Here is a 69,656-nt window from a genome sequence, read left to right on the forward strand (position 1 = left end):
GATAAGAACACTAATACATAAATAAATAGTTTAATTAAATGTATATGTCAAACACACATAGAGATGTGGTGCAAAATAAAATCTATTGCAACTATATTATGATTATATATTTTATAGTATGTGTTAGAATATCCAATATATGAGAGTGCGTGAGATAAATAATTATAGTTATTAGCTGTATGATTTATTTTTAAAATAATTCTAATTAGCCCGTGCGGGAGCACAGATTGATTGACTAGTATTCAGAATTTTGCGGCGGGACGATTTCTTCGGAAAACACGCTTGGGCCGTGAGAGGCTTGGGCCTTCTTGTGCACACGGGCTCAACAAACGTAGCACGCGCAACTGCTGCTGTGCGCGCTCTCTCTCGCTCGCTCTCTCTCGCTCGCTCTCTCGACAAAAGGAATGCAGCTATATAGCTAACTTCATTCTCTAACTGGAACTTTGATTAACAGTAACCATGCATGCCCGAATGAACGATGAATGCATGCAGTTAATCCTCCATTTTAATCCACTTCATTCTCTAACTCTCCGTTTTGCTACCAAATAATTCTTGTTGGCAGCGTCCGGCCGGACGCAGAACTTGGTGTGATCGATCAGTAGAAGGCGACCGGGAGAGTGACGTATACGGCGGCGCGTCGGCTAGCCCTGTCCTGTAGCCAGAGTCTTTGTTTAATTTGTCATGTCGCCGTTTCGCTTCTACGGTGAGAATTGGGATCAGCCCCTACTGTATTCGGTCTTCTAGGCAACGGAGCCTCCTTTGAGCCCCCACCATTTTTAAGGAAGAAAGCAGGACGAATAATGATGAGCTCCCGTCCATTAGCTTGTTGGCTGGCTCCACCACTGGTGAGGCGAGGTACCTGATGATGAACGATGACGACCGGACACGAAGACGACGACCCATGACCTCAGCGTGCTTTGTGCTGTTTGATGCAAGTAGTGGAGATGTACCGATCCAACTCATGTGCCTTTCGGCTAAAGGGTAGTGCTCCATTGTGCAAGTAGTGTCTTTTCTTTCTGGGATTCTCTTGCAACAACGTGTCGGCTCCACTCTTGGCAAGAATAACATTGAATCCTCAGTTCCAACAAAAATGTGTCAGCTGCTCTTATGTTTCCATACCAAAAACTGAGGAACGAGAGTACTCTATCCTGCCTGTGATGAGTGAATTATCAACCGTGCGGTGTGATCGTGTGCTTGGTCTTTGGATTGCAGGTACACGGGCGTCAAGTGTCGACGGGGAGCTGTCGTGGAGGTGCTGTGGCCGATGGACCGTGCGGTGGACGGCGGTGAAGGGCAGCCGGGACCGGAGCTCGGACCGGGCGGCAGTTGTGGCGTCCACTCCTAGATCAAGGGCGCAAGCGGCGACGGAAGGCGGGTTTCTTGGTTTGCGCCACAAAACCAAGGAGGCGGACGGCGGTTGAAGACGCCAAGTCGTGGAGGCACGGGCGTCGGTCTCGGGACTGACGGAGGCGACGGGCGTCGACGGCGTCCAGGGCCTCGCTGCGGGCGAGGAGGTGACGGGTGTCGGGCGGCGTCTAGGGCCGTCAGAAGGCCGAAGCGGGAACGGCGTCTAGGGCCACGGCGTGGAGGCGGGAATCTTCCCGCGCGTGAGGTTTTGGCGGTTTTCTCAAAACCGGCCATCTACCCGGGTTTCGCGGACCCTCCAAAACCGCGGACCAGATCTTCATCAAGATAGCGGCATCATGGAGAAGACTTCGTTTCGAAGAAAGAACATCAGCCGTCAAATGGGATCGTGTACAGGGGGATACTGCAGACCGACCGGTCTGACCTGTCCATGGAACCGGTCTGACCGGTCTCCGCGGGTATAAATACCCCTTCTCTTGTATTAGGTCGTGTGGCTTTTGTAATCTGTTCGTGGACTCTTCTGTTCTCCAGGCCGCCGCCCCTGCGTCTCCCTCCCCGTGTTCTTCTCTTTAGAGTAGGATTTGATTATGGATTTGTGAGACTTTGTATTGGAATTGATTGGGAAAGGAGGCCCCATCCTCCTTGTGCACTCTGGGCTTTTGAATCAATCAAATTCCGTCCCTCTTGTGCTTTTTGTGATGGATTTTCATTTCGATTTTGGTGCACTTGATTGCAACGGTTCGTAGAGCTCTTTGGAGTGATTCTCGTGCTTCTAGTTTCGTGCCGAACCCTCTGGAATCGCGAGCTTTTCAGAATTGAAGTTCTTGAGCTTTTTAGAAAACTCCAATCCTTCTTGATCTCCCCTCAAATTCTCAAGATTTGTTGATCTTTAGGACGAGATCTCTTGGGGATATGTTCACGGGGTAGGGGCGAAGCTATCCCCCAAGTTTCATCGATTTTAGTAGTCGTTTAGTCAAGATTCACCGTTTGAATCAAAGTTTTCGGGGGTTTTCTGGGTGCCACCGGTCAGACCAGTAGGCAAGACCGGTCAGACCGGTCTGCTCACTTTTGAACAGCCGCGACCGGTCAGACCGGTCCAGTGTACTGGCCAGACCGGTCTGTGTCTGGTGCGCTGCGGTTTGAGAAGTTTCTCTCGCCTTTGCTTCCGCGCTGCGACCTGGGTCTTCTGCTTCGAGATAGCTTGTCCATAGCTATTCTCGCTGACCTAGGTTCGAGGGCTTGTGAGGATTTTGGGACATAGGCCGACGATTCGATTTCGAGAGAAATTTTGATCGGCTCCCATTCACCCCCCCTCTGGTCGCCAGTTCCGGTCCCTCAATTGTTATCAGAGCTCGGTTGAGGTTTTCAGTACCTTAACCGGTTCGAAAACCACTCGGCGACCATGGCGAGTCTTGGTAAGATCCCGTTGTTTTCCGGCGAGGATTATGCCTACTGGAAGGTTCGCATGAGAGCCTTCCTGCAGAGCATGGGAGCCGATGTCTGGGAAATTACCACGAACCAGCTTTACGAGATGCTTGCTGTTCGGACCACACCTCTCCAGGTGACCCAGCACGAGGCTAACGCCAAGGCCGTCAATGCCTTATTTTTTGGCGTTTCTCGTGCGGAGTTCTCACGCGTCCAGGGTTTTCAGAAAGCCCACAAGATTTGGACGTGCCTTGAGAACTACCACGAGGGTACACCTCAGGTGAAGGCCAGACTGTTCGAGACTCACTGGCGTGAATACGAGAACTTCACACAGGAGCCGGGTGAGAGCATTGACTTGATGTTCAGTCGTTTTCAGTCGATTGTGAACAAAGTCAATGCGAACAGATCTGCTGGTGCCCTTGAGTACACAGAGCACGAGAAGGCTCTCAAGTTGCTCTACGCACTTGACCGCTCTGTGTGGGATCTCAAGGTGAACACGATCATTGAGTCTGCAGGCTATGAGACTCTGACCGTGAACGAGCTTTTCAGCAAGCTCAAGGCCACGGAGGTGGATAACCAGACACGAGCCAAGCTCAATGGTGCCCCTCCTTCCAAGAGCATCGCTCTTGTGACTGGCACAGGTGGTGGATCGAGCTCTAACGCTAACTCTGCTCTTGGCTTTTCTCTTGCCTCTTTGCCTTCTGTTTCAGATGAACAGCTGGAGACGCTGGGCGACGACGACTTGTGCCTCCTCATCAGCAAGTTCCAGCGCGTCTACCACAACAGGCAGAGGAAGAAGAACCCCGGGTGCTACAACTGCGGCGATCTGAACCACTTCATCGCCGATTGCCCCAAGAAGTCCGGCGGTGGCCAGAATAACCACTTCGACTACTACCGCCACCGCCACCGCGACGAGGGAGGCTCCAACAAGGAGCGCCGGCGCCACAAGCACTGCAGTCGTGACCGGGGAGGACGCTTCGACAAGGAGTAGCTCAAGAAGCGCTTCCATTACATGGCCAAGAAGCAGGAGAAGGCCTTCCTGGCGCAGCTCAGCGACCTCGACAAGAGCTCCGACACCGACCGCTCTTCTTCACCGACCTCCAACGACGACGACAAGAAGAAGAAGAAGCGGGACAAGGAAGCCACCGAGTTTATCGGCCTTTGCTTAGCGGCCGGTCGGCGTAAGAGCTTCTGCACCATGGCGGGCGAAGCCGATGGTTCTCGTGCGTCTTCAGGTGGACATGCTACACCGATGCACTCTGGCTCTTCTCCTGGATCCGAGAGTGATTCAGAGGTAAACTCCACGATCGACCTGCTTGATATAGAGGTTAGGGAGTTGTACGCTGCTCTCGACAACCAGAAGAGACTGCTTAAGGAAGCAGCTAGAGAGCGTAGAAAGCTTAGGGCTGAGCTGGCTTGTGCTAGGGAGAAATCTAGTGAGGATGAGTGCACTAGCTGCATATCTCACATGAACGATCTTGTTGCTCTCCGTGCCAAGCATGATGAGAACATCGCGAACTTAGATGTTGCTAAGACTTCGCTTGCTGACGTGTCTCATGAGCTCGCTAAGGCCAAGCATGAACTAGAACTGGTTAAGGACGCTCCTATTGTTAGCGATGTGCTTGAATGTGATGAGTGTCCTATCTTGAAGTCCGATCTAGCTTCGTTGCAGTCCAAGTTTGCTACTGTTGTGTGCGAGCTAGAGGAGATGAAGTCTAGGCCAGTTTTGCTTGGTGCTTGTAAGTTTTGTCCCACGCTTAGGTCAGAGCTAGATGAGAAGAACGCTTTGATCGAGTCTTTTGGAAAGACTAAGGTCGTAGAGTCTAGCCCACCTATTGACTGCTCTGTTTGCCCTGGTTTGATTGCTGATTTAGATAGTCTTGCGGTAGAGAAAGCCAACTTAGAGAATGAGAATACCTATCTTAGGGCTATTCTGAGTTGGGTTTCTAGCAGTGAGCCGCAGTTGGACATGATGATTAAGCAGTTCAAGCGTGGTGATGGGTTTGGGGTCGGTTACACATACACGAAGTCAGACTTTGACAGGTTGTATGGTAAGATTGGCAAGGCTGCTGGAAACATTGCTAGCACGAGCACGCAGCCTTCGCTTGTTGACCCCGCGGATGGTGTGCTTAAAGAACCACCGAAAGCACCTCCGCAGAAGCAGGTTTGGGTTCCAAAACCCAATGAGCTGAGGAATCCCCTCGACACGCTCCTTGCTGCCGCAGCCCAGGTTGCCCAGAAGAAGGGGGCTGCTCCTCCCCCTCCGCAGGCTAGGCCTCCACCTCCCAAGCGTGAGGTGAGGTACCACTGCGAGTGCTGTGACAGGGAAGGTTACCTGGAGGAGTTTTGCTTCAGGAAGAAGCGGGCAGTGAGGCGAGAGCAGGAGAGACAGAACACGGACATGTACTCTGCTCGGGTGCATGGTCCTTCTCGGCGTGGTGGTAGGCAAGATGTTACGGCGCGCCGTGTAGGTGGAGGTCAGGGAGACGGAGGTGGTTACCGTGCTCCAGCGGGTGGTCGCTTTGCCGGTCGTGCTCCTGGTCGTTTTCAGTACGGTTATGGACCATGGGACCGAGGCTTTGGAGGAGGTTTTGAAGCTCCATGCTTTCCTCGCGGTGGTGTTCGTCAGTCACGTGGTAGACGGGACGGGGGATATGCTTTGCCTGGTTTTGCTAACCCTTCTGTAGAGCAAATGGCTCGACACTGGTTTGCTTCTCACTTTGCTAACCCCAGTGTTGAGACATTTGCTCACCCTTTGTCTCACTACTGATGTGCAGGTCGGAGGCTTGGAGAACAGGTGGATCATGGACTCCGGTTGTTCGCGCCACATGACCGGAAATGACAAATGGTTCTCCAGCCTCACCCCGATGCGCTCAAAGGAGTACATTGTGTTCGGGGATAATGGAAGAGGAAAGGTACGTGGACTTGGCGCTGTTCGAGTTTCTGATCGCTTTACCCTGAGAGAAGTTGCTTTGGTTTCGAACCTTGGGTTCAATTTGCTTTCTGTTTCGCAACTTCTTGATGAGGGGTTTGAGGTTCGCTTCAAGGAGGGCTGTTCGCGTGTTTTGGATTCCAGAGGAGATTTGGTTTGCCGGATTACACCTCGCGATCGGGTTTTCTTGGTTGACTTCTCTGGAACTCCTCTTGGCCCTTCTCGTTGCTTGTTGGCTGGTCCTTCTTCTGATTTGTGGAAGTGGCATAGGAGACTTGGACATTTGAGCTTCGATTTGTTGTCGAGACTTAGCTCACTTGGCCTGATCCGAGGATTGCCCAAATTGAAGTTTGAAAAGGACCTTGTGTGCCATCCGTGTCGCCACAGGAAAATGATTGCCGCTTCTCATCTGCCTGTTAATCAGGTGATGACCGCTCACCCTGGAGAGTTGCTACACATGGACAGTCCTATCTGAGTACAGTTGGAATCCTACTACAACATGGTCGGGTAGTTTTCTTGTACTGCAGCTAGTTTTACGCCTATTCGGGTAGTTACAAGAGAGGTAAGGTACATCTATGTGCTATCCCTTACTCTAGAACATTCTATGCCTATAAGCAGTTCCGCTGCCCCGGGTCTGACATGGACCGTGCTGAGTGTCATAGAAGGACATACAGACCTATATCTGTACCTAGGCTTGGAGGCCCCACCTATTTGGGGGCCCTGTGCGAGTTACCACCTCGCACACACCCTCTTCAACGGGCCTGATTCCTGCGAAATCATGCTATGACTACAGTATTCCTTGCCGTGTGAAGGATCGGAATGGCGACTAAGGGGCTAAGGGGGTGAATAGGGGTCTCAAAAAATTTTATCGACAATCATAGCCTATATTCTAAATTCAACCCTCAAAACTTCGCACTACTAGCAAGGTCAAGAACATATAGCTATGGGAGAGCTGCTGGACATAGGAATCAAGCTAGAAAGCAAAGTGAGAAGTGCGGAAGCAAGCACCGAAGATTTGAAGGGAAAATCCGAGAGCACAAGTCGGTTCAGCCTGGTTGGATCGGCTTAGCCTATGTAACCGAGAGCTCAACTCGTCTCAGCTGGTCTAGGACGGCTCAGCCGGTGTACAAAGTTGGCTCAGCTTGTGTGAAAACCGAAAGCACAACTCGACTCAACCCGTTTTGTATGCATAGAAAAGCAGCCCGTGAAACAAAGTTGACACCCCCAAAGTGGATCAAACGAATTATCTGGTTGTGAAACAAAGTTGACAACCATAATATCAAATTCATGTAACGTTATCAATCACTTATCATTCAAAGGTGATCACCTTGAAGCAAAACCCTTGCAACTAGAAAATAGTAGCTCCCGACGACTATCTAGTCATTCACGTAATGTACCAGTCACATAACTATCCGGATCATTCTGAGTCTCCGGATGACTTGACGTGCTACTCCTGTTAATGGGGCGGGGCTTGACGGGTTTTTTTGGTGGGTTTTAATACAGGTACTATTGGATGGGTGGAAATGGGTGGCACTATGAATCGGGTTGGGCGCGGGTTGGGTTGACGACACAGACGGATTGGGGCGCTTTGATAGTAGATCGGCCCGTAAGTCGCATATCATCTTCCGTCGTGACTTCGGGTTGGGGCGGGTTGGGGCATTGGGCCGACAGAGTGGGTCGGAGCGGGTGGTAGTTAGGTCTCTTGAAATATGAGTAGGGGCAGGTTTAACCCTATTAGCAGACGTACGACGTGCACTGCCGGCCTCGAAGTCAAGTCTCCTCCCTGTGCCTCTGCGCCTTTATAAATGGCCGGGTAGAAGGCCGACTGGCCTAGGCAAACAACGGCTAGACTAGAACCAGAAAAATCAAGACTCAGTCTTTCCAAAAAAAAAAACAAGATGAGGAAGAAGAACCAGAGACTCTGAGTATATAGCTAGCTAGGCCTAGGAGCTCTCTCTATCTTCTCAAACACGTACAGGTGTGGATACCGTCAGCCAAAATACGCAGGTGCAGGCAAAGCAACGCATACAGCATGGCGTCACCGTTGTGTGCTGGTAAGAGTTTCTTGCTACTCCACCTCCATCCAGTCAAGAACAAGTGCACGAGTTGAATAAGTATCTACTTTTTGTTTGTTAATTGATCTAATTATTACCACAAGTGTGAAGTTCTCTAACTGTGTCTCTGGGATAAGTCCATTGTTCCCAAGGACTTGAATTTGGGCTTTTGCCCAAGTGTGTAAACAAGGGGTTAATAATTTTACCATCTAAAAAACAAAAATCAGGAGCTTATGCAGTTTGGTTGGTGCCAGGCGGTGATGCCTTAGCGGTAGTCGCAACGGATGTAACTAAGGGGTTGTTCGGTTCCAGGGACTTTTTTTAAGTCTCTGGAACTTTTTAGTATTTAGAAGTATTAAATAAATATTAATTATAAAACTAACTGCAGAATTCTGGGGCTAAACTGCGAGACGAATCTAATGAGGTATCTTAATCTATGATTAGCGAATGGTTACTGTAGCATCACTGTAGCAAATTATGAATTAATTAGGCTCATTAGATTCGTCTCGCGAAAAAGCACTCAGCTGTCAAAAAACATTTATAAACAGATTTTATTTAATACTATAAAATAGTAAGATTTCTTTTGATGTGATAGGGACTTCTGAAAAAAGTTCTGGAGCCAAACAAAGCCTAAGCATGGTGCAATACAAAGAATGCATGGTACAAATTTAATGCTAAGATTTACTGCAAGTATTGCTAACAAATTAGATATTGAAATCTCCTTAGCACCTATTAACATCCCCGTTTAGTGATGAAATTGAAAGTTGAGAGGTAATGCTAAATAACCACAATTATCCTCCAATGAAAAGTAATATTCTCGTATGTGAAAAAAAAATCTGATAGAAGAGTATAATCTAAAAGTTGGACCACGTGGGACCCACGTTATCATCATTCATTCCCTCTCTCATTCCCGCAACTATACCGTATGATTAAGTGGTCAAGTTTGCATGCCAAGGGAGTTATTTCGCGTCGCAACTAATCTATCCGAGAAAATTAAAATTGCAACGGAGATTGAAAAACGACCTAACAGTTGTACATGCTCCAAGGGATTCGTTGTCATTTTTTCTTCTTCCAGTTCACCTAGAAGATACCCCTTAATTATTTATGAAAAGTAGATATATAAGAAATTTTATCTAGACATTATATTGCCAGTTCAAGTCATATATTAGAAAACCTAGATGGATTCACATCTGGAGAAAATATAGGTTGAAGTTTGTTAAACAGCAGGCCACCCTGATGGTACAAAACAATAATAAAAAAATGTTATAACTACGTTGGTGACATTTTTGTATCTTGTAATTAAGAAGAAGAAGAAGAATGTAATGATGAAGTATGCATACACGAAATATTAAATCGTCATCGTACCGGCAATTAAATTAGACCGAGTACTAATAAAATAAAACAGAAATAACCACTACTACCAAAACTGATTAACAACGACCTTTTAAATTGGGCCTTGAGACGGGCAGGTCGACAGCCCGCCTCTGTTAATGGTGGCCGAGCTGCCGGCCGTACAACCGTCTCGGTTAATAGTTTAACTGAGGCGGTTACCATAACCAAACCACCTCAGTTATTAATTGAGGTGGTTTGGTTATGGTGACCGCCTCATTTAAACTATTAACCGAGGCGGCTCACATCAACGCAATCGCCTCAGTTAATGACAATTAACTGAGGTTTTGTTTAGTGTGTCCATCTCGGTTAAGATCCCTATAAATACTTTTGATTTGTGAGTTTCAAATTCAAATTCAAAATGAAATAAGATTTTTTATTTTGGAGCGGTCAGTTTATAAGGTGAACGCCTCGGTTAATGTAGCGTCACAGAGGCGATCGTCTTAATGGAACAGCCTCTATTATTACGGAATAACAGAGGCGGTTGCCATAAAACAAACTTCTCTGTTAAATGTTTAATTGAGGCAGTTGTCTGTCCGCTTCGGTTAATACCTCAATTAACAGTGACCTTTGAGGCGTTTGCTTTGCCCGCCTCAGTAAATCTATTTTGCCCGCCTTAGTTAAGTTTAATGTAGTAGTGAACTGTGGCTATATATATGTCTATCTGATACCTTCGACCGTACTTTATTATTTACAGGTAAGACGAAATTGCTTCTACTCATGGCAGCCACAGTGATACTGCAGCACAGTACCGCTGCAGCTGATTGGGCAGTTGGAGCTGGGAACAGCAGCCTTGCCAAGCCTGGTTGCCGAGACAAATGTGGAAACGTCAGCATCCCCTACCCATTCGGCATCGGGAAAGACTGCTTCCGAGAAGGCTTTGAAGTCTCCTGTCCCCCAGATGATGTTCCAATATTAAACACTTCCGGCACACCTCTATTGGAAATTAACCTGAACTTTGGCGAGGCTCGCATTCAGAATAACATATCACAGGCCTGCAATATCACCAAGTTCGACATGCTTACCGGTGCATCAGTTCTAGTTCAACGTTTCTTCATGGTTTCCAGAACCAGGAACATATTCACAGCAATTGGTTGTTCCACTGTCGCACTCATCGCGGGGGATATGGAGACACCCATCGGGGAGGATGGAGGGTTTGATTTCTACATAAACAGTGCATGTGGGTCATTCTGCGCAGAGGATGACATCGATAATACTAGTACGGATTGTTCTGGCAGAGGCTGTTGTCAGACTGCAATTCCAAGAAACCTAAAATCGTTCTTCCCCGTCTTTTTAAATAACAGCCTCATTAGAGCTCAGAACTTCAATCCATGCAGTTATGCATTCATAGCTGAGACAGGCTGGTTTTCTTTTGATCCTTCCTATGTCACATCGCAAAATCTTCAGAATCAATTTGGGTTCGGGCCTCCCTTGGTTCTTGATTGGGTTGCTGGGAACGGATCCTGTGAAGCCTCCAGGAAGATGGGATCATCGTATCCTTGCATTGATGCAAACAGTGAGTGCGTCGATGTGCCCAATGGACCAGGGTTTCTCTGCAACTGCTCCACAGGTTTCGAGGGAAATCCATACCTGGCCGGAGGATGCAGAGGTCAGTCAGCATGCACCCATCTTCGTAATTGATTACCTAATTCCCTTTCTTATTTGTGCTTTATTTGCCGAAGATTGATTCCACTCACCTATATTTCTGACAGATATAAATGAATGTGATTACCCATCCATGTATTCTTGCATAAATGGTACCTGCACCAACACTATTGGGAGCTACAATTGTACATGCCCAGCTGGAACTCAGAGCAAGGATCCAAAGAACTCACCATGCACTCCAATTCCCGGCACGAACAAGCAGCCTCAAGTGAAGGTGGTCATAGGTATCCCCTCCCCCCTATAGTTTTTCTGTTAGGCACCAGGTCTGTGGGCTGACCCACGGCCCGGTATTTTGATCTAGTCCGAGCACGACATAGCAATAGGTCAATCGGACCCATGCTGGGCCTAGTTCAAGCTTATGAAATCAAATTTCTAAAACCGGCCCATACATATAGGCACGAGATCTGTGGGCTAACCCACGGCCCGATATTTTGGTCTGGCCTGAGCTAGACACGACACGAGGTTAATTGGGTCCGTGCCTCGTGCCATGCTTGTCGAGACCTCAGGACGTGCCCGGCATGATACGGTTAGCAGTTGGTCTAATATCACCTGTAATTCTCACCAATCAAACCAAATTTCTACCACCGGCCCACATATATATACATATTTTCATCACCAAACTCTAACTTTCCATCTCCCAAATTCCATCCCCTCTCCCCCTCCATCTCCTAACTCCTCCTGCGGCGGCGGCCGCCCCTCCTCCCTTCTCCTCACAGTGGCATTGCGTGCCAGCCTACCTCCTTCCCTCCCTAGCGGCGGCGTGGCGTGGCCAGCCTACTCTCTCAGGGTGGCAATTTTCCCCGCAGGGGCGGATCCCCGCAGAGACCCGACCCGAACAGGGCAGGGATGGGGACCAATTTGGCCCCGTGGGGGTAACGGGGCGGGGACCCGAGTTCTTAACGGGGCGGGGGCGGGGATTGATTTTCCCCCGCGGGGCTCCATGGGGATCCCCAGTAGCAGCAACACAGCCCAATAGAGCCCACTAGCCCCTCGTAGGCATATATAAACTCCGACAACAGCAGCTGTAACCCTAATTCTATTTTCCCCTCACTCTCGCATGCGAGCAGCCGCTGCCACACCCACTCTTTCTCTCTGCTCTCGATTTGCTCTCGATGGTTGATGGCTCCCTCTCACCATGCATCCTCGTGTTCCTGGCGTGCGTTGGTGGGAGTGCTGGAGGCAAGTAGCCAAGTACAAGGGTGAGGTCTGTTTGGGCGAAGGGCAAGAAGCTGCTTCGTTTCCATCCACAGGAAGGAGTCTGCATCAAGCACCCTCCGCCATTCATTTTTGCGGCCGGCCAACCAGAATTCTGGTGTCAGCATGTCGTTTTAGGCTGCTGGTTGGTGACTCATATACAGGTAGTTAAGTGATTGGAAATTAACACATGTGTACTGAGATTGTAGGTGAATTTCTGATCTATATATCCTTGTACTGAAATGTAACACATGTGTACTGAAATTGTGGTTCGAAATGATTGTCAAAAGCTATCTTTTTACTGGCATGTGAAATCCCCACTGGGCCCGATGGGATTCGGGGAATTGACGGGGCCGGGGACGGGGCACATATTTTCCCCGATTAAGCTTTCGGGGCCGGGGCGGAGATTACGGCTCGGGGATCGGGGCGGGGATACCCGCCCCACCCCGCCCCATTGCCATCCTAACTACTCTCTACCTCTCCTCCCGCCCATTTGCTCCTCTTGTGCCTGCGCACTGGCACCAGCGCTGGCAGCTATTTCCTTCCCCAGCTGCAGTTTGGCCGACGCTAGCCCCTCCTCGCTTTACTGCGCGTCAGCGCCAGTGCTGGTGCCCGCATCTCCTCCCTTCTCCCCGCGGCGGTCCGTGCAGGGCTGGTCCGTGTCTCGTGTCATGCTTGGGCTGAGACCTTGACACGGTTAACAGTTGGTCCAATATATCCGGTAATTCTAGCTCATAAAATCAAATTTATACCACCGGCCCACACATATATACACATTTTCGTCACCAAACTCTAACTCCCCATCTCCCAAATTTTCTCCCGTGTCCCTCTCCCGACTCCTGTGGCCGTGCTCACTCCTCCTCCCATCTCCTCCCGGCAGCATCGGCGCTAGGCCACATCCTTCCCTCCACCATGGTGGCGCGATGCGACCAGCCTGCTCTCCACCTCTCCTCCTCCACACGCACTCCTTGTGCCTGCACGCTAACGCCAACATCGGCAGTTACTCCCTTCCCTAGTTGCAGTTCGGCCGACGCTTGCCCTCCCCCCATTCCTGCACGCCAGCGCTAGCTCCCACCCCTCCTCCCTCCTCCTAGCAGCGATGCGGATGGTGTGGCATGGCGGTGTGGCCGGCATCCACCCCCAACGATGGTGGTGCGGCGAGATCTGCAAGGACGAGCAACACCCACGTGCGTGCGGTGTGGTTGTGCGGTCCAAATAGGCCGATTGGGCCGCCACGACATGACTAAGGCGGTTTGGTGCCGTGCCTAGGCTGCGGGGTCAACCCGTGGGCTGGCACGGCCCGGCCCGTTTAAGAACCGTGCCTAATCGGGCCCATGCTATGTGGGGTCGGGATGCCCGTTTGGCCATCTACCCCCTCCCCCGGTCGCCCTTCTTGGCGACACTGGGGTGTGACTCGGCTCCTCCTCCTCCTCATCGTAAGTCGCTCGCCCAGCCCCCTCCCTCCTTCACCCCATCTCTCTCTCTCTCTCTCTGCCCCGAAACCTCGGTCGACTTCCCCATCTCCATTTTGGTCGCCGACGTCCGCTGGTCAACTTCTCCACCTCCGTTTTGATCGCCGACGTCTGTTAGGGTCTGGATTCGGCCACTCCATTACCGGATTTGTACCTCCCTTGGCCGGATCTTGTGCGGAGCGGCGTTCCTCTACCCCCTACCGGTGCGGCACCCTCCTACCAACGCTTACGACTGCATCCGTGGTGTCTACGCTTGTCGGTGGGAATGAAGAGGGCACAGGCTCCGAGCTGCAGTGACGTTGTTTGGTCGCAAGGCTGGCTAGCATGGGCCCAAGGAAACGCTTGGCGCGTGTTGTGGGTTGCCGGCTCGGTTCCTTCGCTGATGCCCACTCAGGTGGTTCGCCTCCGGTCGGGAGTGCTATCTCCTAGGTCGTGGCTCTACTGCCCGCCCAGGTGGTTCGCCTCTCTGCAGGTGGTACTCCTAGGCATCCGTGGGCACTAGTGGCCGTTGTTGCGGCTGGTATTGGCAGGGGAGGGGGGCTTCATGACCTCCTCTACGCTATGATCTGCTATGTTGGGCAATTGCTAGAGTTTGGCGGATACTTTGCTGCGCTGATTTTGGCTGGATGCTTTGCCACCATCGTATTACTTCTCTTCTATGGCAGATGCTTTGCCTGTCGTGTATCTGTTGTTCCAACAGATGCTTTATCGCTGTGGTCGTGGTTGTTGCTAGATGCTCTGGGTGGATGCTTTGCCGTCGCAGCTTCTGCTGGACTCATGGTGTTGAGGTTTCTATCTCTTGGATTCAGTTGTACCTGATCGTCTAGTTAGGTTTTCAAGTCTGTATGGGATCCTTCTTTTTCTTACTTTTTGTTTCAGTTTAAATCGCTTATCACTAGCTTGGTGCATTGTTTTCTGTGCTACGAGGGTTCTGTCGTAGTTGTGTTGTTTAATTCTTCTCCTCTTAATGAAAAACGTGCTCAGTCAAAGTCTCGATGAAGGTGGTCATAGGTATATTCTACACGTACAATATATGTTTTCTATAGGGGAAGGCATGGAGATGGATGGAAAGGCATAGTAATAAACAGATAAAAAACGCATTTCTGCACCATTAATATTTTCACCCTCCAATTCTACCATGCATGCATAGTATGGCGCAGATGAAAGCCTCGCTGCAACCAGAGTTTGTTTTCCTTCAGGTGGCTCATATCCAAACTATGAAAAAAAATAGTTGTAGATATAATAATAGAAATGTGGTGTCGCTACAACTCCATTCATCCTAAAATGTAGTTATAAAATGTAGGATATTTTGATTTGTCCTAAGTTAAATTTCTCTTATAAAACTAAAACAAACAATTTATATTTTAAAATGGAGAGTAATAAATAAACTGAAACTTAGGCTATTGGACATTCTTCTTTTTTCCTTTTTAAAAAGTACATTTTCCTGAAATTTACCCAGTGGCAATACAATGAGTTGAACTGATGATGATATTGATGACATCCTACTTTTAGGCACTTCTATCGGCTTCGTCCTCCTAGTCATTTGTATATCTGCTCTACTGATCGTGTGTCAAAAAAGACAGTTGGCAAAAGAGAAGGAGAAGTTCTTCAAACAAAATGGTGGTCATATATTATACCAACAAATCCTATCTAAACAAATCGACACAGTGACTCTATTCACAACTGAAGTTTTGAAGAAGGCGACACACAATTACGATAGAAGCAGAGAACTAGGCAGAGGTGGCCATGGCACTGTCTACAAGGGCAATCTAGATAATAACAAGGTTATAGCTGTGAAGCGATCAAAGATCATAAATGTGGTCCATACCGAAGAATTTGTACAGGAGATTATTATACTTTCTCAGCTTAACCACTGTAATGTGGTCAGACTTGTAGGCTGCTGCTTGGAAGTGGAAGTGCCCATATTAGTGTATGAATTCATCCCAAATGGAACTCTCTCTCAACTGATCCATGGCAATAACAACAATAGACGACTACCTGTTTCGTTAGAAGACCGCCTCCGGATCGCTCAAGAATCTGCTAAAGCATTGGAGTATCTACATGTTTCCATCAACCGCCCCATTGTCCATGGAGATGTGAAGTCCCTTAACATTCTTTTAGACGAGAACTACATGGCAAAAGTGACAGATTTCGGGCATCAAGGATGCTACCTAAGGATGCAGTTCAACTCATGACATTGGTTCAAGGAACTCTAGGTTACCTAGACCCTGAGTACCTGCAAGAGCGAAACCTTACAGAGAAGAGCGATGTTTACAGCTTTGGAGTCGTGCTTCTGGAGTTGATCACAAGGAAGAAAGCGATATACTTTGATGGCCACGAGGAAAAAAGTCTCGTAATATCATTCCTGCAAGCGCTGAAGGACAATAGATTTGAGAGTATGCTGCTGGATACTAGTATAACGGGTGCTGGAATGAAGGAATTGTTACAAGAGGTTGGTGAGCTGGCAAGCCAGTGCTTGAGTGTCAAAGGAGACGAGAGGCCTTCTATGACCCAAGTGGCTGACAAGCTGAAAGCTATGCGGAGTACATGGAGAGAGGCCTTGCTGCTGCAGCACAATGAAACTGAACAGCATCTAGCTGTGGAGTTGGCTGCGTCGTCTTTGAGTTTTGGCCTGCCGCCAAGCATGTCCTGGACGGGATTGGATATTGAAGCACCACACTAGACGACGTCAGTACTACAGACATGGGGTATTGGATCATTGGTCTCGAGTTTAGCTTCTAGCATATGGATTGTACTACAGATATTTTTTTTTCATTTCATTTAATCACGCGGAGTATTGGCTTGTAATCACGTTATGGTAGCGCAATTATTGTTGTTTAGGGCTCGTTTGGAAACATGCAGGATTTTAGAATCCACATTGTAGAATCTTCACAACTTCCAAACAAACGGGGCTGATTTCAGCCTGGATACCGGAATCAAGATTCTAGGATTTTTACAATCCTAGAAGCCGGAGCAAGTGAGCTTCCAGCTGCAACTTCTTGTCAAAATTACCATTGACGGTGGGTGAATACCGCGAGCAGAAATTCTTGAGAACCCCCGTTTAGAGATTCGGCCAGGGGTATAAACCGCGTAAGAATCTCCCCTAAGGAAGCGAGTGGAGACGGTGGTTTTTAGACAGGTTCAGGCCGCCCGGAGGCGTAATACCCTACGTCCTGTGCGTGTTGTGATTGGTTCTTTGCTGATCCTGAGTTGGAAAGCCCAAGCCCGGAACATGTCCTGTGCGTGTTGTGATTGGTTTTTTGCTGATCCTGAGTAGGAAAGCCCAAGCCCGGAACATGTGTATGAGTTAGGTACCGAAAGAGCCGGTCCCCATACATATCCTCGGACCTTTCTATTTATCGACTATGTCTGCCTTCTCTGTTGCTTCTCTAACTAGTGTGAACGCCCCCTTCGCATGGTAGGCACCGCCTTCCGGCTGCCCTACCCCTGTTAGGCGGGCAGACGTCTTTGTCGGGCCTGCCGTAGCAGGCTCCTGTGTCCCGCCAGTGTCAGAGACACCCCGGGGTGACCTCGGGGAGTCCCGGGGTGGCTGTAAACACTGACTGGTGGGTCTTCTCATCCCGGGGTGTTCCGGGGCAGTCTGGCCGGCGCTTGTGCTCCCGGGGTGCCTCAGAGGCCGTCCGGGGTGGCGTGAGCGTGGCAACATGGTGACCTCTGGGGTCGTCCCGCGGACCCTCCTGGTCCGGGGTGACCCTGGGCAACCCCGGGGCGTCGCCCGAGGTGGCTCTTGCTTTTACCGTGATGGGGGCGCTGTTGACAGCCAAATCTGGCAGATCAGAGGTCGACCGGTCTGTCCAGTTGTAGCCCGAGTAGGCTTCGTTTTATTTTGTAAAATTCTTGTATAAACTGACTTGGAAAGGAGTACGACTTCCCCGGCCTATAAATATAAAGACTAAGGCCGATTGAGGTATTCCCAATCGAATCAAATCAATTTACATCTACTTTTTGTTCCTCTCAAACCCTAGTTTTTCCAAACCCTAATTTTGTTCTTCCTGCATCTTGACGGCGTTTGAAGGCGTTCTGAGTGGCCTGCCGACCTCAGAGCAACCCTAGCTGCGCAAGCTCCGACGGGGTCCCTCCCGAGCTCGCGTTTCTAGGCTCATCGCAGTTCTCTGCACCCGACCGGTCAGACCGGTCGGCGCAACCGGCCAGACTGGTTCGCCTAGGGTTCTTCTTGTGTTGATTGTTTTGACGATCGCTCGCACATTCTAGCGCATTCGAGTGTGTTGGCGTAATTCTGTGTCAACATATTTTTTGGCGACTCCGCTAGGAACAGATTAATCTGGTTTAAAAACCGATCTAAACTAGTCCTCGAAGAAGATGGACTCTTCAGAGATCGACAAGGAAAACATCGTCACGGCTACGATAGAAGAGCTCACCGAAGAGGAGCGCAAGGCCTACCTTCTTGTGGAGGAGCACGTCAAGGCTCCATTCCTGAAGGGCTTCAAGAAGGATCATGGTGGCCTTGTCAAGAGGGTGGAGGAGTTCATACTGCCGTCTCTCAAGCTTAGCAAAGATAAGATTGAAGAGATCCCCAATGTAAACCTCTCTCCCTCCGATATGTTTGATAAAATGTCATCCATGATGGATCAAAAGATTGTTGCTGCACAAGCCGCTGTGGGTGACGTTTTAATTAAGTTGAGTAGTGATATTGACGCATTTAAAGGCAAAAAACCTATGTCAGATCCTAACTCATCAGATCCGAGTTCGGCTACCCCTGAGTTCACATCTGAACCACTGTATGATATGCCGCCGAACTCGTTCCCAGGGCAAACCCCGCCACCGTCGACCATGTACACAGCACCGGCCGGACCGGTCTCACCAACAGGTCAGACCAGTCCGACCGGTCAGATTGGTTACTCAACTGGTTTGACAGGTTACTCAACCGGTCAGACCGGTTACTCAGTGCCGTCACCGACACCCCTCGAGACAATTCCAGGTTCGGTTGCCCCTGGCCGAGCTAATGAATTGTCGTTGCATACACCACCTCGCACTACTGATGTAGCAGGTGGGTCACGAGGATCTGGACCTAACCAAGGACCGATCCCAACTTCTTCACAGATGATGACACATGGAAATCCTAATCCACATCAATTTTCTGAATTTTATACCAGCCAGCACTATCAAGCCGATCTCCTTAAGTTCAAAGAAGATCTGGCTAATGCAATTAAGAGTAAGCTTGGGGTGGATATGGGTACTACACATTTGTATCAAAAACCTTATCCCGCTGAGTTTGATTTCGTTTCTTTTCCTGCTGGTTGACATACTCCCAAGTTCACTAAATTTAATGGTGATGATTCTCGTACAACTTGGGAACATGTTAGTCAATATGTCCTGCAGTTGGGGGAAGCCGGTTTCAATGATGCTTTGCGTGTACGCTTGTTTTCTTTATCTTTGACTGGAACGACTTTTTCTTGGTTTTCCTCGCTTGCTCCAAATTCTATTCGTAATTGGGCTCAATTGGAGCATAAGTTTCATGCTCACTTCTTTAGTGGGGAAATCGAAGCGAAATTGTTGGATTTAACATCGATTAAGCAAGGCCGTGATGAACCTGCTTCGGATTATTTTGTATTTAATGGGTTACGTTCTTATTTGAAAGAAAAACTCGAGGGCTTTAAATATCATACGGTAAATTTCTTGCAAGTCAAAGTCATGGGTTTAGAGTTTAAGCTTAAAAATGCCAAAGATACTTTCAAGCCTCATCGGTCCAACACACATATTCTTGATCATGATTCGGATAGTTCGGCCGATGAGAGCAAAGAAGTATTTGCCGCTGAGTTTATTTGGCGATCAAAGGCCGAACCCGGTTCGGTTTCGTCTCTCAAGCCGATTCAAAAGAATCGGCAAGAGGAGCTGAAATTTATGTTTGATGTCTCTTAGTGCGATCGGATTTTTGATGAATTACTTAAAAATGGTAACATTTGATTGTCACATGCTATACATCTCCTGAGGAGCTTAAACGACATGCATATTGTAAGAGGCATAACTCTACATCTCATGCTACTAATGATTGTAATGTTTTCCGTCGACACGTACAATCGGCCATTAATGAAGGACGATTGGTACTTTCTGAGATGCAAATTGACAAGGCTCATTTCCCTGTTCATACACTGGAATTGAACAATCCGAAGGTGCTCATTCGGCCGAAACAAGACGAAGGAGCAAAGGGAAAGAACGTTGTCATGGGTGATCCGAGGCCGATGAATGCAAGTGACAAGATTCTGGCCAGGGAATTTTTCAAGGAGAAAACTGATTATGGCAAAGACACTCTGAAGATCACCATCAGAAATCCAAGGCTCGGGGGGCAGGGAAGCTCTCCACTAGAAAATCGGTTTGCTGCTCAGGCACGACCGGTCAGACCGGTGCCTCCGACTGATCAGACCGGTCTGGTGACCGTCCCCAGACTTTCCAGCCGAAGCGTCCGGAAGTGGGTACTTGGAAGACCAACGAGGTGAAGGTGCAAGGAAGAGCTGCGAATCAGAAGCCCACATTCAACCAGCTGCTGAACAAGTACACAAAGGCCATTCAAAAAGATTGGCTGCTAAAAAAGAGACCGCGATCACCACCGCGCCAAGATCACCAAGTGTCCCCAAGGAGGGAATGGGCGCAGAGGTGATGTTGTCACATTGTATCCTCCCCAGAAGATGTATGCCACCATGCCATGGGTACCGCCAGCGTCAAATGCAACAAATCTAGCGTGAGATCATGAAGGGATCTGGATGCAGTGTTTCCCGATGCTTATCCTCCACATTATCAAGGGAAAGGTTCCAGAGTGCCCATGCATGACCGATTGGGGCCACGCCAATCTGGTCCAGTGCAGTAGGTTGCACCGGTCAGACCGGTCGCCACCGACCGGTCAGACCGGTCTAATCAGAGGCCAGGCCAAACTCCTATGCCAAGGTTCGAATACCGCGTCAAGGAGAAGAAGGAGGAGCAGAAGCCTGTTGCCGACCAGGAGAAGCTTAAAGCCGATGTTGTTGTGCAGATCGGTGAAATCAAGGTGCCCATAAAGGATGCAGGCAAAGAACCAATGGACATTGAGAAATTGGTTAATGTTCCTTCGCAGAAGCCGGTCATGGCCAATGATCATGAGGCCGGTAGCAGCAAGGGTGCAGCGGACAAGTATCATCAGTCTAGGTGGTGCCCTTCAGGCTTAACTCTCACACAAAAGAGGAAACAGTAGCGCCTTCGCAATAAGGAGAAGAAGGAACAGGAGGCAGAAAAGATGAGGGATGAGCACTTCAACAAGTACAGGCCCATGATCCCTCAAGGCAAGGCTTGGCAGATCAAGAAGGCTGATCAGCCAGCAAAACCGGTCGGACCGCCGCAGCCGTTTGGACCTCTCGAACTCACGATACCGATCACATCACCTCCATGAACGGTTTGAGGCTGAGGTGGCAGCGGTTTTCTCTTTTTCTTTTATATTTATTTTGGTTGCAGTAAACCATAAAAAATTTAAAAATGAAAAATTCAATTTTGTTTGACTCCACATGAGTAGATCTATGCAGTGAATATGTGATATGGTATACTTTAGTATAAAATATTTGTTGTAACTTTAGATATATACTTTCTGTAATTAATTCATAGCTGCACTTTTTGTGGTCCAATTATGATTAAATTTTTATGGTGGTCTAATAATTATATGCTTGAACTCTAGTAAAAAAATTCATTCTCATTGGATCATGTATTACTGAGTTATAGATTTATCTAGATACATCTAGGTTTATATAGATAAATATATAGCTCAGCCATATATGATCCAATAATCATGAAATTTTAACTACAACTTAAGCATATAATGATTGGCCCACCACAAATTTTTTTACCATAAGTGGACAACGGAAATAGTGGCTATAAATTAATTATAGAAAAGTATATGTGTAAAGCTACAGTAAAAACTTTGTACTAAAGTACATCATATCATATGTTCACTACATAAATCTACTTATATGGAGTCCAAAAAATTATATTTTCTATTTTATGATTTTTGTGATTTACTGTGATTTTTTAAAGATTCAACCAAATTAAACATAAAAGAAAACAAGAAGAACTGCAACCACCTCAGCCTCAAACCGTTAAGAGAGGGTCATGTGATCGGTATAGCAAGTTCGAGGAGTTCAAACAGACGGTTTTGTTATCTAGGAAGAAAACTCAAATTCGTCCCAAAGTTCCGGAAGCTAAAAAGAATTTTTTTTTAAAAAAAACTACCCCCGGCCAACCTGTTTGCAAATGACGAGGCACTAGAGTGCACGTGCGTGCCCTAAGTGTTTTCAAAAAACTTGCTAAATAATGATTTTACATATACAAAGGTCAGTGGCTAACTCAAAGCAAGTTATTAACAAGTGCATAATGCGAGATTGTTAAATTGGTAACTGAACCAAGTCTAAAATATGAACACGTGCCCACCTATCTTAATTTGGCGTTATGGAAATATTCAAACTCATGATTGCCTGCAACATAAAAGTTCCATGTCTGCATTAAACAGATTTCATCATCCAAACTCGAGTTCGGCAGCAGATAGGAACAGAGATGGACCGGCTACTTACACTAGCTATTAAAAAACAATTTGTACAGCACCCATTTTATAGGAACAGCCCAAAAGCTAATCCATTTCTACAAATGGAGTGGGGTTCTTATAGCCATTCACTTGCCACTGAAAATGCATTTTGTAAGCGGGTGATGGCGTCACTCATCTCTGAAAATAGCCACAATTTTTATGGACGGGTGACGCCATCACCCGCCAGCCGCTCCGAAAAATGATTTCTAGGGGCTGGTGATGGCATGACCGGGCCCTACAAATGGTCTTACGTAAAAAATTCATAACTTTTTTATATGTTCTTGGTGAAGTCAAACTTTATACCAAAATTGTGGAGGTTGACGAGATCTAATATTTTATAGTTGATAACTTTTTCATTTAAGATCATTTAATAGTTTAAAAATATTATAAATTATCTAAAACTAAGATATAGAAGTTTTGAATCTTTTTTTCAAACAACCTCGGAGGAGTTCTATTTCAATGTTCCAGATCTAAAATTTTTAGTTTATATGTTATTCATTATGCAGTTGGCCCACTAGTCCTATGGTCCGTTTTGTCTAATTTGTCATGTCGCCGTTTCGCTTCTACCGTGAGAATTAGGATCGGCCGGCCGTGAGGTACCCGATGACGGGCGGTGACGCCAGCAGCGGCGACGACGTTGATCGGAAATGAAGACGAGCCAATGCAAGACCTCAGCATGCTTTGTGCTGTTTGATGTAAGTAGTGGAGATGTACCGATCCAACTAATGCACCACCTTTCGGCTAAAGGGTAGTGCTCCATTGTGATTTCGTATGTCAAAAAGCTTCACGCGTAAGAGGCTTTTCCTGTCTTCTATCTCATGTGGAAATTCAGATGATTGGGGAAGGCCGACTTGCCTAGCAGCCACTCGACAGCCTGTTGGCAGCCAAAATTGGTATTACCGAAGGCCGACCGACCGGTCAGACCGGTCTAGTCCTGCGTAATTCGAATCAGGTTAGATCTGAGTTGTAGAGTCCGTTTGTAACTCGATTTGGAAGAGGTACGTCCTCCCCAGCCTATAAATATAAAGGCCACGGCCGATACCGGCCTATAAATATAAAGGCCTAGGCCGATAGAGGTCCATCTACCCAATCAAATCAATCAATCTATTATTTTTCTATTTTTTCCTCAAACCCTAGCTTTTCCAACCTCGTGCTGTTTTTTGCTCGTCTCGACGGCGTTCAAGGACGTCTTGAGTGGCCTGCCGACCTCAAGACAACCCTAGATCTGCGAGCTCCGACGGGATCCCTCCCGAGCTCGTGGTTTTAAGTCTTCGCGAAGCTGGGGTACTTCGTCCGGTTCTGATCTTTGCGATCATGTGCGTCCTAGCGCTTGTGTGTTGGCCAATTCTACGTCAACATACTTTTTGGCGACTCCGCCGGGGACAGATCTGAGTTCATCAGGCGCAATGGCCGGTGAGAAGATTGATCCCAAGGTAGATACAACTCCCATCGACATCAAGTATGAAGACATACCTGAGGAGACGCGCAAGCAATTCGAGGCTGCGTTCTAGAAGGAACAGAAGGATGCCAAGAAGAGATTGCTTGCATGCTTCGGGAAGACTCGGCAAGACGTGTTCAAGAAGGAGGAATTCAGCATACCTACATTTGCACCGCCACCGCCGAACCCATCTACTACGGCTATAGCTGCTGTTTCATCTGCTTCCACTCCAAGCGAGGTAAGTTTTACCTTCGACTCCATTAAGCAGTTTGCCGATGCCTTTTTGAGTAGATTCGAACAGTTCCAAAAGCTTACACAAGATATACTTTTGGACTTGAGTATGCAAAACAAGGGTAAGAAAACCGTTAATAATTATTCCAAATTTTCCCCTAACCCTAGTCTTTCGGCCGCGCCAGCAGAAAATTATCAGTATGGTATGCCGCCGAATTTCTTCACGGGACAGACACCCCCGCCGGGCTCAGTTCGGCCGACCAGGGCTGAACCGGTCAGATCGGGCGCCCAGAACGGTCAGACCGGTGCCCCGATGGGCGGACCAGTCAGACTGATCACTCAGACCAGTCAGACCGGTGCCATGGTGCTTGGTTCTGCGTCACAGCCACAAATCGCGCCTCTTCCCACTTCGGCTGATCAAAGCTTGGAGCAGGAATTGGCGGATTTTGTGCCGCCGTATACGACGAAGTCATACGATGAACCTCCTTTTTCTCCACCGTTGCCCAAAGATGTTTAGGATGATTGGCATAGGGCCAATCCGAAGTATGCCGCACAAACAATGTCCACTACTGATCCTACGACACATCGTTTCGGCCAAACATCTACCGGTAACTATGAGGCCGATCTTGCCAGAATGAAGGAAGATCTGGCCGACATGTTTAAAGAAAAAATTGGTTTTGTTGCGGGTAGGAGTCGGCTATATCGTAGGCCGTACGTTGATGCTTTTGATTTAATTCCTTACCCCACTGGTTGGCGTGTTCCCGATTTTGTCAAGTTTAGCGGTGATGATAACCGATCTACTTGGGAGCATATTAGCTAGTATATTGCTCAACTTGGGGAAGTCGGTACTAGCAGGTCTTTGCGCGTTCGCATATTTTCTTTATCTTTGACGGGAACGGTTTTCTCTTGGTTTTCGTCGTTAGCTCATAACTCGATTCGTTCTTGGGACGAATTAGAGCAAAAGTTTCATGATCACTTTTATAGCTGAGTTAACGAAACTAAATTGACGGATTTGACATCGGTTAGATAGGGTAGAGATGAGTCTATCCATGAGTACTTTAAGAAGTTTAAAGGTATTAAGAACCGATGTTTTAATTTGTCACTTTCTGAAAAGGATTTGGTTGATTTGGCTCTTGCAGTCTAGCTATAGAGAGAAGTTTGATGGTTCGAGTTTTTATTCTATAAATCAGCTTTAGGCTAAAGCTTTGAGTCAAGAAACTAAATTAAAAAAAGGGATACCTATAAGTCCCATCGTTCAAACACTCATGTTGTTGAATATGATTCTGATTCATCGGACGATGAGGATAAAGAAGTATATGCTGCTGAGTTTGTTTGGCCCGGCTCAGCCAAACCATCTACTTGTACATCTCTTAAGCCGACTCAAAAGAATTGGCAAAAGGAGACAAAGTTTACTTTCGATGTGTCCAACTGCGATCGCATTTTTGATCAATTATTATGACTTAGGCATTTGAAAATTACTCATGTTATATCGCCGCTTGAGGAGCTAAAGTGGCGCGCTTATTGCAAATTTCATAATTCTTCATCTCATGCAACTAACGATTGTAATGTGTTTTATCGACAGGTACAATCGGCCATAAATGAAAGACGATTGACCTTTTCGGAGATGAAGATAGATAAAGCTCCGTTCCCGGTTCATACCATTGATCTCAACAATGCAAATGTGCTGATTCGGCCGGATCAAGCCGAAGGAGCAACGGGTAAGAATGTAATCATTGGTGATAAAAGGTCGTTGACTGTTGATAACAAGATTCTGTCCAGGGAGGTGATTCAGGAGAAGACTCCTGATGGGAAGAAAAATCTGAGAATCATACTGAAGCCTCGCACGCTCGGGGGGTAAGGGGATTCTTCTTCGGGCGACCGGTCTGCTGCTCAGCCGAGACCGGTCAGACCGGTTTCTCCGACCGGTCAGACCGGTCCTGACGGCCGGTCAGACTGCCATGGTGGTCAGCCCCGGACATTCAAGCCGAAATGTCCGGAAGTGAGTACATTGAATACTAATCAGCCAAAGATGCAGGGCAAGATCGCAAATCAGAAGCCTACCTTTGGACAATTGTTGAACAAGTACTCAAAGGCCGTTCGAAACGATCAGCCCTTAAAAAAGAGACCGAGGTCACCTCCGTCTCAAGGCGAACCTTCATCTCCTAGGGGAGAATCGAGCAAGCGCAGGGTTGATGTGGTTACCGTATTCCCTCCTCAGCAAATGCTGCCGATGTATGCTACAATGCCATGGGCTCCACCGGCATCGGATTCTCAGTTTCCCGCATGGGAGAATGGAGGATTTTGGATGCAATGCTATCTGATGCCGTATCCACCACGCTTCCAGGGAGAGGGAAGCTCCAGAGGACCTGTGTTTGAAAGGTTGAAGCAGCCGTTTCACGACCGATTGGGTCAGCACCAGTCTGGTCAGGGGCAGAACCCCGGACCGATCAGACCGGCCTATCCCAACCGATCAGACCGGTCTCAGCAGAGGCCGGCCCAAGTTCGTCCAGTTCGCCAAGAATATCGTGTCAAAGAGAAAAAGGACGAACCAGTGCCAATGCAAGTTGATTCTGAGAAGGTTCCAGCTGCGAAGGTTGTGCAAGTTGAAGGCGGAAAAGGAAAAGCTCAAGATACACAAGAGGGACCGGTGATCGTTGAGAAGCCAGTCAATGTTTCTCATAAGCTTGTGTTGGCCAATGATTATGAGGCCAGCAGCAGCAACCCCAATGATCAAGACAAGGAGAAGTACTTCCAGCCTAGGTGGTGCCCACCGGGGTTGACACACACTCAGAAAAGGAGGTTACAGCGTCTTCACCGCCAAGAGCAGAAGGAAAAGGAGGCGGAGAAATTGAGGGATGAGCAGTTCGACAAATATAGACCAAGGATCTCTCAAGGCAAGGTATGGCAGGTCAAGGCAGCTGGCCAGCCCACAGGACCGGTCGGACCGCTCTAGCCGACCGGTCAGACCAGTGTCCCGGATTGGTCTGACCGCTCAGAGCAACCGGTCAGACCGGTCAACCCTGAGCCTGAGCAGAAGGCCGAAGAAGTGGTTTCTACTTCAGTTTCTGGCTCACCGGAGGTTCCAGCAGCTCCTTCAGCAGCAGAGGACGAGGAGTTGGTGGATTACGAGGCTTCTCCGGAACGCACAAACATGGAGATCAATGTTGTGCGCTTTTCTGATGACTACTGGGCGATTCCGGAGGAGGAGACCGCACATCTAGACTTTGGCCCCGCGAAGCTATATTTCCGAAGCCCAAGGATTCAGACAACCACTTGAAGGCTCTCTATATGAGGGGGCACATTAACGGAAAGCTAGCTTCTCGTATGCTTGTGGATAGTGGGGCAATTGTGAACTTGATGCCATATTCACTCTACAAAAAGCTCAGCGGGACGGACGAAGAGCTCATCAAGACGAACATGACGGTCAGCGGCGTTGGAGGAGGTGATCCCATTGGTGCCAAGAGGGTTGCTTCAATGGAGTTGACCGTTGGGAGCAAGACGGTTGCGATGGCGTTCTTCGTCTCTGAGGTGCAAGGTAACTTCAACCTTATACTTGGACGTGATTGGATTCATGACAATCAGTGTGTACCATCTTCCTTGCACTAATATCTTATTCAGTGGATCGGCGATGAAGTTGAGGTTGTGCATGGTGACACCTCTTCTTTCATTGGAACCACCGATTCTGAGCTCATTGGTGCACATGATCACATCAAGTGCTTGTCGGGCATGGACTTGACCGATTACGACTTGATCAGTTGCGCCAAGAAAGGTTTTGTCTCTGCAGTCCTAAAGCCGATGGAGAATCGGCTACATTTACTTTTATGATGCAGTAGGACAATGACACAGAGCCGACCGGTCAGACCGCTTCCTCTGACCGGTCTGACCGGCCGAGGCCGACCGGTCAGACCGGTGTGTCAGACCGGTCTAGTGCAGAGTGGCTGAAGCAGCGTATCGAGCACTATCGGGACAAGGCGAACGATATGTGCGAAGCTATTGAAGACTTGGATGACTTAGATAAGTTAGGCCAAGATTTTATGTCGGCTGATCCTTTAGAAAAGATAGATATTAGAGATGGTTCTATTTCTAGGCCGATTTTTATAAATGCAAACTTATCGGATGATTGTAAAGCCGATTTAATAAAGTTATTAAAAGAATATGTCTATTGTTTTACATGGGAATATTCTGAGATGTCTGTTTTGAGTCGTCATTTGGTTGAGCATCGGCTGCCGATTAAAGCCGGTTTTAGACCATATAAACAACCTTCTAGGCGTTTTAATCCTATTATGTATGACCGAATAAAAGAAGAAATTAATCATTTGTTAGATACTGGATTTATTCGGTCTTGTCATTATGCGGAGTGGATCTCTAATATTGAGCCCGTTGAGAAGAAATATTCGGGCAAGATTAGAGTATGCATTGATTTTAGAGATTTTAATAAAGCTACTCCTAAAGATGAATATCCTATGCCTATAGCCGATATGTTGATCAATGAGGTTTTTGGACATCGTGTTATCAGTTTTCTTGATGGTAATGCGGGTTATAATCAAATTTTTATGGCCGAAGAAGATACGTCTAAAACGGCCTTTAGATGTCCTGGTTTCGTTGGTTTGTTTGAGTGGGTTGTCATTACTTTTGGTTTGGAAAATACTGGTGCTACTTATCAAAGAGCTATGAATTTTATCTTCTATGATTTACTTGGTATTATATTGGAGGTTTATATTGATGATATTATGATTAAATCGGCTGGCTTGACTCATCATTTGGCTGATTTAAGACTTGCTCTTGAGAGGATGCGTCAGTATGGATTGAAGATGAACCCGCTCAAGTGTGCTTTTGGAGTATCGGCTGGAAAGTTCTTGGACTTCATTATTCATGAGAAGGCCATAGAGATTGATCCAAAAAGAATTAAAGCCATGAAGAAAGTAGAGGCTCCTGCTTGCAAGAAAGAATTGTAAAAATTTCTGGGCAAGGTGAATTACTTGAGAAGATTTATATCTAATTTGTTCGGAAAGATAGATGCTTTTACTCCTATTCTTCGGTTGAAGAACGAAGCTGAATTTACTTGGGGGGCAGAACAGCAAGAGGCTTTTGAGAAGATCAAGAAGTATTTGTCTTCACCACTGGTTCTCAAGGCACCTAAGAGAGGTATTCCTTTTAGGCTTTATGTGGCTGCAGAAAACAAGGTTATTGGTGCTGTTTTGACTCAAGAAACCGAAGGAAAGGAGTATGTTATCACATATGTTGGCCGACGACTTATTGACGCGGAAACAAGGTATACATTTATTGAGAAATTGTGCTTATCATTATATTATGCTTGTACCAAATTGAGGCATTATCTTTTATCAAGTACTTGCATAGTTACTTGTCAAGCCGATGTTATTAAGCATATGCTACAAAAGCCGATTTTGAGTGGTAGAATCGGAAAGTGGGATTACGCGCTTGTTGAATATGATTTGGCCTATGAGTCTTTGAGAGCTATTAAAGATTAAATTGTAGCGGATTTCATTATTGAACATCGGATTAATGATGAGCATAATTTGGAAGTTGGCTATATTACTTGCACACCATGGAAATTGTTCTTTGATGGATCGACTTGTGATGATGGACAAGGGATTGGTGCCGTTCTAATTTTCCCGAATGGTACTATTTTTGAGTTCTCAAACCGGTTGGAAGAAGAGCGCACGAATGACCAAGTTGAATATGAAGCACTTCTATTTAGTTTGGAGTTCTTGGAATCAATGGGCGTTAAACATGTAGAAGCTTATGGTGATTCACTTCTGGTGGTGCAGCAAGTATTCAAGGTATGCCAATGCTATAACGGATCTTTAAATGCATATCTTGATGGATATCTTGATATTAGCTCTTGCTTTGATGAATTTGTAATCCGACATATTCTAAGAGATAGTAATAAGAAGGCAAATGCTCTGGCTCAGCAAGCATCTGGCTATGATGTTATTAAAAAATATTTTAACATGAGAAAGCCAATGCGAGCAACAGCAGAGTTACTGGTTCTGGACGAACCGGTCAGAACAGATGCCCCGACCGGTCTGACTGCCCAGACCGGTCTGACCGGTCTAGAAACCGGTCTGACCGGTCGCCCTGCTGAAAACAGCGAGTCGGGTGCCACTTCCAATTCCAAAGGGAAGTCCGAGTTTGCTGATTAGAGGATGCCTATTGTGACATATTTAAAGGACCCTGGTCATGGTGCTGTTGGCGCTCCTTAAGTATCCATTTTATCCCCTATTTAACTTTGATAATGGCATGAATTTAATATCAGAATTACTAACCGTCCTAACCTCGGCCCAATTATTGGTCGTTTTTGCGTTTGCATATATATTTTGGAGGTACTTCGTTTTTGAAGGTTTTTGACCAATTTTGGAGCATGAAATTACGAGGCCCACGATCACGTGATGACACGAAGAAAGACGAAGGCCAAAGCCCGAACAAAGGATCGAAGGCCATGATGATTAGAGGCCCGTTCATGCACATCCGCCCTCCAATGAAGCCCAAAGGACAAAGCCCACAAGATAAGATCAAGATACTTCGGGGCTAAGCAAAGCAAAGGGATATTTAAGGAAGGATTTTTCATCCTATTCTTTTTCTCGAAGATAACGACGTCTAATGGGGTGCAATCGTGAAAGGCATAAACTCTAGAAGATTCTTGAAGACTTGGGGAGAAAGAAGGACACGAGACGGCGAAGGAATGAGCTAGGCCGGCCGGCCTAGACCCATTGGGCCAGCCGGCCCAGCCCTTTTTTAGGTCGGTTCGACCTCCCCTTTGACCTAGGGTTCCCTGAGGCTATTTAAAGACCCCTCCCCAAGGTTCATGCAAAGATCAATTCGGAAGACGACGTCAAGGAGCAGAGAAGATAGAGGGACACCTCTCGGAGAGCCGAGGGTCGTGCTAGTTGTCTAGGGTTTGCCCTAGCCGACGTGGGAACCTTGCAAGGAAGACCACGTCGGAGTTCTAGAGCTAGGATCATCAAGATCAAGGTAGGGCCCCGGTTGTGATCTTGTGATGTACAATCATTCATGGTGAAGTTATTTGTGATTCCGAATGTTTAGCGATCATGTTCTCTCTTTCGATTTTGTTCTTTTCTTTGGGTTTGCTTCATCCTAGATCTATTATCGAGATAGATCGCTTAGCATGATCTTGTAGTCATGGTGGCTAGAGGTTCATGGCGGAACTACCAAAGGGGGTTCGACTTGCTTCAAGGTACTTTTGTCGAAAGGGGTGGCGTTGTGACAGGACGTTGCCACTAAGTAGGTGGGGTATCGAGGGATCGGATTGGAGATTTTGAGTTTAAAGATGCTTTTCATTGAGATTCACATCTACCTTACTTCACTTCATCTAGCCGGAACAACATATGCATGATCTAGGTGATCTAGATTGGTTATCTCTAACTTTCTCTCGTTACCTTCGGTGTTTGTCGTTTTTAGTAGATTAGATTCGTTTTTCACCATCTCAACACAAAGGAATCTCTATGCTAGTAGATTGTTTCTTGTCTCTTTGGTTCCGTGGATTGATAAACCTTTGGGGAATACTCTAAGGGAAAAGCTACACGAAACCGTGCGCTTGCGGTATATAAATCGGGGACGCTAAGGAGCGTCAACAGGTGCAGAGAGGAGTATTCGGCGTTTGGCATTTAAATACATTTTGATCGATGATGAGCTTTATTGTCGGACCGCCGAAGATTTACTTCTCAAGTGCTTAGATTTTGAACAGGCCCGTGTTGCTATGGGAGAAGTTCATGAAGGCATCTGTGGTACACATTAACCGGCTCTTAAAATGAAGTGGTTACTTAGGAGAGCCGGTTTTTATTGGCCGACTATGATGGCGGATTATTTTAGATATTATAAAGCGTGTGAAGAATGTCAGCAATTTGGTAATGTTCAATTGGTGCCTGCTGCGTTATTGCATCCTATTATCAAGCCATGGCCATTCCGAGGTTGGGGGTTGGATTTCATTGGACAGATTAATCCCCCTTTTTCAAAGAGACATCGCTTCGTGTTGGTTGCTACGGATTACTTTACTAAGTGGACCGAAATAGTTCCTTTGAAGAATATGATGCATCGGGAGGTAATTGAGTTTATTACATAGCATATTATTCATAGATTTGGTATTCCTCAAACTTTGACAACGGATCGAGATTCATCTTTTATGTCAAAAGAGGTACGTGATTTTGCCGAATCATATAAAATTATGATACTCAATTCATCTCCATACTATGCTCAGGTCAATAGTCAGGCCGAGTCTAGTAATAAGATCTTGATAAAGCTCATCAAGAAGAAGATAGAAAAAATCCCAGGAGGTGGCATGAGGTGTTATCTGAGGCATTGTGGGCTCATCGTATATCTAGACATGGTGCTACTAAAATTACTCTTTTTGAGCTTGTTTATGGTCAAGAGGCCGTTTTGCCAGTTGAGGTGAATCTGGACGCTTATAGATTGGCTAAACAAAATGACATTTCTGCTGTTGATTACTATGACTTGATGATGGACAATATTGATGAAGTAAGCGACTAGCGGATGCAAGCGTTAAAAGAAATTGAGAAGGACAAACTTCGGGTGGCTAGAGCTTACAACAAGAAGGTAAAAGGTAAATCTTTTCAGGTTGGTGAGCTGGTTTGGAAGACTATATTGCCTCTTGGGACAAAGGGTAACAAGTTCGGCAAGTGGTCGCCAAGTTGAGAAGGACCGTTCAAGATTGTCAAAGTTATCTTCGGGAATTCATATATGGTGGCGACAATGCAAGGAGAGCGTCTTCCAAGAGCTCTTAATGGAAGATACTTGAAGAAATAATATCCCAGCGTGTGGCAAGACGCTTGAAGAAAGGAGACGGCCGATTTAGAGTATCGCCCTTAGCATTATTTTTAGCCTTGAATATTTTGTGTAAATAGACTACCTTTTGGTACTTGCTTTTTAGTTTGCAAAGCTCACTAAAAATCAGGGGGCCATATGTTAGCAGCTAAAATTGGCATTGCCGAAGGCCGACTGGTCTGACCGGTCGGGCCGACCGGTCAGACCAGTTTGGTCCTGTGTAATTCGAATCAGGTTAGATCTGAGTTGTAGAGTCCGTTTGTAACTCGATTTGGAAGGGGTACGTCCTACCCGGCCTATAAATATAAAGGTCACGGCCGATTGAGGTCCATCTACCCAATCGAATCAATCAATCTATTATTTTTCTATTTTTCCTCAAACCCTAGCTTTTCCAACCTCGTGCTGTTCTTTGCTCGTCTCGACGGCGTTCAAGGACGTCTTGAGTGGCCAGCCGACCTCAAGACAATCCTAGATCTGCGAGCTCCGACGGGTCCCTCCCGACCTCGTAGTTTTAAGTCTTCGCGAAGCTACTCTGCGTCCGACCGGTCGCTGGGGTACTTCGTCTGATTCTGATCGTTGCAATTCTGCGCGTCCTAGCGCTTGTGTGTTGGCCAATTCTACATCAACACAGCCATGCCAAATTGGATCGGATTTTCAGAGAGCGGCCGGAAGGAGCAGAGTAGCCGCCGAGCCGGGCGCCACTTGGGGCTCGAATGCCATTGCCATGGCCAGCGACCCCGATGTCATCCTGGTGCTAGCGGTACCCAATGGAATAGGAGAGGGAAGGGATCGGAATTGGATTGGATTTGCAGAGAGCGGAAGGGGCAGAGTAGTCGGGCTGCAGGAATCGCATCACAGAGGAAGAGGAAGGAAGATTGCAACGAAGAACGCTCCAGTCAAGGGGCTGCGTTGGTTAAGGTGGATCACTATCGCCGGCTGGGTTTCAAGAAAATAATAATTTTACTGGTCTTTGTTTGTGCTGAGAGTGCAAAGACTAATCCATCCAGAAAAGTTTGCTTTTCTTGGAAAAATTATCAACAAGAATGCTCCTGGAAATAAATCTTAAACAAATATTTGTGTATGTGTTGTCTCATGTAGGATGACTGACCATCGACCCCGATGAACAACCTAAAGTTGTTTATTTTATATTATGTATAGTTTAGTTTTCACATGCAAAGCACGGGCTCTTGTTAAGTATTGGATTTGAAGCGAAAGGACTCGTAGCATAATGGTTACAAGGTCCTCGGTAGCACCGCTAATGGTTACAAAGGCCTCGGTAGCACATCAGGTCCTGGACTCGACTCTCTGTGGAAGTGAGTATTCTAGGATTTAACGGCTTTGTATTTTCATTAGTACACGATGTTTTCGTCAACAGTGAGACACCTATGGTGACTTTGTTAATCTCGAAAATTTGTCGGCTCAGTCTTCGAAGATGGTTATAGGGAAGAGTTTGTGTACTTGCATCTATAAGGGTGAGTGTGCGTGTGTTGTGAGTGTTTGAGTTGTACTGTGCAATCTAAAAAAAATATAGGATCGGGAAATAAATAGAACACTAAAAAGAAATGAATGGAGGGCAATAAAAAGTTGCTAGTTTCTTTCTTTCACATGATATATACGTATCCAAAATAACCATATTTTTTAAAGTTTAACATAAGTCAAACCATCCTAAATTACAAACAAACACCGTTGTATATATTACGAAATAAATTTCAGATTTAACTCTTTGATGACTAATTTTGCTTGTACTATGATTCTATGATACATGCAACTCTATTAACTTTTTGTGCTCATCTATATCTTCACGTGGCAACGTATAGATATGTTGCTAGTCGTACCAATAATAAGTGGAATAAAACAACAACGTGTCGGCTCCACTCTGGATAAGAATAACATTGAATCCTCGGTTCCAACAATAATATATCAGCTAGCTCTTATGTTTTCATATCAAAAATTTTTAATGAGATGTTAGGGATCGCCACCTCCGAGAAGGCCTTAAATGTTAGAATAAAGTTCGAAGGTAGACCGGACGCTTGACAGTGACCTTCGGACACTAACATAACCCTCTCAAAAATACTTTCTATTGTATTTTGCCTCGCAGAAAGAAGCGCGAGGGATCGAAGATTCCGGACGAGCCTCGCAGGAGGAGCGAAGGTCCTCGGGAACCTTCGAGCCTAGAAGAAAGGCCTGCGTCGTGCAACCTCCGAAGGCGCGGAGGTGGCACCCAAAGGTGACGACACAAGAAGAACATGACCTAGGAGACGGAGGTTACCATTGAGACCGCATGAGAAACGTAAAAAATGTACACTCCAACATACGGAAATGCCCAGAAGACCAGAGAATCTTCCAAATATTTTGAGTAGTTAGGGCTATTTCCGAAAACATTGTGACGGAGGCTGGGGTATAAATATCCCCACTTATTTTCATTGTATGTGGTTGATTTTTTGGAAAATACAGTCGGTTTTTACACCTCTAACTTCAAGTACATGAATCACCTTCTTTTATGTCTGGGCTTCGCAACATGTGAAAGAGAGAAAGTGTACTACCTCATCTTCAAGAACAGATCATGAAAAAGAAAATTAGCTTCATATTTTATTGATGAATGCTTTATTGATAAAAGAACATACGGGAGATCCAAGATGCTTAATCAATATGTTATCAGTCAAATTATTTGAGATATAATCTTTTTGTTATCTCTTTTATGAAATAAATGAATGAGATTAAAGTTAGTGCACTAAACTAATAAATAATTGGAGCCGCGTGGGGTCCCGATGACCTGTCTATTGCACACGACTAAAGTCTCGTTTGAACTAGGATCAAACTCTAGATATAAACATTAGTCTATTAGGTGATCTAAACAGGTGGACAAAAATATAGACTAAAGTTAGTTGCACCGCAACTAAAATTTAATCCATTAGTCCTCAAAATTCACCTAATTTGGACTAAACTTAGAGAATTGTGAGAAGACTGAACTCCATATCACAATAGGCATCCAGGCAAAGCAACAGCGAAATTACATGGGCAAAAAATATATTTCTATATTTTTATATATATCACATCTAAAATTTCGTCCATGAATGCAAACAGATATGAATTAAAATTTAGTCATCTAAAATTTAGTCCCAACAAAAATTTAATTGGTTCCTAGTGGTCCGGCGGCATTACACTATAAAAAATGATTTGTAGGGACGTCCATTTTTTTATGAGCAGCCTAAAGGCTAATCCGCTTCTACAAATGGAGCGGGATTATTATAGCAATTCAGACATTCCTGAAAATGTATTTTTAAGGGCGACTGATAGTACCACAAGTTTCTAGAAATGGCCACAATTTTTATGGACGTATGACGTATCTCCCGCCCCTAAAAATACATTTCTAGGGGCAGGTGATGGTGTAACCCGCCCTAAAAATGATTTTCAGAGGCGAGAGATGGCATGACCCGCCCCTACAAATGGTCTCACGCAAAAAAAATCATAAGTTTCCATATGATCATGGATGAAGTCAAACTTTATACCAAAATTGTAGAAGTTGACGAGATCTAGAATTTTAGTTGATGAATTTTTATTTAAGATCATTTAATACTTAAAAAATATTATAAGTTCTCTAATTTAAAATCTAAAAGTTTGATTTTTTTCCAAACAACATCGGATCTAGAGTAGTTCCATTTCAAAGTTGTAACGCTAAGATCTAAAATTTATAGTTTGTAAATTATTTATTTAATATTATTTAGGATCACAAGATCGTTTACTGGTTGTGCCCTACGCATGGATATGACTATATAATATCTTATACAACTGAAGCCATACTTTGAGATTTTCATAATCTTAACCTTTATATAAATTAAAATTTATTTGGCATATTTTTTCTATATATAGTTCTTAATAACTATAATATAAAAGTTTCACTTTTTTATTTATTTTGCTATATTTAAAGATTCAAATAATTTTTTGGAATAAAAAAATATTTCTAGGGACAAGTGTGGCGTCTCCCGCCATTGGATATGGATTTATAGGGGTGGGTAATGGCATCATCCGCTCCTACAAATTGATTTTATTATTAATACAAAAGAATAGAATATGTTATAGAGTCACAAGTGACGGTGTAGTTGTCACACCCTGAAATTATTGGATTTCAGGATGTGATTAAAAGTAAAGATAAAGTAACGATTTTCTCATAACTTTAAAATTTTCCCAATATTTATTCTCTTTACAAGAAATATGCATATAACTAGCTATTTTTCTAAATTAAATAGGGTTATCCGGTTTGCCTTGCATTCATGTTGTTTGCATTGTTTTATTGCCTGTTGTTCAATTTGAATTTGAATTTGAATTTGAATTGAGTTTGTTTGATTCTATCTCAAATTTCAAAAACATTTCCTTTTCCCTCCTTGTTTTCAGCCTAGCCCAACTTCTTACTCTCTCCCTTTTCTTTTTTCTTCCCCTCCGCTCGGCCCAACAGCCGGTCCGTTACCAATCTCGCGGCCCAATCCGCCTCCCACTCTCCTCTCTCTTTCTCTCACCGCCAGGCGGGCCCTGCCTGTCGGGGTCGCTTTCTTCCCCGTGCCGAGCTCGGACTCGAGCAGAGTCCGACCAACGCCCGGCTAGCCCTCGCCTTGTGTGACCCGCATGCCAAAGCCCCGTCCCCGCCCCTATTTAAGCACTGCACGACCCTCCTTGGACCCCCTTTCTACCCGCGCCGCCGCCTTATCCCCAAACCCAAGCTCGCATCACCGCCATTGGTCGAGCTCAGCCGCCGCACGCGTCTCGCCGCTCTGCTGCTTTTCCTTCGAGTTTGACAGCTGTCGGAGCTTCGAGTCTAGGTGAGGGTGCTCGCCGATCTCTTTTCCCCCACCTTTCCCCTCTGTTCCTCTCGGAATACCTCGCCGGAGCGAACCTCAGCGACCCGCTCTACCTTTTGCCGTCGAGCACACCCTCAACCGCGTCGTCACCCCTTCCTGAGCCCCTAGTTGCGTTCGCGGTGCCACCCTCTACCTCCCAGGCCAGATCCAAGCCAAAACCATGGCCGGGATCACGAGTTAGCGATTCTCCGGTGAACCTCCGGCCATGCGCCGCTGCAAGGCCTTGCCGCCGATGTCTAGCACTGCCACCCGCTCGGCCCGATCCATCCTGAGGCACCCAATTCCAATCCAACGGCTCGGATTAGATCTAATCTAGGTCAACAGCTTTATACCGGTCAACCCTCGACCACTTTGCAAAAAATCCCCTCTGTTTTTACAAAATTAACCCGCAATCCGTGTTAGTTCAAAAGTATTTACAAAACAGCCCGTTTTCTTCTGTTTTAACCCCTATTCTTTTATAAAATCCATCCTGCCATCCAGGAGCCCTAGTTTTGCATGCTAACCCCCAAAGTTTAGGTTTAATTTCCTTTTGGCCCTTGGTTTCTATTACGAGAGCCCTTTTCCTTTCAAATCTTTTATAGATAAACCCCTGGAACCATGTTTTGGTCATAACTTTTCTGTTTTAACTCCGTTTTCGACGATTCTTGCGCTCACGTGATCCTTGCAACTTGTGCAATAGCTTTACCAGCTTGTTATCTTCTGTGAGCATAGTTTGCTATATTTTGCAAGTCTTTTCTGCTAGCCCTTCACATCTACGTTTAATCACGACTAGGTCCTTTGATCACCGTCTTGCCCACAGATTCGCCGTTTTAGCTCCGTTTTAGTTAGTTCTTGTTGCATTAGCTTTTTTTAGATGCTCTCACATATATGTTCTCTAATTAATTGTTTAAATAGTGTAATATCTACATAGACAATTAAATAGAAAATTTGACTAAGTTTTACTTCGATTTTATAAATGCAAATATAAAGTGAGTTAATTATAATCAAGGATATTTCTTTTAAAAGTCCTTTACATGTGTTTTCCAATTAATACAAATGAAGATCGTAGTTTCTGTTTCTTTTCAACTCTAGCTTTATTTTCCGCGTTTCTTGCGCTCTCGTACCCGTAGCAACGAGCCCAATCCTTCCATAGGCTCTTTTAAGCCTTTCTTTTGTTTTGGTGCATTGTTCTTAGTTGTACTTACTGTTTGCTTTGTATATTGCCCGGCGTTCAAAAACAGATCTGCAGAAGTCTCGGGTGAACTACACCGACGCAATCAACCGGCGTTCAAACCCTACGCGTCGGATCAACCGGTGTTAAAGAAAATCGCGGGCCCACCTGTCATATATGAGTCTTCCCGCGGACGCCTGGCTTTCTTCCTCTCTGTTTCGCCCGACTCCAGCCGCCGCCGCTTGCCCTCGATCTCGCACCGCCGCTTGCCTTCACGCCGCCGCCGTACCTCCACACCGCCGCCGTGCGCCCGCGCTGCCACCACCGTGCGCCGGTCTCGCACGCTCACCGCACCGCCCGCGCAACCGCTTGCGCCGCCTGCGCGCGTAGCCGCCGCCGCCGCTTGCACTTCGCCCCTGCGCCGCCCGCACGTGTCTCCATCGCCAAGCGCCGCCGTACTCCACGCCATCCACGCGCTCAGAGCCGCAGCTTCCACACATCGAGCAGCCCACGCAGCCGCGCCGCCTTCGCTTTCTCACGCTGCAACAGCACCCAATCAGCGCTCACCAGGTGTTCGAGTTTTTGACTGATAGAGATGGGTCGCGAGAAGAGGAAGGGGAAAGAAGTAGTTGTCGAGAAGCCCGCTCGCAAGCGGACTCGTGCAGAGAAGGAGGCCGAGAGGGCCGAGATGGTGGCCAAGGCCGCCGAAGAGCAGGCATCAGGCCGTGCTCGTCCGTTCCAGATCAGGGAGGACCCCAGAGGCAGAGGCAGAGGCAGGGGTATGGGCAGAGTGAGAGGTGCCAGGGCCACCAGAGCCGCGACAGCAGCAGCAGCGATAGATTCAGATGGTTCTGACTCAGAGGCAGCACAGTCAGAGGGGCAGAGTTCTCCACAGCAGTCGTCTGAGGAAGGTTCCCCGGCAGCGACAGAGCGTCGCACTGGACCGAGGACTCGGGGAGGACACCAGCCACAGGAGCCCCGTAGGTCAGGAGCAGCAGCAGCTCGCAGAGCCGAGGCCCTAGAGGCCGAGCGCGCAGTGTTCCGTATGGACACTGTTGTGCGTCTGGAGCCAGGTGTGATGCTCCAGAACTTGACCCGAGCCAATGCGGCCAAGGTCAAGAGGCTCAGGTGGAGTGTTGAGGAGGAGGTCTGGTTCCCAGTGACCCGAGACAGCAGAGTCGACAGGAGGTTCTGGACTCTACTACAGGCCAGCTTCTACGAGACTTTCCAGCGGAGGGGCCACCGGATCTTCCAGCACAGGGTTCTTGACTGGGTCTCACTGAGGACAGCCGCAGGGGGAGCAGACGTGAGAGCACACTTCGCTCACTTCAGAGGACTGCCCAGGCTGCTAGAGATGGAGCAGAATCGTTATATCGAGGACTGGGTCAGAGTGTTCTACGCCACAGCTTGGATAGCTCCCGAGCGCAGAGCCGTGCACTTCATGTTTGGAGGGCAGGACTTTGGTTTGTCGAGGGCAACCATTGCTGGTGTACTTGGAGTTGACCTGGTCGACGTCTCGCTGCACGAGAGGGTTTACGGGGACTCAGATCCACCCCGCAGGGCGATGGTTGGCGGGATTGCTCCTTCCCACGAGGCGATCACTCAGTGCTTCCGCCAGCCGTTCCCAGCCTCTTACGCCAGAGTGCCGAGCTTGCTGACTCCAGAAGCTTACGCTGTTCACATGGCACTCCGGAGGACTCTGTTACCGAGGAGTGGCTACCCAGAGGGGTTCACAGGTTTGCAGCAGCTCTTGCTCCTACACATCCTCACTCACGAGCCATTTGATATAGTTGACTTTATTCTGGCTGAGATCGAGGATGTGATCACTGATGGGATGGGTGTGGTGCGACAGTTTCCTTATGCGCACTGGATCAGTTACATATGCTCTATGATAGTGCCAGCAGAGTCACCCATCAGCGCCCCTTACCGTCACGATGAGGCTCCTAGGTTCCCTGTGTACCGACCCACAGCTCCACAGGACAGGAGGAGGGGCAGACACGCAGATAGAGCTGCGATGGCACGACTGTCACCGGAGGTTCAGGCACGAGTGGCAGAGGAGGATGAGGCACTCCTGGCAGCGGAGGCATAGCTTCCCAGGGGAGATGATGAGATTCACTGGTCTGAGCTTGAGTCAGACTCCTCCGACGACGTAGAGTACTTTCCTTCAGCTGCCCCAGCCAGTCACGACCACGAGGCAGGAGGTTCCGGAGAGCCAGCTCCTCCGACTTCAGCAGCTGCTACAGTCTCTGAGTCCCAGGTGACTCAGCCGTCCGAGCTCACTGCACTACTACAGCAGCTCGTGACTCAGCAGAGGGAGGACAGACTTGCTCAGGAGGAGGCCAGGAGAGCCCATGAGGCCCAGATTGCAGCTATTCAGAGAGAGGCAGCCCGAGAGCGTGCAGCGACAGAGGAGCGTTTTGTGGGCCTCATTGACAGAGTTTCACAGAGGACAGACGCTCAGTTCCAGCAGATGCAGCAGGGCATGATGGCGATGTTCGGGATGATCTCCCAGCTTTACTCTCACACCGGACTCGCCCCACAGCAGCAGCAGCCCGGACTTCAGGGTGTAGGAGCACCTCAGCTTGCAGTCACACCAGCTCCTCCTCCTCCAGCCCCCACTGCAGCTCCAGCTACCACAGCGACACCGGAGACCACGTTCACGATGTCCGCACTCTTTGGGTCTGCCGGTCGTCCGCTCTTTTCACCACTGCCAGCGACCACACTCTTTCAGGACTCACTGTCAGCGGTTCAGTCGGTCGCCCTCCCTTCCTCACTTCAGGCAGCACCTTCAGGGGGAGTAGAGGAGTCCCTGCTTCCACAGTCGGCGCAGCCGGCAGCCTCAGCGGTCACTTCTTCAGATATTGATACTTCCTCTGCTGACCCGGTTACGACTTCTACGGATCCTCTACCAGGCAGTGCCAGCACAAGAGCCTCCACGACAGTCACTCCCCCAGTGAGCTCAGACCCAGACCAGCAGCTTCCGTCTGTCACCGAGGGTGAGAGTTCTCCGTACGACGACGACGACCCGGACCGCTTCCTCGCCGTACCACGACAGCACGACCCGTAGCTCGCCTTTTGGTGCTTTGATGCCAAAGGGGGAGAGGTGTTAAGGGGAGGCCTCAGAGTTAGGGGGAGGGTAGAGCTAGAGAGAGCTCGTAGTTATCAGGACTTTGATTCTTTGTATCACATTTGGTGTTAGTTCATGGATATGTACATTTGTCTCTTGAGTATGCCGTTCTTTGAGACATATCTATGGATTTCGTTTGAGCCGTTGAGCTCTTTGGTCCTGCTTTCGAGTTTGCTCGTGTTTATCCTGTTTTATCTTTCTCGCTCTCTCGTTATTTATGTTTGTGTTGTCATCAATCACCAAAAAGGGGGAGATTGTAAGCATCTAGGTCCTCAAGGTATGTTTCGGTGATTAATGACAACCATTATTGTGACTAATGAGTTTGTGCAGCTTAATAGATCATTATCGCTCATTTGGTCATATATCAAAAGAGGCCCCTCAATTTCGGTTATTTCAAAAAGGCGATCTCGGTATTCAACTTATATATGTCAAGGCTAAGGATCTTTCTAGTCCTAAGTGTCACAAGGTTGAGAAGGACACTTAGGTTAGTATAGGTTTTATAGTTTTGTAGTGATCGCACTATTAAGAGGGGTTAAGGCTAAGTAACTTGAGCATGGACATGGTCATTTGAAAATGGATGCACACTATGGTCACTCAGGTTTTTAGAAGTTCAAATAAGTGGTTCTCAAACTATATCTCAAGAATATTTGGATTTTATTCAAGACTCAAATCAGAATAGACAAAATCAGAAAAAGTCTATACACCGGTTTAACCGATGCTCTCAATTTTCTATACGTCGGTTAAACGAAGTTAGCAGAGTCTGGACAAATTCAATACACCGGTTAAACCGACGTGTTTGAATTTAACGTCGGTGCATTAGTCCAGAGTTGGTTTTTCCAGTGCAACTCAAGTTCTATTCACCGGATTAACCGACGCTGTTTGAATCAAGACGTCGGTGCAATTGACCAGTGAGATGGTTTTTCAGAGGAATTCAAAAGTTGTACTCACCGGTTAAACCGACGATAGGTTTGAGTTAACGTCGGTGCAGTTGTCCAGAGACTTGGTTTTTCAGTGGATCAGTGGACAACTACACTCACCGGTTAAACCGATGATACGTCGGTTAATCTGCCCAAGTTGTAACGGCTAGTTTTCAGAAGAGGCAGTTTACATTCACCGGTTAAACCGACGATGACTATTGGAGGGACGTCGGATTAACCGGCGCTACGCAGTTTTCTGGCAGCTTTTCTCCAACGGCTCTATTTGTGTGAGCTGCCTATATATACCCCTCCAATGGGTCATTTCGCCCACTCTTGACACCAGGCAACATCCATACACTCATACTATAGTCAAGAGCCACCTTGAGCTTCATCATTCACATACTTGTGCATTCAATCAATCAAGAAGCAAGATTCAGGACTTGAGTAGAGAGAAGCTAGTGTGCATCCGTTCTTGGTGATCGGTTCTTGCTCAAGTGAAGGCCTTAGCTTGTTACTCTTGGTGATTGGCATCACCTAGGCGATCTTGGTGATCGAGGTGTTTCTCGCGGAGCTTGCCAAGGATTGTGGGAGCCCGGAGAAGAAGATTGTACGTGGCTTGATCTCCACCACGCCGGGATGGTGAACGGAGACTCTTAGTGAGCGCCCTCGTCTCGGTGACTTGGGAGGTGACAATACTCTTTGTGAGTGTCACAACGTGGATTAGGGGTGTGTGCCAACACATCGATACCACGGGAAAAAATCCGGTCGTCTCTTGTCCACTCTCTTTATTCAAGCATTTTCTTTCATGCAATTTATTCATGAGCTTGACTTAGAGATCATAACTTAGCTCTATCTTGCTAGGCTTTACTTTGTTTTATCTCTCTTAGCTTGTGTAGGTAGCTTAGTTATCCGGTTGGTGAATTGGTGCCCTACTAGCATTGCATAGGTTAAGGTTGCTTTACTTTGTTTTAGAAATTGAAAAAAACCCAATTCACCCCCCCTCTTGGTCCATCGATCCTTACAATTGGTATCAGAGCCTCGTTGCTCATTTGGATCATTAGACTTCACCGCCTATAGCTATGGCCAAGATGGGTGGTTCGCCGCCTCACTTCGAGGGCAAGAACTTTGCTTATTGGAAAGTTAGCATGGCCGCATATCTTGATGCGATTGCCCCCGAAGTGTGGTTGGCCACTAAGACCGGGTTCACCGGAACTCCCACCACCGAACAATTAAAATGGAATGCCAAGGCTAGAAATGCAATTTTCGAAGCCATTAGTGAGGAAGTCTTTGCTAGAGTTAATGGCATGGACTTAGCAAGTGATATTTGGAAGGAGCTCATTGAAATTCATGAAGGCTCCACTAAAGTTCGTGAGCAAAAATATCACTTGTTTAGAGCTAAGTATGATTCTTTTAAAATGCTAGCTCATGAAAATTGCAATGATATGTACTCTCGCTTGAATATCATTGTCAAGGACATTAATACACTTGAAATATCCAAAATTGACAGTGCCTCCATCAATCGCAAGATTCTCATGCTCCTCCCGAAGCCCAAGTATAACATCATCAATGCTATGCTTCAAAAGGAGAATCTTGACACAATGGAAGTAGGAGAACTTGTGGGCGAAATTCGCGCTCATGAGATGAGTATCCTTGGTATGTCCGAAGAGACAACTTCAAGCAAATCAATTGCTCTAAAGACCAAGGCAAACAAAGCCCGCAAGCTCAAGATGATCAAGCAAGATTCAAGCTCAAGCAATGAAGAAGATGATCATCATGAAAGCTCATCCGATGTTGAAGATGATGGAGAGCTTGCTCTCATGATGAGAAAGTTCACCCGCTTGAATGACAAGATCAACAAGAAGGGCTTCAACTTTGACTCAAAAAGGGGAATGTTCCGGCCAATGGATGTCAAGAACAAAATTTGCTACAATTGTGGAGAAAAAGGTCACATCCGTCCAAATTGCCCCAAGCCGGACAAAAGAAACAAGGACAACAAGAGCAAGCATCGCCATGATTCAAGCGATGATGAAGAAGAAGAAAGGAAAAACAAAAACAAGAGACTTGGGAAGAAAAAGAGCCATGACAAGAAGACCAAGCTCTTCCCAAAGAAGAAAGGGCACACCAAGAGAAGCTTCTTGGTGGAAAAACAAGAGTGGGTGACCGATATCTCATCAAGCGAAGAGTCAAGTGATGAAGAAGACATAGTCACCATCGCCCTCACAAATGAAGAACCATCACTACCTCCACCTCCAATGTGCCTCATGGTCAAAGGTAACTCTAAGGTATGTGAGAGTGAAGATGATAGTGATGATGAGCTTGACCCTAATGAGTTTGCTAACCTCATTAATGAGTATACATCCATTATCAAGAGGGAAAAGGGCAAAGTCAAGGTTCTTGAGAGCACTCGTGCCAAGTTAGAGCTTGCCCACTCCGATTTGCTTGGCAAGTACAATGACTTGCTCAAAAAGCATAATGAGTCACTTGTACTTGCTAAGCAAGTTGAAGAGAGCCACAAAAAGCTTAAACAAGAGCATAGGGAGTTGGCTCACAAGTATCAAGAACTTGAATTTGCCTATGAAGCAATTGACCCAAGTCTTGAGAACTTTGCTCATGAAACTATTGAGAAGGTCAATGCTTCTACTTCATGTGATGACCTACTCATTAATGCAAATGCTACTAATGCTTTGCCCGAGCTTGCACCTTCTAGGGAAAAGGAATTGATGAATCAAGTTGCAAGCCTCAAGAGTAGTGTGGAGAAGCTCTCAAGAGGAGAATACATCCACAAAGAGATTCTCTTCAACAATGCCCGTGACTATGGCAAGAGAGGTCTTGGTTCATTTCCGGATCCAAACATAGCTACTACTCCTTCTCCGGAGATCAAGATTAGCTTCATCAAGGAAGTTGGATCATATTGCAAACATTGCCAAGTCACCGGGCACCACACTAGGGAGTGCACCTTACCATCACATCCTCTTCCTAAATTACCCAAGAATTACTCTTCAATGTTTCAAAATAACCATTTTCTCTTGAGTAAAGTGAAGGGCAAGGTGAATGCCAAATTCATTGGCAAACTCACTAAGGAGTCAAAGAAGAAGCTCCCCAAGCAACTTTGGGTCCCAAAAGCTCTTGTCACACATGTGTGTAGGTGAACTACAAAGCCGGTGGAAAACATTGGGTACTTGATAGCGGTTGCTCTCAACATATGACCGGCAATGATAGCATGTTCACCTCCCTTGAAGACCCCGGCGATCATGAACATGTCACCTATGGTGATAACTCAAGGGGAAAAGTTTTAGGTTTGGGTAGAATAGCTATCTCTAAAGATTTATCCATTTCAAATGTTTTGTTTGTAGAAGCACTTAGTTTCAATCTCATTTCTATTGCTCAATTGTGTGATCTTGGACTAACGTGTACTTTTGACAAGAATGGTGTTATAGTAACTCTTGAAGAAGACAAGTCAATGGTATTCACGGGGTTTAGGCATGGCAACATCTATTTAGTGGACTTCTCTTCAAAGCAAACAAGCACCATGACATGTCTCTTCACCAAGTCTTCTCTTGGGTGGCTTTGGCATAGAAGAATTGCTCATATTGGCATGAGCAACCTCAAGAAAGCCCACAAGAGAGGGATGATCACCGGCTTGAAGGATGTCACGTTTGACAAGAACAAGCTATGTAAAGCATGTCAAGCCGGGAAGCAAGTTGCAACACATCATCCCATCAAGACGATGTTGTCTACCTCCAAGCCGCTCGAGCTACTCCACATGGATCTCTTTGGTCCAACTACATACAAGAGCATTGGTGGTAACCTCTATTGCCTAGTAATTGTTGATGATTTTTCACGTTACACTTGGGTCATGTTTCTAGGCGATAAGGGTGAAACTCCGGAGATCTTCAAGACTTTTGCAAGAAAAGCTCAAAGGGAGTACAACTCCCCAATTGTGAAGATCCGGAGTGACAACGGCACCGAGTTCAAAAATATGAAGATTGAAGAATGGTGCGATGAAGAGGGCATCAAGCATGAGTTTTCCGCCACCTACACACCTCAACAAAACGGAGTGGTGGAAAGAAAGAACAAGACACTCATCACCCTAGCTAGAGCAATGTTGGATGATTATGGCACGTCCGAGAAGTTTTGGGCGGAAGCAATCAACACGGCGTGTCATGCATCCAACCGAGTATATCCTCACCGACTCCTCAAGAAAACTCCATATGAGCTCATCACCGGGAAGAAACCAAATATATCATACTTTTGAGTCTTTGGTTGCAAATGCTTCATCTACAAGAAGAAAAGGCTCGGTAAGTTTGAAAGTAGATGTGATGAAGGTTTCTTTCTTGGTTATGCATCAAACTCCAAGGCATATAGAGTATTCAATCAAACCTCCGGGTTAGTTGAAGAAACATGTGATGTGGAGTTTGATGAATCTAATGGCTCCCAAGAGGAGGTTGTTGGCTATGAAAATGTAGGTGATGAGGAGATTGATGAAGCTTTGAAAAATATGTCCATTGGGGATATCAAGCCGGAAGAGGTGCATGAAGGCAATGATCAAGGGGGAGGACCTTCCTCATCTACACCAAGCACCTCCACGGCGCCCCAAGTGGATGAAGATCAAGAAAAAGATGATCCACTACCTCAAAAAGATGTGCCAACACCAACACCCCAAGTCCAAGAACAAGAAGAGCAAAGTGTTCCATCACAAGCACAAGTCACCCTTGATCCACCCCAACAAGCATCCACGCAAGTACCACTAGTGAAGCATGGTCGTATCTCCAAGGATCATCCAATTGGTCAAATCATTGGTAGTCCTTCAAAGGGAGTAAGAACTCGCTCCAAGCATGCTTCATTTTGTGAACATCACTCGTTTGTTTCTTGTATTGAACCCACTAGCATAGAGGAAGCGCTTGAGGACTCGGATTGGGTGATGGCCATGCAAGAAGAATTGAACAACTTCACCCGCAATGAAGTTTGGGTCCTCGAAGCTCCTCCAAAAGACAAGAACATCATCGGCGCCAAGTGGGTCTTTCGAAACAAGCAAGATGAACATGGGGTGGTGATACGTAACAAAGTAAGACTTGTGGCAAAAGGGTTCTCTCAAGTCGAAGGTTTGGATTTTGATGAAACTTTTGCTCCGGTCGCAAGACTTGAAGCTATCCGTATCCTTATTGCTTACTCTTCACATCATAACATTAAGTTGTATCAAATGGATGTGAAAAGTGCATTCTTAAATGGTGTTATTAACGAACTTGTTTATGTTGAGCAACCTCCCGGGTTTGAAGATCCGAGGAAACCTAACCATGTTTATAGGTTGCACAAGGCACTCTATGGGCTCAAACAAGCTCCAAGGGCTTGGTATGAGAGGCTTCGTGACTTCCTAATCATGCAAGGCTTCAAGATCGGGAGGGTGGACACCACTTTGTTCACAAAAGACGTCAACGGGGATCTTTTCATTTGTCAAATTTATGTTGACGATATTATCTTTGGCTCAACAAATGATTTACTAAGCCATGAGTTTGCTACCATGATGTCTAGAGAATTCGAGATGTCCATGATTGGCGAATTGACCTTCTTCCTTGGTTTTCAAGTCAAACAAATGAAGGAAGGGACATTCATCCATCAAGAAAAGTATACTAAAGATATCTTGAAGAAGTTCAAGATGGATGAGTGCAAGCCAATCAAGACACCCATGGCAACCAATGGGCATCTCGACTTGGATGTGGACGGTAAACCGGTTAATCAATCCCTCTATCGTTCTATGATAGGGTCTTTGCTTTACCTTACCGCATCTAGGCCTGATATAATGTTTAGTGTGTGCTTGTGTGCCCGCTTTCAAGCTAACCCAAAGGAGTCACACCTTTCGGCTGTGAACAGGATCCTTCGGTATCTCAAGCACACCCCTAGCATAGGCTTGTGGTACCCCAAAGGCGCTAGTTTAGATCTCTTGGGATACTCGGATTCGGATTTTGTCGGAAGCCGTGTGGATCGCAAGAGTACCTCCGGGGGTTGCCACTTGCTTGGGCCTTCTCTAGTTTCTTGGTCAAGTAAGAAGCAAAATTCCGTGGCTTTGTCCACCGCGGAAGCGGAATATATAGCGGCCGGTGCATGTTGTGCCCAAATCCTATATATGAAGCAAACCCTTTTGGACTTTGGTGTGAAACTAGATAGGATCACACTCCTTTGTGACAATGAAAGTGCCTTAAAAATTGCCAAGAATCCGGTTCAACACTCTCGCACAAAGCACATTGATATTCGCCATCACTTCTTGCGTGATCACGAAGCCAAAGGAGACATATCTCTTCAAGGTGTGAGATCCGAGGAGCAATTGGCGGATATCTTCACAAAACCATTAGACGAGAGTACCTTTGTTAGGCTAAGGAATGAGCTTAATGTGTTAGATGCGGCAAACGTCATGTAAGTTGCCATGTCATATAGAAAAATGCATACATATAGGACACTTGTCTAACCATGGTAAGATAGTGATGAGCAAGGGTTTAGCTAGAGGTGGTGGTCCACTTGTTTTCCTCTAGGCTTGTAGAAAGGCTCATCATGAAGAAGCTTTCCGTGGGTTCAAACTTGACAAGTAGATCTTAATTTCTTGTTATGCATTTCTTGTCATATAAATGTGCACTTCATGTTTACTTTACTTTCGCATATGGTTGTAGCTTGCATTATCATTGCATGCGTAAGGGTCACAAAGGAGGTCACTTGATGAAAATGAGACTTGTTTCATATACAAGATCTTAATTCATGAAAAGTGAAAAGAGCAAAGTGTTAGGTATGTTATTGCCTAGTGAGTCATGTCATAATGAATTTGAAGCTCTCTATCTTCAATATTCCTATGACAAGGCTCATACATTTTCTTTGGCGCTTTGTCTCTCTTGCGGCTTTTCCTCGTGTTTGAAAAGAAAATTATTTAAGCAAGTGTGCTATCCTATTTATTTTGAGGGGTAAAGTCACCTATGCAAGTCCACTAGCTTGAGTTTATTTGAGTTTTATAAGTTTATTGGACTTAGCATAGTAGAGTGAGCTTAGTGTGGGGTTTTTAGCTTCACCGGTTAAACCGACGTTCAAAGGATCTATACCCATCGGTTTAACCGGCGTTACTAAGTTGTGGCTCAGCTCAGTCAGGTTTCAGGCGTTCAACCGACGTATTCAAAAGTCAGAGCATCGGATCAACCGGTGATCATAAATACAGATCAGACCTAGCAATCAACCGGCGTTTTGATCAATCAACCGACGAGTTCACTTTTGGCATCATCGGTTCAACCGGCGTTCAAAAACAGATCTGCAGAAGTCTTGGGTGAACTACACCGACGCAATCAACCGGCGTTCAAACCCTACGCGTCGGATCAACCGGTGTTAAAGAAAATCGCGGGCCCACCTGTCATATATGAGTCTTCCCGCGGACGCCTGGCTTTCTTCCTCTCTGATTCGCCCGACTCCAGCCGCCGCCGCTTGCCCTCGATCTCGCGCCGCCGCTTGCCTTCACGCCGCCGCCGTACCTCCACACCGCCGCCGTGCGCCCGCGCTGCCACCACCGTGCGCCGGTCTCGCATGCTCACCGCGCCGCCCGCGCAACCGCTTGCGCCGCCTGCACGCGTAGCCGCCGCCGCCGCTTGCACTTCGCCCCTGCGCCGCCCGCACGTGTCTCCATCGCCAAGCGCCGCCGTACTCCACGCCATCCACGTGCTCAGAGCCGCAGCTTCCACACATCGAGCAGCCCACGCAGCCGCGCCGCCTTCGCTTTCTCACGCCGCAACAGCACCCAATCAGCGCTGACCAGGTGTTTGAGTTTTTGACTGATAGAGATGGGTCGCGAGAAGAGGAAGGGGAAAGAAGTAGTTGTTGAGAAGCCCGCTCACAAGCGGACTCGTGTAGAGAAGGAGGCCGAGAGGGCCGAGATGGTGGCCAAGGCCGCCGAAGAGCAGGCATCAGGCCGTGCTCGTCCGTTCCAGATCAGGGAGGACCCCAGAGGCAGAGGCAGAGGCAGGGGTATGGGCAGAGTGAGAGGTGCCAGGGCCACCAGAGCCGCGACAGCAGCAGCAGCAGCGACAGATTCAGATGGTTCTGACTCAGAGGCAGCACAGTCAGAGGGGCAGAGTTCTCCACAGCAGTCGTCTGAGGAAGGTTCCCCGGCAGCGACAGAGCGTCGCACTGGACCGAGGACTCGGGGAGGACACCAGCCACAGGAGCCCCGCAGGTCAGCAGCAGCAGCAGCAGCTCGCAGAGCCGAGGCCCTAGAGGCCGAGCGCGCAATGTTCCGTATGGACACTGTTGTGCGTCTGGAGCCAGGTGTGATGCTCCAGAACTTGACCCGAGCCAATGCGGCCAAGGTCAAGAGGCTCAGGTAGAGTGTTGAGGAGGAGGTCTGGTTCCCAGTGACCCGAGACAGCAGAGTCGACAGGAGGTTCTGGACTCTACTACAGGCCAGCTTCTACAAGACTTTCCAGCGGAGGGGCCACCGGATCTTCCAGCACAGGGTTCTTGACTGGGTCTCACTGAGAACAGCCGCAGGGGGAGCAGACGTGAGAGCACACTTCGCTCACTTCAGAGGACTGCCCAGGCTGCTAGAGATGGAGCAGAACCGTTATATCGAGGACTGGGTCAGAGTGTTCTACGCCACAGCTTGGATAGCTCCCGAGCGCAGAGCCATGCACTTCATGTTTGGAGGGCAGGACTTTGGTTTGTCGAGGGCAACCATTGCTGGTATACTTGGAGTTGACTTGGTCGACGTCTCGCTGCACGAGAGGGTTTACGGGGACTCAGATCCACCCCGCAGGGCGATGGTTGGCGGGATTGCTCCTTCCCACGAGGCGATCACTCAGTGCTTCCGCCAGCCGTTCCCAGCCTCTTACGCCAGAGTGCCGAGCTTGCTGACTCCAGAAGCTTATGCTGTTCACATGGAACTCCGGAGGACTCTGTTACCGAGGAGTGGCTACCCAGAGGGGTTCACAGGTTTGCAGCAGCTCTTGCTCCTACACATCCTCACTCACGAGCCATTTGATATAGTTGACTTTATTCTGGCTGAGATCGAGGATGTGATCACTGATGGGATGGGTGTGGTGCGACAGTTTCCTTATGCTCACTGGATCAGTTACATATGCTCTATGATAGTGCCAGCAGAGTCACCCATCAGCGCCCCTTACCGTCACGACGAGGCTCCTAGGTTCCCTGTCTACCGACCCACAGCTCCACAGGACAGGAGGAGGGGCAGACACGCAGATAGAGCTGCGATGGCACGACTGTCACCGGAGGTTCAGGCACGAGTGGCAGAGGAGGATGAGGCACTCCTGGCAGCAGAGGCACAGGTTCCCGGGGGAGATGATGAGATTCACTGGTCTGAGCTTGAGTCAGACTCCTCCGACGACGTAGAGTACTTTCCTTCAGCTGCCCCAGCCAGTCACGACCACGAGGCAGGAGGTTCCGGAGAGCCAGCTCCTCCGACTTCAGCAGCTGCTACAGTCTCTGAGTCCCAGGTGACTCAGCCGTCCGAGCTCACTGCACTACTACAGCAGCTCGTGACTCAGCAGAGGGAGGGCAGACTTGCTCAGGAGGAGGCCAAGAGAGCCCATGAGGCCCAGATTGCAGCTATTCAGAGAGAGGCAGCCCGAGAGCGTGCAGCGACAGAGGAGCGTTTTGTGGGCCTCATTGACAGAGTTTCACAGAGGACAGACGCTCAGTTCCAACAGATGCAGCAGGGCATGATGGCGATGTTCGGGATGATCTCCCAGCTTTACTCTCACACTGGACTCGCCCCACAGCAGCAGCAGCCCGGACTTCAGGGTGTAGGAGCACCTCAGCTTGCAGTCACACCAGCTCCTCCTCCTCCAGCCCCCACTGCAGCTCCAGCTACCACAGCGACACCAGAGACCACGTTCACGATGTCCGCACTCTTTGGGTCTGCCGGTCGTCCGCTCTTTTCACCACTGCCAGCGACCACACTCTTTCAGGACTCACCGTCAGCGGTTCAGTCGGTCGCCCTCCCTTCCTCACTTCAGGCAGCACCTTCAGGGGGGAGTAGAGGAGTCCCTGCTTCCACAGTCGATGCAGCCGGCAGCCTCAGCGGTCACTTCTTCAGATATTGATACTTCCTCTGCTGACCCGGTTACGACTTCTACGGATCCTCTACCAGGCAGTGCCAGCACAAGAGCCTCCACGACAGTCACTCCCCCAGTGAGCTCAGACCCAGACCAGCAGCTTCCGTCTGTCACTGAGGGTGAGAGTTCTCCGTCCGACGACGACGACCCGGACCGCTTCCTTGCCGTACCACGACAGCACGACCCGTAGCTCGCCTTTTGGTGCTTTGATGCCAAAGGGGGAGAGGTGTTAGGGCGAGGCCTCAGAGTTAGGGGGAGGGTAGAGCTAGAGAGAGCTCGTAGTTATCAGGACTTTGATTCTTTGTATCACATTTGGTGTTAGTTCATGGATATGTACATTTGTCGCTTGAGTATGCCGTTCTTTGAGACATATCTATGGATTTCGTTTGAGCCGTTGAGCTCTTTGGTCCTGCTTTCGAGTTTGCTCGTGTTTATCCTGTTTTATCTTTCTCGCTCTCTCGTTATTTATGTTTGTGTTGTCATCAATCACCAAAAAGGGGGAGATTGTAAGCATCTAGGCCCTCAAGGTATGTTTCGGTGATTAATGACAACCATTATTGTGACTAATGAGTTTGTGCAGCTTAATAGATCATTATCGCTCATTTGGTCATATATCAAAAGAGGCCCCTCAATTTCAGTTATTTCAAAAAGGCGATCTCGGTATTCAACTTATATATGTCAAGGCTAAGGATCTTTCTAGTCCTAAGTGTCACAAGGTTGAGAAGGACACTTAGGTTAGTATAGGTTTTATAGTTTTGTAGTGATCGCACTATTAAGAGGGGTTAAGGCTAAGTAACTTGAGCATGGACATGGTCATTTGAAAATGGATGCACACTATGGTCACTCAGGTTTCTAGAAGTTCAAATAAGTGGTTCTCAAACTATATCTCAAGAATATTTGGATTTCATTCAAGACTCAAATCAGAATAGACAAAATCAGAAAAAGTCTATACACCGGTTTAACCGACGCTCTCAATTTTCTATACGTCAGTTAAACGAAGTTAGCAGAGTCTGGACAAATTCAATACACCAGTTAAACCGACGTGTTTGAATTTAACGTCGGTGCATTAGTCCAGAGTTGGTTTTTCCAGTGCAACTCAAGTTCTATTCACCGGATTAACCGACGCTGTTTGAATCAAGACGTCGGTGCAATTGACCAGTGAGATGGTTTTTCAGAGGAATTCAAAAGTTGTTCTCACCGGTTAAACCGACGATAGGTTTGAGTTAACGTCGGTGCAGTTGTCCAGAGACTTGGTTTTTCAGTGGATCAGTGGACAACTACACTCACCGGTTAAACCGATGATACGTCGGTTAATCTACCCAAGTTGTAACGGCTAGTTTTCAGAAGAGGCAGTTTACATTCACCGGTTAAACCGACGATGACTATTGGAGGGACGTCGGATTAACCGGCGCTACGCAGTTTTCTGGCAGCTTTTCTCCAACGGCTCTATTTGTGTGAGCTGCCTATATATACCCCTCCAATGGGTCATTTCGCCCAATCTTGACACCAGGCAACATCTATACACTCATACTATAGTCAAGAGCCACCTTGAGCTTCATCATTCACATACTTGTGCATTCAATCAATCAAGAAGCAAGATTAAGGACTTGAGTAGAGAGAAGCTAGTGTGCATCCGTTCTTGGTGATTGGTTCTTGCTCAAGTGAAGGCCTTAGCTTGTTACTCTTGGTGATTGGCATCACCTAGGCGATCTTGGTGATCGAGGTGTTTCTCGCGGAGCTTGCCAAGGATTGTGGGAGCCCGGAGAAGAAGATTGTACGTGGCTTGATCTCCACCACGCCGGGATGGTGAACGGAGACTCTTAGTGAGCGCCCTCGTCTCGGTGACTTGGGAGGTGACAATACTCTTTGTGAGTGTCACAACGTGGATTAGGGGTGTGTGCCAACACATCGATACCACGGGAAAAAATCCGGTCGTCTCTTGTCCACTCTCTTTATTCAAGCATTTTCTTTCATGCAATTTACTCATGAGCTTGACTTAGAGATCATAACTTAGCTCTATCTTGCTAGGCTTTACTTTGTTTTATCTCTCTTAGCTTGTGTAGGTAGCTTAGTTATCCGGTTGGTGAATTGGTGCCCTACTAGCATTGCATAGGTTAAGGTTGCTTTACTTTGTTTTAGAAATTGAAAAAGGCCCAATTCACCCCCCCTCTTGGTCCATCGATCCTTACAATTGGCTAAGGTGCTGACCATTAGGGGGGTTTACGCTCTGCTTTGGCTTGAAACCTTAGCGGATTATCACTTGTTAGGGAATTTTTGTAAAGGTCTTGTAGCATCCCTAGGCAATCACACATCAGGAGTGTGGTATTGTGCCTGCGCAGCACATCGTGGTTGGGTTCAAAGTTCTTCGGAACTTTCACGCAAATGGTGGTGAAAGTGTACAACCTCTGTACACTAAAAACTGATATATCAACCGTGCTCACGGTTATGAGCGGTTTGGGCCCTCACATGATTAATAAACTTAAAGATGGATTTAAATCATATTCGGGTTATTTCTTGTGGCCTTGCTGAGTACCAACCATAAGTGTACTCACCCTTGCTTACTGTTGCTCAGAAGAGAAAGTTGTTGTGAAGTCTTTCAAAGATCATGCTGAGTTCTAGGCGTACACAACGCCCGGTCGATTGCCTGTGAAGTTGAAGCCTTCGTTTCCAGAATAAGTTGTATAACTCTGATAGTCTATAATCGTTTTAATTCTCTTTTCTATGATACTATTACTAATTATTCACTTATAATGTCTCTATATGTATGAAACTTGATCCTGTCATACCTATAGTTATGCATTCGGTTTTGTCCTGAAAACCGGGTGTGACAGTAGTGTGGTGGAGAGTAGTGTACTCGCAGGCTCGAGGTAAGCGGTTTGAACCCTTATTACGCAAATGTGCATATTTCTTCAAAAAACAATAATACCTCGGTAGTAGAAGGCTTGTGGTGGCCGGTTCGTTGAGGTATTTTTTTTATTTTGTTGTTTTTGAATTTTTTTTATTTTCTGAAAATCACACCCTTACAAATCGATTTTTAACTGTGAGAAGTAAACACCATGTCTAAAAATATTGTTTTTACCCATCCTTATAAAGTTTTTTTCGTTGTAGCGATATGTTGGTCCAAACGTGGTCAACTAATCTATAATATATAATACATATAAAGTTAGTCCCCACTAAGAGTCATTAATTCTATTTCTCTCAACATTCAAGCTATTCACATCATCATCCACTAGGACCTTTTATTTATGCCTTCTACCGATTTTCTGTGCACAACCGCAAGTCACTATTGTAAGACATCAATTCTAGCGCAAATAATTCAACCACAACAAACACACCAGAAAGGAGCTGAAGAAAACCAAAGGCCGTTGCTGCAATACGAAGAAACCCAAAGATCGTCCCTGCAATCGAGTTTAAATAACTACACTCCACCTCCAGCATGCCCTGCCCTACTCGACACGGATGTAGCTAAGGGCACCGTTAACTTCATTTTCGGTAACGCCGGTGCCGTGCTGCAGAGCTACAACCTCCATGCCCGCCGTCCGCTCCCCATCCAGAGTAGCATCCTGCAAAAAGGAGATGAAAGGTCTTTGATGGTGTTTACGCTCATCTTCTAGGTGTTTGGTTTTCAATCTCTTTTTTTATGGTTTTCTGATGGGGAGGAAAAGAGGTGGACAAAGAATAATATAATAATAAGATTTCGAGGATAAGGATTAAAGGGAGAAAAAGAAAAAGAAGAAGAAAAGAAAGGAGAAAAGGGAAAAGGTAAAAAAATAAATAGGAAAAAATAAAATGAGAAAGAAAAAGAAAAAAGAAAAAAATGTCTTGTACTTTACGAGTGCTATTTTGTCGTTAATCTTTTATTTAGCTAAAATAATCTTCCTTTTATGGTTTAAATTCCGCAGCAACGCGCGAGGAATCGCCTAGGAGATCGTCTAATACCGCGTCCCTGGTGGTTTGATGCCTAGTAATCACCCACAAGCAATGACGGCAACGTGCCATACCTCTTGCAAAAAATTTGGTTGCTACTGAATTTCAGAAAATTCGGACTAGGATTCTGTTGTTTGACCGATCAACAAATTTATTTTTAAATGAAATTTAGATAGAACTTGATGGAATTTTGGGCATTGATCACTCCTGTAGTAGATGGTGGGGAGAATTGGGAAGATATGGTGAGAAACTAAGGAGAAAGACGGCGAAATCATTCTGTTTCAGCATTTGATAACTACCAAAAGTGAAAGAGGCACAAAAGAGGTCTATAATTAGAGTTTATTCATATTTTAATACCTAGAGGAGTAAGTAGACTTGTATGGGGCATAGTCATGGCATAAACATCCAACTTTGATCAAAAATTTTTGGACACCGAAATGGACGAATTTCGGTGAAATTCTGTCATCTTGGTCTGAATCCCAGAACCATGCTTGTTCACAATGATCGAGAACACACACAGTGATACAGTATCGATCTGGTCCATAGTATCATCTGTGAATCTGGTACAGGCTTTGGTCATTATTATATATGTGTGTTGATCACAGGTGAGAAGAGATTATGGCTGCTATTAGTACTAGCAGCAGCCACACAGATGCTGTTGCATCACAGTACTGCATCGCCTGATGATGGGGTTGGGAACAGCCACAGCCGCCTGGCGAAGCCCGGCTGCCCAGACAGATGCGGCAACGTCAGCATCCCCTACCCGTTCGGCATCGGGCAAGCCTGCTCCTTGGAGCCTGGCTTCCAAGTCTACTACCATCCAGATAACGTCGCTATATTAAACACTTCCGGCGCACCTCTATTAGAGATCAATCTGGCATTTGGCGAGGCTCGCGTTCAGAATTACATAGCACGGGCCTGCAACATGACCGGGTCTGGCCATGATTTTCTAGGCCCAATCTTTCCGGTTCACCGTTCTTTCATGGTTCCCAGACCCAAGAACATAGTCACAGCAATTGGGTGCCAAACCTATGCACTCGTCGCGGGGGACATAGGGACGCCCATTGAGGAGGATGGAGGATATGAATTCTACTCTGTCAGTGAATGTGGATTACTATGCCTGGACGATAGCACCTATATGAATAATGATAGCATAGATTGTTCTGGCAGAGGTTGTTGTCAGTCTGAACTTCCAGTAAACCTGAGGTCGTTCCTCCCCGTATTTAGAAATGAGGGCTCCTTCAGAGATTGGAATGTCAGCCGGTGCAGCTACGCATTCATCGCTGAGAAAGACTGGTTTACATTTCATCCTTCCTATGTCAGACCACACGGTTTTGAAAGGGTATATCGTCGAGATAGGCCTCCCTTGGTCCTCGATTGGGTTGTTGGGAACTCATCCTGTGAAACCGCCAAGCAGGTGGGATCAGCGTATGCATGTGCTGCCAGCAACAGCATATGCATCGATGTGCCCGGTGCACCAGGGTATCGCTGCAACTGCTCTCCAGGTTACGAGGGAAACCCGTACCTGGACGGAGGCTGCACAGGTCAGCATAATCATCCCCTTTCTATTTTGCTTTGTAGATCTTGGATTGCTTAATTTGCCACCAACGACTTACCTAGCTAGTATTAGCATCGTCAAAACTATTGTTCCACGTGCAGACATCAATGAGTGTGATTCCCCGTCCCAGCATCGTCCTTGCATTAACAATACCTGCACCAACACCATTGGGAGCTACAACTGTTCCTGCCCTGCCGGAACTCAGAGCAATGATCCAAGAAACATACCCTGCAGTCCAATTCCTGTCCCGAACAATAAGCAACCTCAAGTGAAGGTGGTTATAGGTATATTCTGGAATGAACGAATGAACGAATGAATGAATGAATGAATAGAGCTAGTATAACTTTGCATTCATTGACAAAAGTTATAGAAAAATGCACCAATACCTAACATCAAATTAGTTAGATTAAATCCATCATGAAACATGCTGTGATAGTGCATTTAATTGAGTAGTTTCTGATTTTCCATAAACACCACACGTAACACAATACCAATTTGTTCTCCTTCTGATGAATTTATCTTTTTTCTGTGCAATAATTAAGGTTAGGCTCAAAACTGTGGGAAAATAGTAGTATAATAAAATAATAATAATGAACAGTGATGCCGCGCACCATAAATAACCTGAAAGAACTAAAGTATAAATTATTATGTATTTTCTTTTCTTTTCTTCTGTTAAATGTGCCCAATTGCCACGAATAGTGTTGAACTGATGATGTCGGTAACAATATACTTTTAGGCACTTCTATCGGCTTCGTCCTCATCATCATGTGTATATCTGCTCTACTGATCCAGTATCAAAAAAAGAAGTTGGAAAAAGAGAAGGAAAAGTTCTTCAAACAAAATGGTGGTAATATATTATACCAACAAATCCTCTCCAAACAAATTGATACAGTGATAATATTCACCAAAGAAGATTTGAAGAAGGCGACCAATAATTATGATAGAAGCAGGGAACTAGGCATAGGAGGCCATGGGCCCATGGCACTGTCTACAAGGGCATTCTAGATGACAAGGTAGTAGCTGTGAAGCGGTCCAAGATTATGAATGTGGTCCAAGTTGAAGAATTTGTGCAGGAGATCATTATATTGTCGCAGCTTAACCACCGGAATGTTGTCAGACTTCTGGGCTGCTGCTTGGAGGTGGAAGTGCCCATACTAGTATATGAGTACATCCCAAATGGAACTCTCTTTCAATTTATCCATGATAACCACGGTAGACCACCGGTTTCATTAGAAGACCGTCTAAGGATCGCTCAAGAATCTGCTGAAGCATTGGAATATCTACATCTTTCCATCAACCATCCTACTGTTCATGGAGATGTGAAATCTCTTAACATTCTTCTAGATGACAAGTTCATGGCAAAAGTGACTGATTTTGGGGCATCAAGGATCCTTCCAAAGGATGAAGTTCAGCTCATGACAATGGTCCAAGGAACTCTAGGTTACCTAGACCCTGAATACTTGCAGGAGCGAAAGTTGACAGAGAAAAGTGAGGTTTACAGCTTTGGGGTCGTGCTTCTAGAGCTGATCACAAGGAAGACAGCAATATAATTTGAGAGGCCTGGTGAAGGAAAAAATCTAACATCATCTTTCTTGGAAGCGATGAAAGGTAACAGAGTTGGATGTATGTTGGACTCTAGCATCATGGGTGTGGGATTGGAGGAATTGTTCGAAGAGGTTGTTGAGCTGGCTAGTCGATGCTTGAGCTTCAAAGGGGACGAGAGGCCTTGCATGACCCAAGTGGCTGACAAGCTGAAGGCTATACGAAGTACCTGGAGAGAGGTATTGTTGTTGAAGCACGAAGAAACTCCGCATCTAACTGAGAAGGTGGGCTCGGATTCTTCTATCTGTGAACTACCACCTAGCAGTTACTGGACAGCGCGAATACTGGCCGTGGACATCGAAACTCCACATGTGGACTGTGTTGGTACTAGTTTTAGGCGTCATGTTGTCACGAATTATATTGTACATTTCTAACTCATCAGTGGTGTAAAAGAACTAAAACATGTAGCTCAATTGCTTTCTCTGTATCTTTGTTGGGATGTTTCTGTATTTTGTTCACTAATTACGTGAGGATTAGTTGAAGAGTTATTTTTGTTCTGCTTGATATGATATAAAAAAATAAGTAATTTGGATCTTAACCGGAACAAGGCTTCGTCTCTTTCTGGTATCGCCACTCTGCTGTAGATCACGTGGCTTGTACAGAGTCGATCGACGAAGGTTTCGTAGTAGAAAAGACCGGCCTCAAGCCCAGAACCATGGCAGGAACCTGATGACACCAGTCGGCTGTGCAGTGATAACCACAGACTGGAGCTTGGTGGAGAGCGCGCGGTTGCGGAGCGAAATCGGCGCCAATAGTTTGGGCCGCGGCATCGATCTCACTCGGCGGCGACCACAAGCTTTGAGTAAGCTGGCTGGCTTCTTTTAGTGGACTTAACGAACGGCCAGCTGGAGCGTTGGCACCATATATATGGGCTGTTTTAGTAATCAAGAACGTGGCTTGCAGACCATTTTCTGATTTACATGAACTAGATTACGCGGCTATTATCAAAAGACAAAGAAATACCACCATTAGAGAAATACTTGTGTGACGTATTTGACAAGTTTAGAGGTCAAAATCTGCATTTTCAAAACTCAGGGCCTCGATGATACTCCATAAAAAGTTTAAAGACTGAAATGCATTTCACTCCTAATAAAATGTTGTACTATAAGTTGTCCTGTTTGGACCATTTAGAGTTTTTAGCAGCTTGTATAATCTCTAATTCAAGCAGATCCTAAAGAAAAGAAGAGGAAAGATCTTATTTACCTTCTTCAGCTGCTGCAGTCGGAAAATGAGCTATTCTTGCTCAATCTAGAAACCAGACATAAGTCGTCTCCGATTACAAAAATATGATGAGTTGACATGTGTCTTGCTTGGACAAAAAAACCAGTAGGGAAAATACCCTGTTTACATTGTTAAATGAGGATTGACATATGTTTAGCTTTAAGGTTGAGAGTCGATATTCGGAGTCCATTATATTGTGAGAGGTAAATAGGATTTTTTTTTTCTAAAGAAACAAGAAAAAAATGCAAACATGAAAAAGAAAAAAAAAACTCCAACTTCAAGAAAGTGAAGTGCACGTAGGGATGCAAATGGGCTAACCACGAACCCAAACATAAGTGGGTTACTCTCTAGCCCTCTTACAACCCAATTCGTGTCCAATTACTTAATTACTTTCTTGTCATCATAATCCATTCTCAAACGACAGTGAAACAACAAATTAAAATGCCACCAATGTTTCAGGTGACATGAAAAAGAAAGAAAAGAATGAATAGAAAAAACATATTTGATGTTAAAGAAATAAAAAGGAGATACGGAATCAAATTAAACGCAGCCCCGATGGTATTCCAGCTTCAACCTACCGAACCAACTTCTGCTGCTGGCCTGCACCTTATCTTCGGAGGCAGGCATCCAAGCTTCTGAACTGAACATAGAATCTGCACTTGGTTTGGAGCATCAATTATACGACGGCGCGTTGGCAGCATGTCGCGTGCCAGCTCGGTTTTGCTTCGCCGCGTGAGGTACCTGATGACGAGCGGCGGCGACGAAGACCACCGGACACGAAGACGACCCAACGCCTCAGCGTGCTTTGTGCTGTTTGACGTAATTAATGGAGATGTACCAGTTCAACTGATGTTTCAATACAATTCGCGCCTTTCGGCTAAGGGGTGCTCCATTGTGATTTCGGCATTTCCTCTCTTCTATCTTATGTGGAAATTCAGGACTGAGGAAGGCCGGCTAAAGTATTAGCGTTTGGAAACGAAAAAAAAAGATATTTCTATATTTTATATATCCCTATAAAATTTAGTCTATAAATGTAAATGTATATAAATTAAATTTAGTCATCTAAAGTTTAGTCCGAACTAAAATTTAGTTTAATTGGTTCCCTGATGTCCGGCTGCGTTATATTGCTAGGTCCAAACGTGGTCAACTAATACAGCGTACCTCTTGTATTTAGGTTGACGCCAGCTAATCACCCACAAGCAATGCAAGCAATTCTTGTATTTAGCTGCAATCATGGTTGGGCTCAAGAATGTAAATGGTACGGATATTTTTCGACCATATTCGAATTTGATCCAGTTTGAAAGGATTTTTATCCATCCGTATCCGATTTCAGATATTCAATATCCGTATCCAGATACTAAAAGTTACATTTTTATGATCTCGACATCCGTTACAACTTATCGGACAAAAACTAACACTATCCTATCTGACTCCGTTTCAAACAAAAGTATGCATGAAAACAAATACGATATCAGTAATATTCATCCGTATTCGATCCGTTTACATCAAAGTGAAATCAGTCTCCCTAGCTAGCTCCATAACTGATGACTTGCAGTCCGCATAGTGAAATGGCATACTAATTATATTTACACATATATGGGCCAGTTTGGTAGAGCTCCATCTAATTTTAAGGGAGTTGATTCTCTGAGAGGAGAAATTCTGTGGTTGAAAGTGATTCTCTAGCATAAACTCTTAAAGTTAGGATGGAAAATCACTTCACAGAATCAGAAGAAGCTACTTTTTTCAGATTATAGCCTCTTAGTTCACTTCACAAAATCAGCAGAGAATCACTTCTCTCCAAAAAACTGTTTGACTGAGAACTCCTGAGAATCAGCTCTTGGAGATCTGCCAAAAGCACTCATAGTGTTTATATACATATAGATGGAAGACCAACAGTATATATAGCTCGCCTAATAGTCTAGCTAGAATTAAAGAGCTAACCTAGCACTAGTAGCAGCTCTGTGTTGCATCCTCTCGGTATCCACCATAGCATCTAGGACACAGAAATGGAGGAAACTAACCCTAAGAGCATGGCTAATGAGCACGCCTGCTGCCGGCGTTTGGAGCGATGATCTAGCACCGGCGCTGGTGTGGGGTCCACTGGTATTTAATGCAAAAGAGGGATTTCAGCCAATAGCAATTGGGCCACCGCGTCGTGATTGGTTTTCGCCCGCAGGAGGCGAGCGCGTCGCGAGATGCTCATCCCATTCTCTCTCTTCCTGTTTCTCTGGTCCACGTCACATTTTGCCTGCTTCTCCCTCTCAGAGCAGCCCGCAGCAGGCGAAATAGACGCCAGCGTGGAGGAGCATTAATTGCAGCGGCATGCAGCAGCACATGCAGGCAATGGGCAGCTAGCGCAGCAGCTGCGCAGCCAATAGGAGCGGTATGCACGCCTCTCAGCCCGCTTCAGCCGGCGCTTGGGTTGGGACACCGCCCGTTCCCCTCTCTCTCTTCTTTTCTCTTCCTGCCAGCGGGGACTTTTCTGACGTGGAGGCCCAAACCGCCCGCTGACCTGGCTCCATAATAGCTGCTCTCATCACTAAACTTGTTCTAACCTAACCAAACCTAAACCTAGAGGAAACGGGACTCCCCACGCCTCCGACGTTGGAACAGCCGCCGGAGGCGAAAGGAGCCGGTGGATTGGAAACGCCGCCGAGATGTCGCCTTTATTTCTGTCACCCTTGTTTACTGTAGCCGAGGGAAGAAAGAACGAAAGGACGAAAAGATAATATAAACGTACCTAGTCTTCTCTTAACCCCTTTGCATGCACTGCGACTATAAACTTCTGTAGCTTGAAAGCTAAATATTTGATACTCACGCCAATGATGTTAAGACTTTCTCATACACCGTTATTAATGGACTTTTTATTTCCTTACAAATTAGTTGTATTCGATATGGACTCTTTGATCAACAGCTAATTTTCTAATTCTTTCTAATTTCTAATTTAGCTATTCAATAACCATATTCAATATGGACTCTTCGGTCATGTCCTAATTTTTATTAATTATTTAATTCTGAAATTGACTATTTATTAACCTTACTTGATACAGATTTTTGAATTAATTTTTGACAGTTAGATTTTCTTAAAATTCAATGGTGTAAATTCTTTGCTTTTTTATTAACATAAAATTTTTAGACCCTCTCGGCGAAACGTAGTCATTTTTCTAATTTCTAATTTAGCCATGTAAAAAAAAGTAAGGACCCACTTAGGGTTATTATAAGGGGCAAAGCTAGATTAAAAATAGCCAAAAAAATGTCATTTTTACATGGTCTTTTTGCCCCCAGCTGGAGTATACATGTCTTGTTTTTTTACCGTAGTTAGTATTGTGGTGTGCAATCGTCCTTACATTTTAACCTCAAGCATTATTGGTCTTCTACCGCTAGAGTTATTATGGTCCTCCTCTCCGATCCCACTTGTTGTACATGGAGTTTTCAATCCAAATACCAATAAAAAAACCGAACAATTATTACCTCGCGCGGTCACGACACTAGTTGTACATGGAGTTTTCATCAAAAAATTAGTAGTCTGATGGGGGTATGGGTAACATTTATATTATCTGTAGCAACGCACCGGCACTATGCTAGTTATTTATGAAAAGTAGATAACAAATCTTATATAGACATATAGACATTACAACGCCCGTTCAAGTCATATTAGAAAACCTAGATGGATTCACATTTGGAGAAAATATAAGTTGAAGTTTATTCAATAGTCGGGCCCTGATGCTACAGATTAATGGTAATAAATGTTACAACTAAATCGGTGACATTTTTCTATCTTGTAATTAAGAAGAAGAACAAAAAAAATGTAATGATGAAGTATGCATACACGAAATATTAAATCATCATCGTACTGGCAGTTAAATTAGACCCGGTATTAACAAAACAAAACATAAATAATGGTGGCTATATGTCTATATGATACATGTTTCGACCGTACTTTATTTACAGGTAAGGTGAAATTGCTTCTGCTCATGGCAGCCACACTGATACTGCAGCACAGTACCACGGCCCCTATGGCCCCGCTGGAGCTGGGAACAGCAGCCTTGCGAATCCTGGCTGCCGAGACAAATGTGGAAATGTCAGCATCCCCTACCCATTCGGCATCGGGAAATACTGCTTCCGAGAAGGCTTTGAAGTCTACTGTCCCCCAGATGATGTTCCAATATTAAACACTTCCGGGACACCTCTATTGGAAATCAACCTGAACTTTAGCGAGGCTCGCATTCAGAATAACATATCACAGGTCTCCAATATCACCAAGTTCAATGACATGCTTATCGGTGCATCAGTTCCAGTTCAACGTTTCTTCCTGGTATCCAGAACTAGGAACATATTCATAGCCATTGGCTGTTCTACCGTGGCACTTGTTGCAGGGGATATGGAGACGCCAATTGAGCAGGATGCAGGGATTGGTTTCTACGTAATCAGCGCATGTGCGTCATTCTGCAGTAAGTATACCATCGATGATACTAGTACAGATTGTTCCGGCAGTGGCTGTTGTCAGATTGCAATTCCAAGAAACCTAAAATCCTTCTTCCCCGTCTTCTGGAGTAACACCCTCATCAGAACTCCGAACTTGAGTCCGTGCAGCTATGCATTCATCGCTGAGATAGGCTGGTTTACTTTTGATCCTTCCTATGTCACATCGCAAAATCTTCATAATCAATTTGGGTTCGGGCCTCCCTTGGTTCTCGATTGGGTTGTTGGGAACAGATCCTGTGAAGCCGCCAGGAAGATGGGATCATCGTATCCTTGCGTTGATACAAACAGTGAGTGCGTCGATGTGCCCAGCGGACTAGGGTATCGTTGCAACTGCTCCACAAGTTACGAGGGAAATCCAGACCTAGCCGAAGGATGCAGAGGTCAGTCCGCATGCACCCATCTCCGTAATCGATCACCTGATTTGCTTTCTTATTTGTGCTTTATTTACCAAAATTGACTCTACTCACCTATATTTCGACAGACATAAATGAGTGTGATCACCCATCCATGTATCCTTGCATTAATGGTACCTGCACCAACACTATTGGGAGCTACAGTTGTACTTGCCCAGCGGGAACTCAGAGCAAGGATCCAAAGAACTCACCATGCACTCCAATTCCCAGCACGAACAAGCACCATCAAGTGAAGGTGTTCATAGGTATCCCCTGCCCCCTATAGTTTTTCCATAAGGCGTGAGGTTCGTGGGCCAACCCACGGACCGGTATTTTGGTCTGACCCGAGCACGACATGGCACGAGGTTAATCGGTCTTGTGCTGGGCCGGTCCGTGCCTCGTGTCGTGCTTGGGCTGAGACCTTGACACGGTTAGCGGTTGGTCCAATATATCCGGTAATTCTATCTCATAAAATCAAATTTGTACCACAGGTCTACACATGTATACATATTTTCATCACCAAACTCTAACTTCCCATCTCCCAAATTTTCTCCCCTGTCCCTCTCCTGACTCCTGCGGCCGCGCTCACTCCTCCTCCCTTATCCTCCGAGCAGCATCGGCGCCAGGCCACCTCCTTCCCACCACCACGGCGACGTGGTGCAGCTAGCCTGCTCTACACCTCAACTCCTGCACACGCACTCCTCTTGTTCCTGCACGTTGACACCGACGTCGATAGCTACTCCCTTCCCTAGTTGCATTTCGGCTGACGCTCGACCTCCCCCCATTCCTGCACACCAGTGCTAGCTCCCACCCCTCCTCCCTCCTCCCAGCGGCGATGCGGACGATGTGGCATGGCGGTGTGGTCGGCATCCGCCCCCAACGATGGTGGTGCAGCGAGATCTGCGAGGACGAACAACACCCATGTGCGTGCGGTGTGGTTGCATGGGCCAAATAGGCCGATTGGGCCGCCACGACACGACTAAGGCAGTTTGGTGCCGTGCCTAGGCTGTGGGGTCAACCCATGGGCTATCACGGCCCGGCTCGTTTAACAATCGTGCCTAATCGGGCCCATGCTGTGTTGGGTCGGGCTACCCATTTGGCCATCTACCCCCCTCCCCCATCGCCCTTATTGGCGACACGAGGAGCGACTCGCCTCCTCCTCCTCGTCGTCGTAAGCCGCCCGCCCAGCCTCTCTCTCTCTTCCCTGAAACCTAGGTCATCTTCCCCACCTTCGTTTTGGTTGCCAGCGGCCGCCAGGGTCTGGAATCGCTCGCTTCATTGCCACATCCATACCTCCCTTGGCTGGATCTTTCGCGGAGCAATGTTCCTCCACCTCATACAGGCGCAACACCCTCCTACCGGCACTCACGATCACATCCGTGGTGTCAGCGCTCGCCGGCGGGGAAGCAGGGGATGCGGGCGGCAAGGTGCAATGGTTTTGTCCGGCCGCAAGCCCAGTCGGCGTGGGCCCTAGGCAAGCTCGGTGCTCGTGTTGTGGGTGGTCTACTCGACTCCATCGTTAGTGCCGCCTAGGTGGTCCGCCTCTGGTCGGGAGCGCTACCTCCTTGGTCATGTATCTGGTGCCCGTCCAAGGAGGGGAGGGGGAGGCTCTGTTGCTGGTGCTCCGAGGCATCCATGTGCACCGGTGGCTATTGTTGCGGCTGGTGCCGGTGGACGGCCAACTACCGCAGTAGGTGCAGGCTCTTCGTTGCCTCCACTCGGGCAAGGAAGAATCTTTTTTGTCCTAGTGTGCTTCATGACCTTCTCTGGACCATTGTCTTCTCTATTGGGCGGTTGCCAGAGTTTGGCCCTATTTGTTTTCGCTTAGATTATAATCTAAGTGTGGCCGAGAGAAGCGAAGATTTTCTCGCTTCTCGATTCTTGCTTCTCGTAGTTCAAATCTCTGAAGCGGATTACCACAGAAGCAAAAATAAGCGAAGCATTTGGTGGGATTATCGCTTATTTCCACCGATAAGCCGATTATAATCGGAAACAAATAGGGCCTTTGGCAGATGCTCTGCCGCCGCTGATTTGGGTGGATGCTTTTGCCACATTGTATTACTTGTCTTCTACGGTGGATGCTTTCTCATTGTGTTCTGTCGTTCTAGCAGATGCTTTGCCGTTGTCATCATGGTCGTTGCTAGATGCTCCGGACGGAAGCTTTACTGCTGTAGTCGTGGTCGTTGCTAGATGCTCCGAATGAATGCTTTGCAGTCGCGTCTATTCTCTTAGTTGTACCTAGCCGTCTAGTTATATTTTCAGGGTTGTATGGGATCCTTCTTTTTCTTACCTTTTGTTTTGGTTTAGGTCCTTATCAACAGCTTGGTGGATTGTTTTTTGCGCTATGAGGGTTCTCTCATAGTTGTATTGTGTAATTCTTCTACTCTTAATGGAAAACGTGCTCAGCCACACGGTCTCAAAAGAAGGTAGTCGTATGTATATTCTACACGTATAATATATGTTTTCTAAAGGGAAAGTCATGGAAATGATCGATGAAAAGGCATAGTAATAAAATTATAAAAAACGCACTTCCGCACCATTAATGTTTTCACTCTCTCTGATTCTACCATGCATGCTAGTATGGCGTACTACCTGTGTCCATAATAGAATGTAATTCTTGCTTTCGATAAGTCAAATAGTTTAAACTTTAACAACAATTATATAAAAAATTAATAACATTTATGATACAAATAAAGTACTATTAGATTATTTATAGAATATATTTTTATAGTAATTTATTTGGAGACATAAATGCTATACTACTATTTATTATACAAATTGCATTCTTTTATAGACAGAGGAAGTAGATGAAAAACCTCACTGCAACTAGAGTTTTTTTTTCCTTCCGGTGACCCATATCCAAACTGTGAAAAAATAGTTGTAGATATAATAGTAGAAAAATATAGTAGCTACAACTCCTTTCATCCTAAAATGTAGGGTATTTTGATTTGTCCTAAGTTAAACTTCTCTCATATTTTGGAACGGAGAGAGTAATAAATAACCTAAAATTTAGGATATCGGATATTCTTATTTTTTTCCTTGTTAGAAAGTTCAAATTAACATGCATGGCTGATCTGTCTTTTTTAAAAAAATTAAGCAATGGCAATGGAATGAGTTGACCTGATGATGATGTTGATGACAACCTACTTTTAGGCACTTCTATCGGCTTCGTCCTCATCATCATTTGTATATCTGCTCTACTGATCCAGTATCAAAAAAAGAAGTTGGAAAAGGAGAAGGAAAAGTTCTTCAAACAAAATGGTGGTAATATATTATACCAACAAATGCTCGCTAAACAAATTGATACGGTGATACTATTTACAATAGAAGATTTGAAGAAGGTGACAAATAATTATGATAGAAGCAGGGAACTAGGCAGAGGAGGCCATGGCACTATCTACAAGGGCATTCTAGATGATAACAAGGTAGTTGCTGTGAAGCGGTCGAAGATTATGAATGTGATTCATGCCGAAGAATTTGTGCAGGAGATTATTATACTATCGCAGCTTAACCACCGGAACGTGGCCAGACTTCTGGGCTGCTGCTTGGAGGTGGAAGTGCCCATATTAGTGTACGAATATATTCCAAATGGAACTCTCTTTCAATTTATCCATGATAACCACGGTAGAGCAGCAGTGTCATTAGAAGACCGTCTGAGGATCGCTCAAGAATCTGCTGAAGCATTGGAATATCTCCACCTTTCCATCAACCGCCCTATTGTTCATGGAGATGTGAAGTCTCCTAACATTCTTCTAGATGACAAGTTC

At 46.3% G+C, this 69,656-nt stretch overlaps 3 pseudogenes; all 3 read left to right on the forward strand.

Moving 5' to 3' along the window:
- The first annotated feature begins 7,549 nt into the window (after positions 1-7,549).
- On the forward strand, positions 7,550-16,374 carry LOC120670864 (annotated as a pseudogene).
- Positions 16,375-27,250: 10,876 nt separating this feature from the next.
- On the forward strand, positions 27,251-60,165 carry LOC120670427 (annotated as a pseudogene).
- A 4,384-nt stretch (positions 60,166-64,549) lies between these two features.
- Positions 64,550-69,656, forward strand: part of LOC120670428 — a 5,542-nt pseudogene continuing 435 nt past the window's right edge.

The sequence above is a fragment of the Panicum virgatum genome, chromosome 4N, assembly GCF_016808335.1.
Source record: "Panicum virgatum strain AP13 chromosome 4N, P.virgatum_v5, whole genome shotgun sequence".
NCBI classification, from domain to species: Eukaryota; Viridiplantae; Streptophyta; class Magnoliopsida; order Poales; family Poaceae; genus Panicum; species Panicum virgatum.